The sequence below is a fragment of the Cantharellus anzutake genome (genome assembly GCF_015039405.1).
Source record: "Cantharellus anzutake strain C23 chromosome Unknown EI90scaffold_94, whole genome shotgun sequence".
NCBI classification, from domain to species: Eukaryota; Fungi; Basidiomycota; class Agaricomycetes; order Cantharellales; family Hydnaceae; genus Cantharellus; species Cantharellus anzutake.
The window spans coordinates 198,060-263,916 of NW_024067044.1; the positions used below are offsets into that span (position 1 = coordinate 198,060).

At 49.0% G+C, this 65,857-nt stretch overlaps 18 protein-coding genes across 18 annotated transcripts in view; 11 read left to right on the forward strand and 7 right to left on the reverse strand.

Annotated features, from left to right (window-relative positions):
- Positions 1-8,372: 8,372 nt before the first annotated feature.
- On the reverse strand, positions 8,373-8,795 carry EI90DRAFT_2875785 (uncharacterized protein; the record flags this gene model as incomplete). The annotated part of the gene is made up of 1 exon (XM_039053879.1): positions 8,373-8,795. A coding segment is annotated over one exon (423 nt), but the record flags the coding sequence as incomplete, so codon positions are not given.
- Positions 8,796-9,764: 969 nt separating this feature from the next.
- EI90DRAFT_3132903 (uncharacterized protein) lies at positions 9,765-10,610 on the forward strand (the record flags this gene model as incomplete). The annotated part of the gene is made up of 4 exons (XM_039064521.1): positions 9,765-9,785; positions 9,834-9,932; positions 10,137-10,248; positions 10,300-10,610. 4 exons carry the CDS (start codon positions 9,765-9,767, stop codon positions 10,608-10,610), a joined length of 543 nt encoding a protein of 180 aa, XP_038909904.1.
- A 7,168-nt stretch (positions 10,611-17,778) lies between these two features.
- Positions 17,779-19,045, forward strand: EI90DRAFT_3082657 (uncharacterized protein; the record flags this gene model as incomplete). Its single annotated transcript, XM_039062021.1, has 3 exons — positions 17,779-18,182; positions 18,284-18,688; positions 18,772-19,045. Coding segments are annotated over 3 exons (950 nt in total), but the record flags the coding sequence as incomplete, so codon positions are not given.
- On the forward strand, positions 18,941-19,576 carry EI90DRAFT_3082659 (uncharacterized protein). The gene has a single exon (XM_039062022.1). It carries the CDS (start codon positions 19,050-19,052, stop codon positions 19,275-19,277), a length of 228 nt encoding a protein of 75 aa, XP_038909906.1. The 5' UTR covers positions 18,941-19,049; the 3' UTR covers positions 19,278-19,576.
- A 101-nt stretch (positions 19,577-19,677) lies between these two features.
- EI90DRAFT_3132905 (uncharacterized protein) lies at positions 19,678-21,100 on the forward strand (the record flags this gene model as incomplete). Its single annotated transcript, XM_039064522.1, has 5 exons — positions 19,678-20,017; positions 20,082-20,215; positions 20,269-20,496; positions 20,534-20,701; positions 20,756-21,100. The coding sequence occupies 5 exons, from the start codon at positions 19,678-19,680 to the stop codon at positions 21,098-21,100; spliced, it is 1,215 nt and encodes a 404-aa protein (XP_038909907.1).
- A 7,205-nt stretch (positions 21,101-28,305) lies between these two features.
- EI90DRAFT_3002204 (uncharacterized protein) lies at positions 28,306-29,557 on the reverse strand. Its single transcript, XM_039056344.1, has 4 exons — positions 29,356-29,557; positions 29,288-29,311; positions 29,186-29,218; positions 28,306-29,152 (listed from the first exon to the last, which is right to left on the reverse strand). The coding sequence occupies exons 3-4, from the start codon at positions 29,215-29,217 to the stop codon at positions 28,615-28,617; spliced, it is 570 nt and encodes a 189-aa protein (XP_038909908.1). The 5' UTR covers position 29,218; positions 29,288-29,311; positions 29,356-29,557; the 3' UTR covers positions 28,306-28,614.
- An 827-nt stretch (positions 29,558-30,384) lies between these two features.
- On the forward strand, positions 30,385-31,776 carry EI90DRAFT_3082675 (uncharacterized protein; the record flags this gene model as incomplete). The annotated part of the gene is given in 4 exon segments (XM_039062023.1): positions 30,385-30,428; positions 30,779-31,710; positions 31,721-31,726; positions 31,737-31,776. A coding segment is annotated over 1 exon segment (495 nt), but the record flags the coding sequence as incomplete, so codon positions are not given.
- A 572-nt stretch (positions 31,777-32,348) lies between these two features.
- Positions 32,349-33,166, forward strand: EI90DRAFT_2689445 (uncharacterized protein). Its single transcript, XM_039053469.1, has one exon. The coding sequence runs from the start codon at positions 32,531-32,533 to the stop codon at positions 32,978-32,980; it is 450 nt and encodes a 149-aa protein (XP_038909910.1). The 5' UTR covers positions 32,349-32,530; the 3' UTR covers positions 32,981-33,166.
- EI90DRAFT_3082678 (uncharacterized protein) lies at positions 32,764-34,734 on the reverse strand. The gene is made up of 5 exons (XM_039062024.1): positions 34,709-34,734; positions 34,331-34,636; positions 33,222-33,345; positions 33,057-33,193; positions 32,764-33,028 (listed from the first exon to the last, which is right to left on the reverse strand). Exons 2-5 carry the CDS (start codon positions 34,497-34,499, stop codon positions 32,961-32,963), a joined length of 498 nt encoding a protein of 165 aa, XP_038909911.1. The 5' UTR covers positions 34,500-34,636; positions 34,709-34,734; the 3' UTR covers positions 32,764-32,960.
- Positions 34,735-35,028: 294 nt separating this feature from the next.
- On the forward strand, positions 35,029-36,056 carry EI90DRAFT_3020890 (uncharacterized protein; the record flags this gene model as incomplete). The annotated part of the gene is made up of 4 exons (XM_039057570.1): positions 35,029-35,226; positions 35,298-35,346; positions 35,654-35,740; positions 35,791-36,056. The coding sequence occupies 4 exons, from the start codon at positions 35,029-35,031 to the stop codon at positions 36,054-36,056; spliced, it is 600 nt and encodes a 199-aa protein (XP_038909912.1).
- Positions 36,057-36,829: 773 nt separating this feature from the next.
- On the reverse strand, positions 36,830-38,142 carry EI90DRAFT_3082692 (uncharacterized protein). The gene is made up of 2 exons (XM_039062025.1): positions 36,984-38,142; positions 36,830-36,924 (listed from the first exon to the last, which is right to left on the reverse strand). Exon 1 carries the CDS (start codon positions 38,052-38,054, stop codon positions 37,071-37,073), a length of 984 nt encoding a protein of 327 aa, XP_038909913.1. The 5' UTR covers positions 38,055-38,142; the 3' UTR covers positions 36,830-36,924; positions 36,984-37,070.
- A 3,607-nt stretch (positions 38,143-41,749) lies between these two features.
- On the forward strand, positions 41,750-42,842 carry EI90DRAFT_3082701 (uncharacterized protein). Its single transcript, XM_039062026.1, has 2 exons — positions 41,750-42,529; positions 42,612-42,842. Exon 1 carries the CDS (start codon positions 41,914-41,916, stop codon positions 42,472-42,474), a length of 561 nt encoding a protein of 186 aa, XP_038909914.1. The 5' UTR covers positions 41,750-41,913; the 3' UTR covers positions 42,475-42,529; positions 42,612-42,842.
- Positions 42,843-44,845: 2,003 nt separating this feature from the next.
- EI90DRAFT_2941250 (peptidase S8/S53 domain-containing protein) lies at positions 44,846-47,375 on the forward strand (the record flags this gene model as incomplete). The annotated part of the gene is made up of 10 exons (XM_039055263.1): positions 44,846-45,567; positions 45,628-45,728; positions 45,780-45,823; positions 45,874-45,986; positions 46,143-46,216; positions 46,267-46,453; positions 46,508-46,653; positions 46,704-46,834; positions 46,886-46,941; positions 46,991-47,375. The coding sequence occupies 10 exons, from the start codon at positions 44,846-44,848 to the stop codon at positions 47,373-47,375; spliced, it is 1,959 nt and encodes a 652-aa protein (XP_038909915.1).
- Positions 47,376-49,863: 2,488 nt separating this feature from the next.
- Positions 49,864-50,973, forward strand: EI90DRAFT_2690740 (uncharacterized protein). Its single transcript, XM_039053470.1, has 3 exons — positions 49,864-50,217; positions 50,285-50,648; positions 50,699-50,973. Exons 1-2 carry the CDS (start codon positions 50,050-50,052, stop codon positions 50,615-50,617), a joined length of 501 nt encoding a protein of 166 aa, XP_038909916.1. The 5' UTR covers positions 49,864-50,049; the 3' UTR covers positions 50,618-50,648; positions 50,699-50,973.
- A 1,836-nt stretch (positions 50,974-52,809) lies between these two features.
- EI90DRAFT_3082720 (uncharacterized protein) lies at positions 52,810-53,698 on the reverse strand. Its single transcript, XM_039062027.1, has 4 exons — positions 53,671-53,698; positions 53,593-53,606; positions 52,930-53,537; positions 52,810-52,860 (listed from the first exon to the last, which is right to left on the reverse strand). Exons 1-3 carry the CDS (start codon positions 53,689-53,691, stop codon positions 53,114-53,116), a joined length of 459 nt encoding a protein of 152 aa, XP_038909917.1. The 5' UTR covers positions 53,692-53,698; the 3' UTR covers positions 52,810-52,860; positions 52,930-53,113.
- A 6,310-nt stretch (positions 53,699-60,008) lies between these two features.
- EI90DRAFT_3082732 (peptidase S8/S53 domain-containing protein) lies at positions 60,009-62,824 on the forward strand. The gene is made up of 13 exons (XM_039062028.1): positions 60,009-60,900; positions 60,966-61,066; positions 61,118-61,161; positions 61,213-61,245; positions 61,302-61,317; positions 61,373-61,430; positions 61,492-61,565; positions 61,622-61,808; positions 61,863-62,008; positions 62,059-62,189; positions 62,241-62,296; positions 62,349-62,470; positions 62,524-62,824. Exons 1-13 carry the CDS (start codon positions 60,152-60,154, stop codon positions 62,727-62,729), a joined length of 1,923 nt encoding a protein of 640 aa, XP_038909918.1. The 5' UTR covers positions 60,009-60,151; the 3' UTR covers positions 62,730-62,824.
- Positions 62,825-64,453: 1,629 nt separating this feature from the next.
- On the reverse strand, positions 64,454-65,669 carry EI90DRAFT_2978680 (60S ribosomal protein L17 L23). Its single transcript, XM_039055948.1, has 5 exons — positions 65,614-65,669; positions 65,480-65,551; positions 65,291-65,419; positions 65,110-65,237; positions 64,454-65,044 (listed from the first exon to the last, which is right to left on the reverse strand). The coding sequence occupies exons 1-5, from the start codon at positions 65,657-65,659 to the stop codon at positions 64,844-64,846; spliced, it is 576 nt and encodes a 191-aa protein (XP_038909919.1). The 5' UTR covers positions 65,660-65,669; the 3' UTR covers positions 64,454-64,843.
- A 99-nt stretch (positions 65,670-65,768) lies between these two features.
- EI90DRAFT_2691304 (uncharacterized protein) overlaps positions 65,769-65,857 on the reverse strand; it is a 1,044-nt gene continuing 955 nt past the window's right edge. The window contains exons 1-2 of the mRNA XM_039053471.1: positions 65,846-65,857; positions 65,769-65,781 (exon numbers count right to left, since the gene is read on the reverse strand). The exon at positions 65,846-65,857 is cut by the window's right edge and continues 955 nt beyond it. The gene's annotated coding sequence lies outside the window, so the exon portion shown is untranslated. The remainder of the gene's footprint in view (positions 65,782-65,845) is intronic.

A 65,857-nucleotide genomic window follows, 5' to 3' on the forward strand; every position in this document is an offset into this window, starting at 1 on the left:
CCTGCTTCCATCCCATCCTCTGTCCTTCGATGAGGCGTACTCCCGAGTTGTGGTTGAAGTTACCAGTGACCCCAACCAGGCAGACTGTGTACGGTTCTAAGGTCACATCCTCCGTGATTTTTAGTCGACCTGTACCCAAGACGTTCACTCGTTTAGGTTCTCGAGAATGAGAAGGACCGGCTATAACTGGATAGGCGGGCACGTGATGAATCTGGCTCTTGAGGGGAACCTGGTGGTCTGAGTCTGCCACTTGCCAGAATTCTCGTTCAGGTGGACGCATAGTATGCAGCTGGAACGCTGTCTGCACGTCTTCAGCTATCAACAGAGGGATGGTCATCCCTTTGAGTACGTAAGCTTCCACACCCCGCAACAGGACATGACCTCGTTGTGAGGGCAGGTACAAGTCGATCGTCGTGTAGCCTTGGCATTTAGCCTTCCCTGTTAGCTGAACCAAATTCAATTTCAATCCTTGCTTTATGCGGGTGCCTTCTCCTTTAATACAGTCGTACAGGTCAGTCGATATTAGCATGCAGGCTGCCCCAGAGTCGGCCAACGCTTCTATCTCGATCCCGTCTATTGCGTTGATGCAACAACGGACTCGACAAGCGTCAGATCCTAAGGACTGCTGACCAGGGGGTCACTCGAATATCTTACGGGCTTCATATATCTCACCCGGGACCAGGGCGGCCCCAATGAGTCTCTCGTTGGGCAGGATCTCCTTCCACGTACAGGCCGCAATGTAAGAAAAGGAAGAATCTTCGGCATTATCTATGTCAGGTATATCTGACGATTTGGAATCGGACAGGGTACAAAACTCTGTGTAGGCCACTGCGAATTCTGCTTCCTGACCTTCCACTAAGGCAGCATAAGCCCATCGGTAGGTACTTTCCAACTTGGACGAGTTGTCACGTTCCTTATGGTCGTTCCTGGCTCGATCAGCCTTCCTAGGGGGACAGTCATTGTCCCAATGGTTCGCACTTCCACAGTGTCGACATGGTCTGGGCAGTTTCTTCCGCGACTTGAAGTCGCTCATAGGGTAGGTCTGGCTCCCAGACACGACGGCGACGCTTCTGGTCTCAACATGGTCTCCTCCTGTTAGAACGAGGCAGAAACAGACGACTCCGGAGTGGAATTGGAGACTTAGCGTGGAGGGACCTTGGCCTCAGCGACTCAAGCGGAGCGCTGTGCCATTGCTGTTTGTCCATTTGGTCCTTAATTTCACAGTAGGTGAGCAGGAAGTCTCTAGGGGGCATTTCAGGTCGATTTCGGACTGAACCAAAACGAGTATGTACAAGCGCCGATATATATAATGGAGGGGGCAAAAGCACAAGGAAAACAAAGGGTACCGAATCGGAATGGAGACGTCCGAACGGGGACAAAGGGTAGAAGAAGCGGAGCGGTACCGAAGGTCATAAGGCAGGACCTGTGATACGTCCGAAAGGAGGTAAGGAGGGCGAGGCCCAGAGGGGCAGGAGGATGAGGAGAAGTGGGGATGATGACTAACTGGCTAGAATAGGGAGAAGCAGTAGTCCAAATAGGGATGAGGGGAAAACGCGAGAGATACATTACAAGCGGCGAAAGTGCCGAAGACGATCCGCGAAGCTCGGGGGTTACGGAGCTTATGGAGGTTACGGAGGCAGGGTTGAAAGTCCGAGGGATATTGGCAATGGTGTTTACGTGGTATGAGGTCACCAATGCAATGGACTAAGACCGAGGTGGAGTCAAAGTCCGAGGTAGGGACTATGATGGAGGCTTGGAGCAAAGGTACAAGCGGTGTCCGAGTGCGAATTACGGGACAGCGGTGGAAGGTCGTAACTTGGCGGGAGGGTGGCGGAGGAGTACCAGAGGGAGGAGAGAGGGGAAAGGTAAGGAAGAAGGAGTGGCAGAAAGGAGAGTTGTCAGGTCCGAAGGTGAGTATCGGAGCGGACGGGGGAAGCGTAGGAGGGTGAAGGTGTTGTGAAGGAGGAGTAGTAGGAGGGTGGCAAGAGGGGCGGCGTTTGGTCCGAGGTGAGTATCGGAGCGGATGGAGATAGGGGAGGAGAGGGAAGGAGGAGCAGAGGTGGCGTGGGGGGTGAGAGGAGGTGTGTTGCCAGGACCAGAGGTGAGTATCGGAACGGCAGCAGTAAGGTATGACTCCGGAGGTGAAGAGGGTGGAGGTCCGGAAGTCGGGTAGGGGTCGGGTATGCACGGATATGACACCTCCGCGTTTATTCCTCTCCAAATTAATGCGGTGTAGGAGAAATAATATTCAAAGAATAAAACAATGATCTATCAGAATAGTCAATGAACAGGTGACAAGTTCAGACATTTAACAGATCTCATGATCTTTATGAGACTGGACAGACATTAGAAGATCATTATAAATTATCTACACCCATGTAGCATGAGATTTAATCTACTACAAGCATGCCTAGAACCTGGCATAGGTGTAATATTCAAAGAATATATCCCTACAACAAGAAAATAGCACATAGACGGCAGAATAAGAAGGAACATTGGGAAAGAAATGTGAATATCTCGGGAACCAGTAAACTTTTGACTGTAATCTTTTTACCATCTGAAAGAACTGTTTCTTAACTTTATCCACGGTTTTGTTTCATTCTAAAAGCTTCAAAACTGACGGAGATATTGCTCAAACGGCGAAACACCTTATAATTCATATATATTTATTTGCTAATTCTTACAAAAGGTAATGTGACTCAAGGGAAATATATTGGCGCCCGGAAGTCTGGCGGACCTAATACCATATGACAGAGTATTCCCCGGCGCGGGCGGACAGTTTTTGATCGCATCAGAAGAGGAGAAAATGCTAAAAAACCGGATCTTGTATATTTTCCCATGATTCATCAAAACTTTTTGATTTTAAGCTCAAATAAATCGGAACAAAGGAATGATTGATGATCTGGATCTCGGATCATAAGCATAAAGTGATTCAGAAGTCCGCGGATCGGTTAATTAATTGGGAAGGCTCTAGAACATTAGTAATGATGCAGCTTCACAAAAAGGGGTCAATTAGAGAACAGTCTAGAAAGTTCCTTTATAGCCGAGTCATTTCTAAAGATAACCGTTCGCAATTAAGGCAGTGTAGAGCATAGCTTCAGCGCTACAAGATCCCGCTAAGATCGGCCCAAAAGACAAAGAAATGAATTACTTATTGCTGAGTCATGTCCTAAGTCCATTATTAAGCTTGCACAGCCCAAGCCCCTATATCATTCTAGAACTATCTATAATACAAATGTAGCACATGTAACTAGTGCGAGGCGTGGGAGTAGAGAGGCCTCTGAAAAGCATAAAAGGCCGCCGCTTCTGCCCCCTCTCAAACCTCAGGTAGAAATAAAAGTTTAATTCTCCTCACCAGTGGTTGGTTCGTTTGCTCCAAAAGATACAAATATTAGTTGTTAGCTAATATAAAACTAACACGTCACTCTAAGCGTGAGTTAGGGTCAGTTAGACACAGCTGAACAAAAGTGTCATAGCGAGAATTAGTGAGAATTTGGTGGAGGGACTTCTTAATTGAATAATCTCTCAGCAATACTTGGTTATCACACCACAGGAGAAAAGTGAGCGATCCTGAACCTGCTAGATAACTAGCACGCACTCTAAGCGATAGAAAGAGCAGTTTGGTCACTCCTGTATTGAGTAACATTTATTGTGGAATTATTTTATTAGTAGTTTTCCTTCAGTAAATTATCAGGAAAATCACGTCCTACCGAAAAGTGGTATATCTAGGTGTAATATTGACTAGAAATCATAGTAAAGTCAATATAGAATTTTATCCATAGACGATCTATATGTCAGGTGAGATCGTTGGGGGGTGTTTATTGTTGTTTAGACAGTGAACAAATATATATTTGGCAACCAAAACATGGTCAGTACGCAAATCAGCACAAACTCTAATATTGTTATTGGACATAGGAAACTGGTTACATAAGGTGATCCAGCTCCGCTCCTTCAGCGGGCGACTCGGTTTGCTAAAGCATCGATACTGAACTCATCGCTAGCTACTAATTCATCATGCTTAAGTTTAGTCAGCTGTAAGAGTTCTTTGGCTGTGTCGACCTGATCGATATTGAGATGGGCCCACTGTCACGGCTGTGCATTCCGGCCTGTTAGCTGCCCGTCCCGATGCCGCCCGAGCCCGTTACCGCTATGCGAGCGTGAGCGCGAGCCCCGACCTCAGCCCTATCCTCCCTGAGGACCCCCTGCTCACTTCCCCGCTTGCCCCTAGGCTCCCCTGCACCTGGCCGACTCCCCCACAGCCACACCGACCTCCCTGCCCCGAGTCCGCCTCTGGTACCGACCTAGCGTGACTCCGCGACATCGCCTACTCCGCTATGATACCATCGCCGCTATCGCGGCCCTACACCCCTTCGTTTATTTATCTGTTATTGTTTGTTTTGACCCTCGGTCATTGCCGGCCGCGGTGCGGCCAACCCCGCTCTTTGTTCCTATTTGCTTCCGGACCCTTCGGCCTTCGGCCCGGGTCCGCTTCTATTCATTTCACCTTCATATATATATCCTGTATACTACATTATAGTACCTTAGCTCTAATATCGACTTGACCACGACCCCAAGCCCTGACCCCAACAAGGCAGCCCCAGTAAGTTCGAAATGAGGGCCAAGAGACAACTAGGGGGCACAGCACTCCCTTTAGAGTTGCTGAGGCCAAATGCCCTACCCTCAGGCCTTGTCTGAGGCATCGCGGCCATCGCGGCCCTTAGCGGTCCGCATCGGCGACCTTCGGTGCCCGACCCCGGATCAGTATCTAACACCCACCATCCTTTCAGGATGTCTTCTAGAAGTCTTTGGGCCTTGCCCCTCAAGACCTCTGGTCCGGGAACATCGGCGAGTGGATATAGGATGCATAAGAGTCGTAGTTTGCGTGTCGCGAAGTCATGTGGGGACTCTTTAGAGTACCTTTCACCCTTACGGTACCTACAAGTGTGGAATTGATCTCGAATCTTGTCGAGGAAGGCGGGTGTTAAGAAGAAATGTAGCACATATCCATGTAGATCTTCCCAATTGGTGGTAAAATACAACTTGTCGGCGACCAGCACAGTCGACCACCAGTCTGCCAGAGCACCCTTGAAGCGATCAGGAAGTACGTGGGTCATTTGTTGGGCGAAAGCAGGCGAGTGCCTGGCCAGGTTCCAACATATGCTGCACCACGTTATATAGCTGTCGATCGAACCATCGAACTCCGGGAAGTCTGACGTAGTATATTTGCGATCCACATAAGGTTGCGTGCGGTCAAGAGGAGGAGGTCTGTATCCAGGATTCTGCTGAGGCGCTGCCAACGCTCCAGGTCCGGGAGGCGGAGGAGGGGGCGGTGCCCCAGCGTATCTGATGGGTAGAATGTGCCCCGGGTATGGAGCCCCACCGGGCGGAGGAGGTGGTCCAGGTGGAGGTGGTGGTCCTGATGGGGGTGGTGGACCCGCACCTCGTGGTGGTGGCTGCCAGGGGTCGAGAGGCGGTTGTCTCGGATCATGACCTGGATCTCTGGATCCAATGGGTCCTTCATTTGCCAGATGGTGAGGAACACGAGGGGGTTCGGGTCCATGGTTGTCGGGATCAAGTCTCTCCTCGACAGGCCCCAGCTCTGTCTTCCTTCCGACCTTCAGACCTTTCACAAATTCCGTGTAACCCACGTTCTCCTTGGGGTTCTCGAAAGTGTTGGTCTCTCGACGAACTGTGACGAACGGCATCGAGGGTTCGTCTCTGAGTAGCATCCCTGCAGCGACATTAATGCTTGGTCTAGGCACCGGGAAGGCCCTGGTCGGTAGGGTGCATTTACAAACAAAAGTGGTCTCTTCAGCGGGAGATATGAGATCCTCAAATGTAGTCCATCCCGACGGGAGGGCTTCAGGTTGATGAGTGGGTCGCATTTTGGTCGACCATGCCTCCTTGACTTGCCCAGGATCTGTAAACTTGGCGGGCAAGACATTCGCCAACCTGAGTCCACTCATGCACAACTCGTCAAATTCCCATGAAGGACGAGCAGCTTTCTTGATGGCATCGAAATGTTTTTCGAAGGAATTGAAACGCTGGTCTAGGAAGTTCCATGCAATGCTGAACTCCTTGGGCGACGACCATCCTCTTATGGTGAATATCAGGGCGAGGTCGCCTCGGGGATCCACTACGAAATCACCTGCAGCTAAGTTGGCCTTGGTGGCTAGCTGGGTGAACTCGGTAATTTTCATGAGCAGGTCGGTTAGCTCGACCCACCAGACGGTCCCTAGTCGATATCTCAAAGGCTCTCCTTCGAGACCGGCTCCAACAGACTCTTTCTCGAGATCAGCGGGAGCGAGACGATGCCAATTTCGTATACGTTTCATGTAGTTATTCAAATCCTCAAAAATTCCACCTTCAAACTCTCCAAGAGCTTCGATGACTTGCCTGAGAGCTTGTTGTCTTAGGAATGCACTGGGCGAGGAATGCACATCTTCGCCTACTGGCAAGGTATCTCTTGAGTTGGATCTATGATCCGACTGACTGATCCTCGTGGGGCAGGAAGGAGGATACAATTCGTGTGTCACTTGGACCGGGGTGACTGGTTCGTCTCCCAACAGGGACACCGTCTTTGGTGGCATGGTGCGAGTTTCTCGCACCGGGGTTGGGGCACCAATGTTACGGGAATGGGGGGAAATCCCCAATCCTCGATCCGTTCTTATAGCGGGATGACGAACGTCGTGTCTAGTCTGTACCATAACGGGATATGTAATTGATGAGTCGTCCCAGTCTTGCAAGGGTGTGGACGATCGAACTCCCACCGATTGCGATCGGTGATGTAGTGAGCTATTAAGGAATTGATGGTAGGTAGTCAGAGACGTCATAACAGACGGGTCAGCCACGGGTACTTGGCGCTCCTCAATGGAGTGTACTGTGTGCGAGGTCGCGACTCGTGAGGTGGGTGAGAACTTTGTATAACTGCCATCGGGTACTTGGCGTTCGCAGTGCGAATGTACTGGTAGCGGGTTGATATCATGAGTGTGCAATAAGGATTGACTAACGGGGCCTTCGGTGACTTGGTGTTCCCAAAGGGAATGTACCGTTGGCGGGGGAATATGATGACTGACGAAGGAGGGAACAGATGGTGGATGGGCAGCTACTTGGCGTTTGCATAGCGAACATGCCGGCATCACAGGAAAGTGGACCTCAGAGTATTCACGATCACCAAGATCGTGATGTGACGTTGTCTGTCGAGCACTGGGGGGAGAGCGGAGAGATGAGGTCCCATAGGGTACAGATTCCATAGGATGATACACAGGTCGAGAGTCTTCGACTCGTGACCTCGAGTTCTCGGCGAGGACCGTTAGAGGACTCAACATAACCAGACTTATAAGACATGTTGTGAGTTGTACAGTCACACGGTTCAGTTGAGTCACAGGATGGGTTGTACAGAAGGCGACACACAAGACAGTTGTAGAGAGTAGTTGTTAGTTAGCGGGAACCACCTTCGGCGGTTTCCATACAAGACGCGTGACTATCTACAAATGGTAAGGTCGTGGGAAATCCCGCAAAACACAAGTAACCTCAGCCAGCACCAAAACCCCAATGGGGGGGGGGAAAGGGGTAGAACGAGTAAGGAGGGTAGGGTATCGGGATAGAGGACGAAAGGGAGAAAGAAGGGGGGAGCGATAGAGAGGAGAAGTCTTTGACTATGCGACAGAATGGTCGATGGAGACTCCGTATCCGTAACAGTCAACCAGACCTTTGTATTTTCCCTTCCAAAGAAGAACCAGGTTCTTTGCATGGTTCTCAAGAACCAAGTGCATCCACTCGTGTGGGAAGGAGGTGAAGAGTTTGATGGATGGAATCTCACAAATGGCACTGATGTGTGAAATGCCATACTATTGGTGGAGATCGTCACGAGCGGTTTTTGTTTTTTGAGATGCAATGTCAGTGAGCATGGAATCGTATCTTTCTTGAGTGCGCATCGGGAGTGATTCGGGGTCCCATTCAGTGGTGTTGGTCCCATGGACGTGAGGCTGGGTGAGCGGTACATAATAAACAGAAGAATTATTGCCTCGGACGCCAGTAATCTCACATGCTTGGCAGGGGCAATATGCATTTGACCCCTTGAGCTCGGTGAGATGTTTTGCGGCTGGCATATCTGCGTGAGCTGAGATGGGATAGACATGCAAGTTGAAGCACTTGTTGTGGAGTGTGTCATACACGCAGATTCCAGCAGCAAGATCCTTGCATTCCTTGATGAGTGGCCATAAGAATGAGGACATATGATGGGGTGCTTTTGGACCTGGGATAATGGCGATTGGAATGATGTTGCAGATATGTGTTCGTTCGGAGGGTGGAAGGTTGAAATTGATCGCAATGATCGGCCAACACGTTGCAGATCCATTTCGCACTCAATGAAAAACCTGAAATCCATCTGTAAGGATTCCAAGAGCGACGTCCTCTGGGTTGCTAAAGAAGGTGTGGGCATATTTGATGCCATCGATGATAACGTTCTCAGAAGTGAGAGTCTGGTAGTGCGAGCCACTGAAAACATCCTCAAAGATGCTTTCATCAAATCGGAAGGTGGAACGATATGACATCTTTTTGACAAGGGAGGGGTTTGAGAACATGGACTGGAAGCGAGGTGTGAGTGGGATGTAATCGAAGATGTTTCGAGTGCATTTGTGGGCATCAAATCGTGGTTCTTGACAGAAGGGACATACATCGGCATTGGAAAGATCGTCCCCAATGAAAGCACAACAACTGTTGATGCAGCAATCATACGAGACAGATTGCACACCAGAAAGCATCGTGATCCTTCGATTTAATTTATACAATGATTCGAGATAAATGCAGTAGCCCCAATGCCGGGCCAGTGTCGCATGAAGTTTTCGAGAGATGTTCCCCTCACTGATGAGGCTGAACATCTTGATTGAGTCTATGTCATCTTCCGTCAAGGAGTCGGTGTCTGTATGAATGTCAGAGTGGCCGGGAAGATTTCACTTACTAAAATTATACATATCCTGGAGCTCCTCGTCAAGTTCCATACTATCAGACTCGTCCATCACAACAGAATCTTCATCAGAGTCATTTATGTCCACTTCGTCCACTGGAAGTGGTTCATCCAGTTCATCGCCAACAGACTCGCAGTCTTCGAGCATCTCTGGCACAGGGTGGGATTCGATAACAAGGGAAAGATCAGAAAACAGCTTTCTAAGCGAGTCAACCGGGTCAGGGCCTCCAGCTGTCTCGTTGTGTGCAAGGGAGTGAGGATTGATGCTGTCTGGGGAACTGAAATGTTTGGAATCACAGGAAAAATCAATTGAATCGTTGTCTGGACTTTCATAGGCATCAGATCCAGGTGTATCGATCTCCCTCTCTGGTGAAACTCTGAGTGCATCGATCTGAGGTCAGCAGACTGAAGATGGCGCCTGATGGTGCGCTCTGAGAGACCAACAGTGCCACAGCAAGGACAAACCCTCTCGGATGTGTCCTCCATGAATGTCATGGTGGAGATGATGAGTGGAGTGTGGGGATTGTGAAGTGCTTCTACAACAGTGGGTGCTGAGATCGGGCTAAGTTGTTCTCGGCAATTTCCGCAACACTTCGTACGTTTATTCTCTCTGCCACACATTCTGCAACTCACCTAAACCTGCTCATTTCCTCCCGATTCAACTTCCCCTCCCTTCTGCAACTAGCCACACTCCCCCAGAAATATCCTTCTGAGGTAAGTACTCGTACCCAGTCATGGACAGCAATCTTGCAAATGCTTCCTACCTGGACGCGTCTTTCTCCTCTAGAAAGTCATCATGCCCCCTGTAACAAACAAGGTCAGTCTACCCACTGCCCAAGCCTTGATGCCCGCGTCCTAGGCCTAGAAGATCAAGATTCCCGATCCACGTGGCACCAAAAACAGTAAAAAGTATGCGCCTCGAGAAACATTGGGATTGAATGATGTCCAGTATAATGTACTCATGGTGAGTGGTTGAGATCAAATTTCATTCGACAATGCCTGATATGTGGATGGAAAGAGGAATATCAGGGCTGCGGTGCATTCCATAATACTGAATGTTGGGCAAATTACATGGCGAGGAGTTTCTGTGTTGGCGCAGCATGAGATACTCAAAAAGGCATGTCACACTTACTTCTGCATGTAACACTGTTATCTGGATCCTCCCTAGATCTTCAACAAGTATCCCAACCTCAAAGAGGAGTATGAGGGGGGCTGGATTGCCGAGGTCCTGGTCCAGAACGTTATAGTCAATGCACGAGGCAATTACAGCAGGTTGCTAAGTACGTACTTTTAATTCTCAGTCTGGGGTACACACTCACTGTCAACTACAGAGAAAATAAATTCATCATCAGATTCGGGTTCTGCTGAAGTGAAGGAGGAGGATATAATGAATCCATCAAGTGCTCATGCCGAAGATGACAACAAGAGTTATGATGATGACACTGCTGAAGACCAAGAAGATCAAGGGCTAGGATCCCCAGCAAACGTTAACACATCGGCCAAAGGCCACCTTCACAAGGGAAAGGCTCGTGCATCTGTTGGAGGACAGCCTCGAAACATGTATTTACATATGTTTGTGCCGACAATTTTATTGAGCGGTCTACTGTCATCTTGTCCAACCCCGGCCCTGGAACTGCCATAACCCTATATTTTCTATAGCATCCACCTGTGGTGTAGTCTGGCCCCCCCGTGCGCCCTCAGTTTCCTTCCTAGTCTAGCTCTCCCCCCTTTCTACTACCTTACTAACGTATCCTTACAACTAGGAAACAATAAACACAAGCCACTTGAATTTGAAGATGACAGTGATGACCAAGTCCATGCCACAGAAGACCTGATGCCATCTACATCTACTGCAAAAAAAGGAACCTCCATGGCCGTTAGTATGGCAGCGCCTCGAAAGAATACCCGAAACAATCCTTCTGATGAACGTGAGCAGAAAAGGAAAAGGTTGATGCCTCATGGTGCGTAGTTTGGCCTACATTAGTTTCCTTTCCAGTCCGCCTCTCCCACTTTCTGCTACGTTGCTAATGTGTCATTATGCTAAAAAACAATACCATACCCGAACAACCTGAATCCGAAGGCGATAACAATGACCAAGTCCATACAATGGAGGACTTGATGCCATCTACCTCTACTGCAAAAAAAGGAACCCCCATGGCCATCAGTATGGCAGCACCTCGAAAGAAGAATACCCGAAATGATGTTGCAAATGAACCTGGCCCATCTCAATCTCAGAAGAAAAGACCCCGTCCTGTGCCTCGCGAAGCTGCACGCAAGGGCTGAAGTCCGCTTATGGTTTGATCTTCTGCCATCTTATTCTCAGTCCAAGGCCCTCGTTTTCATTAGGTTACCCTGAATCAGCATATATCAAGATTGAACTGTACCGGATTGACGCTGTAGGCGGGATAATCGCCCACGCACAGAGCCGGCTCAGATACCCGCTTCCAACATTCAGAAATCTACTTTTATTCATGCGACAACTGTTGGAGGAACCGTGTGCTATGGGAGGCCGGACGAGTTTTCGTACAGCCACATTCCCACACCCGAGCGAGGAACTCGCCCGGACAGCCACATTCCCGCGGTAGCGTGACTACTTGGTCACAACACCTTTTCTTCTTACTTATTTTGGTCACTTCGGACTTATCCGCGAAGTCCACAAACTATATTCAATCTTTTGAATTAGTTTCCCTTTTCCTCAGTTCTCGCGCATATAGTGAGACTGAGGTTAGTTATCTTTCTTTCTTTCTTATATCTTATAACTCATTGTATATTACCTTATAGCTTTACTACTAGGTAATATAATAGTTCTCGTGCATATAGTGAGACTGAGCTTTACTACTAGAGCAAGCGGTTATTCCGTTAACAACTCGGTACAGAATTGGTATCTAAAAATAGTGCTAATTCGTACGATTCCGACGATATCAAGAACGTCCTAATCGGTGGAGATTTGACGGAGTTCTATATTGGACAGGTTAGGCACGGAAGGTCACGAGCATGTGCGGGCGTGGGAATCTCAAGCGGCAACCCAGAATTCCAGCCTCACTCGTTCCCACGGCGTCTAATAAAGTGGTAAAAATGCTTATCGGCTGTGTGAGAGTTATCTCCGGCTTCATTTCCAATTTTGGCCTTTAATTCCGTAAATCCGCTGAGAAATCGCTTATTTCCTTATATTTTCATATTTTGCCATCATTTCAGATATTGATTGATATTCTTTTATTGATACTATTACCCTTTTTTATTATTTCGCCTAATAAGGTATGCAGGTGCCATATGGTACCAATATTTCCCATCAATTATTCTAAAAATAATTGTTCCTTATATCCTGTACATACCGGATTTTGGAAAAGAAGTTCTCCCTTCCCCCAATTTCTCTAAGGTGCTAGGACGCGCTAGAGTGGGTGTGAGTGAGTGGATTCCAACAGTAGGAATAAGGGCAACAATCTAGCCTGCAACGAGTGGGTAGTGGATTTGTTGAGCCCGGACCTTGCGGAAATCCCGGAGAACTCACCACGGAGTTAAGGATCGAGAGCATAGCAAGTTTAGTCAAGAAAGTAGGATTTTGGAGAGTTTGGCCCCACAAGCTTAGTCGGCATCGAGAGCCGCGAGCCCTCTTTCAACGCTCAACTCTATCTCTTGCTCACACTCTACTCCGTGCTTCCAAGGTTTCAACCCTGCCTCATGCTCTACCGAATCAGCTCTTCTTTGTCACTCAAATTGGCATTTCATTTCCTCACTCAATTCATCGCAACTGTAGCCTAGATTTTTCGCTGTATATCGCCATAAATGTAGTCATAAATAACCACGTTTTTGTCAGGGACAGCTCCGAAAGCGGCGAGGTCCCTGCACGCGGGACTCGGTGGGACGGATAGCGGCTGTGCGTAGCGGCGATCCCGTCGCGGGGTGAGCGTCCCCGACCACTTAGGCTGAAGTGGGAAGTTGAGTTATCATTAAAAGGGAAAAGCTATGGTACTTACCTGAAGTGGGAAGTTGAGAAGAAGGCTGCTTCTTCTGTTCCCACCCCAGGCGCTATTATATACATGCGGTCAGGGTCACGTGGAGGAGGCCACGTCATCTCCGCGCACAGCCGCACCTCCCCGGGTGTCTCCGTGGGAGATCCCGGAGGCAGCCGTTCAGTAGGCAGGAGTGTGCGCGGCGCATGCGGCGATCAGGGAAGCGGGGTTAGGTATGTAGTGGTACATGGAGAAAAGGGAAATCGACTGCAGAATAGAAATGGAGAGAAAAGGGGAAAAGTGAGGAAGGAGGGACGGGGCTGATAGCGGGGGTCGCGGAGTAGAACAGTACGGCGCGGGGCGCAGCACGGGGTCAGGCAGGTGTGCCCTGACAGTTTTTCACCAAATTAACAACATCGTAAATGACGAAATCCGACTGGTAAATTACAAAATGCACCCTTGTAAATTGACCGTTTACACTCGTTATCATGGTGGAGAATCATTAGAAAACAGGTCATCTACATCCTTTAACGTGGTAAAGGGATCCTGGTAAAATGCAATGGACCACGTTGTAAAACACAACTTTAATCATGTTAAAAATGAGCATATTATACAATGGTTAAGATGATCTTTTACGCATCACTAATTCCCTCTGTGCAGCGATTTGTCAATATGATCTTCACCAACCTTTTGGATGTTTCTGTGGTAGTCTACCTAGACAACATCCTGACCTATGCAACTTGCCTAAGGTGATTATTACTTAATATAATAATAATAATAATAATGTGTTGGAATTAAAATATTCTTCGCAGGGGACCTCTAAATCACGCTCACATCAGGCATCGCCACACGGACACTTTTGGCTGCCCCAGCAGACTCTAGTCTTCATTACTCCCACCATCATCAGTACCCACGGCTCGAGCCTCGTTCTAGAACCTCTGCATAGGCGGGCCTGGGAGAATAGATGGGCTAGTGTTTTAGGTCGAGAACAAGTATCCACCGGCTCGAAACCCCGATTGCTAGCTGGCTCGGTTGCTTCAGAACAATCAGGTTCGAACACATTCATATTCTTCGCCCCGTTTTCCCGGTCAAGGGTCTAGGCTCGTGGTAGATGTTTAGGGAATCGGCCCTTGTTTGTATCCCACCGCCAAATCAAGTTTCTTTCTGCAATACAATCACTATGTCCCAGTGCGTAGTAACCAAATTTCCTTCGGTCAGCCACGATTCCCTAATGGATACGACACACGCGATCTAGCCCCGATCATGGTGTTAACTCCTTGCGGGCGTTGTCCCTGATCCGCGATAACGAGCGTCACTATGGATCTTCAAACCCTTCCTTTAATCGCCGCCCTTAGGGTAGCAGTACAACGAACGCCGGCCACACCTGCAGTCGCAAGTTCTGGAATAACACACTCTAATATTGGCTAGTGCTCTGCGCTGGACGATCGTGCTGTGTGTTTTCTTCGTGTGCCCTTGTGCCCTTCATATCGGTTAATCTCACATTAAAACCCAGAGCAACTAAACCCAGCCCAACCACAACCACAATATCATCCATCACCTTCATAGCCATGATTGATTGATCATACCTTCGGAGATGAGCATCCTTGCATATCTCCGTCGTATCAAACGTCATGGACCACAGATACATGACTCCGTTGGATCGTACGTACGTTCTATGAAAGATCTGAAAGAAATATAAGGTCGCGATTCATTCGGAGTAGTATGTAGCCACTCGCGAGATCGAGATTGGGAACCTCGACTCTACGTGGGTTCTAGACCCATAACGATTCCAAGTGGGGAAAGTTCATTCGTCCGTCTTATCTTCTTTGTGCGTCTTGGAAGGGAAGGCGAAGCTAAGAAATATGTGCCGGAGCGGAGATAGATATCAGTCTGTAGAGGGAAGTTCTAGAACCTTTGGTCAATATGACATTGTGTGAGTCGTATACTGGGCAAGCAACCCTAAAAATGTTATTTGTATTACACGAATTCACATACGCTCAGCTTGAAATGTTAGGCTCTATAATTGCGCCGAATCGACATCCCATGGCTTCGAAGCCCCGTGTACGATTAATATCACTCCACAGGGCCTCGGCCATGGATTCACCGAGGCAATACGACGTGCGCATAGATATGTGTATGGAGCTATAACTCGGTATTCACTCGCATTCCGACCCCAACCGCACGCATCGAATTGCACGAGCATGGGCAAGACCAGCAACAACCGGCAACCGGTTCAATCGGCCCGCCTCTCCTAAGTAAATTATTCCCCGGTATTAGTAACCACCGGCTAAACCTCAGCTCATCCCATAGCTCAAACAGCTGATCTCGCTGAACGGGGAACCCTCAGCTGTAGAAGGGTAAGCACATACAAGTTCTCCGTGGACATGGGCGTAATTTTGATATTATGTAGCGCGAGGCCTGATGGTTAGGGGCGGCACGCGGCCTGGTGTTGACTGTAGCAAGTGGCTAATGAGGAAAGTGACCTAAGTCGGTAAGTACAATTGAGAAGCCAGGGCCCAGGGAAGAGAGAGAGACGCTGGTCGATCATTTACGTATAATATCGATGGTGAGTCACTTTGCAATTAATTGATAGACGAATGTAAGTGGTCATGCCTGATGGACCCAGCTTTGCAACCTGCTTCATATATACAGTACAACACTTGTACTCGTGATAATGCTGTTTATGTTCAGCCGTACGTTGGGTGCATTGGGGAAGAGAAAGTGACTGGAAATGGACGGCGAATCATGATGGACATTCGGCGAGGAAGATGTTGTGCATGTGCCATGCAGTGCGACAGAGAGATCGGAAGTGGGCGGATAAGATGAATGTATGAAGATCGCGCTTGATTTGCTGGTCACTGGGTATGGTTTGCATATACTTTACTGGCTAAAGGTGCCAGAGTCACTCTGCTACGGGTGATTTGCCGGAGGACGTATATAGACGTTCGTCATGGAGCCGGGACGGGAGAACATCACAGATATGATATGTGTATATATAACTCAGTAAGACAAATGATGTTGTTGCATGTGCCGCGTTGGGTATTTAGCAGGAAAGCCGTCTAGCGAATGTCTTGTAATACTGAGAGGCTCCGTGAAACGTCCAATTGTACGATTAATTGGTCTAGACCGCGCATAACAACAATATCTGGGGAAAATGAGGGCGTTACGGGTCCGTTGCCGCGCACCGCATATAGCCTGAGGAAGCCCGGGAAATGCGTTCAGTACGGCCGGCCCTAGTGCAAGTCAACATGGATACCCAAAAAGTCATGTGGAACATTGCTGTATAGTGCGATTGTAGAGAGCGGGTCAGACTCCTCCTATTCTGGTAGGCGGCACATATCGCGCATCGATGGATAGAATGGAAGAATCATTTTTCAAAGTTGAAAGAGGAAAGCAAGGTCGCGGCGCAAGCCGGATATGTAAATAAGGAGCGTATCAACGCTTGTGCATGAGTTTGCGCTTGATACGCGAATTGATCGAACCACATGGACCTCGTAGTAATCTCGCATGGAGAGGAGATCGTTGAGGCTAGGCCTGGATCAAGTGGTGAGTTTTACAGACAAATTCGCGATGGACCCGATCTGGGTTAGTGTGATAGTTAATTCGAGATTGAATGTCTTGATCTTACAACAACAGGTAATATGGGCTTGTGGGCTATGATATCCACCTTGGCCTGGACCGCACTACGGAGTGCAGCAGGTTCAGGTACTAGGCTCGGAGAGATGATTGCGCTGGTGGGAAGGGAAGCTATACGTATTAATGTGCCTATGTAGCTGAAGAGAAGATCATTAGCTCCACTCTTGAACACTGTGCTCTTACGTGGATTAGGGTGACCAATCAGAAATATGAATGGAACCTGAGACGTTCTGGAACGTTTCCATTTATATCTATGTGTCGGAACGAGTTGTTTTACTGCTATTACCTTTCCTATTACCTTTCTACATACATCTCGCCTGGAAAAGTGAAAGTGAGCGTTGACAAGGTGGTCCGGACTGACGGCGAAGGTGAGCGGAAGGGGAGAACTAGCACCACAGATGGAGTTGCACCTGAAAAGGGGGATTTAAGAATCGATATTAAACAAGGTAACGATTCAATTGAATGTGATCAGCTGAAAATACGAATAAATTAAAACCGGGTAATATGTTTGTATTGGCTCGTTTACCTGGTTCTCCTTCATTTCTCTTTACTTTCCACTCTCCGTTTCACAAGTATGGCATATATATATCCCAACCCTCACCGTCGTCCTGCATCACTCCTTCCTTCCCCTTCACCTTTCTCTTCGCAGGAAGAAAAACAGGTCTGCACTTGGGTTATAACCTGTGCTGAGACTATCGGGAAGGATCGATCGAGGAGGATCCACCATACAATAAAACAATAACCTGAGCTCAGCGGTACCTGGACGAGCCCTCTTGCGCTTTGCTTTCCTTCTCGTTTTTACTTGAGCTTGACGATCCTATTCCTATTTGCCTGCTTTCTTGTCTCACATATCACATCTCCATATAACCTTGGCAAGAAACCACCCGCTTACCCACAACTTACTCCAAATACGCTCATCTCCACACCCCCCCACGGGATAACTCACGCGATAAACTGTAACTAATACCGCCCACAATACTCACGGCCTCGCCACACAATCAAAGCCTGAGAGAATCACAAAGTCCGTGTTGGGGGTCTAAATAAAATATTTCCTTATGCACATGCCAACTTGCACTCATCTCCCATCCGTCCCTGTTCCTTCCAAAGCATTCACCTTGACTTCTTCCTCCTCTTCTTCCTCTCAATCCACGACGATCGTCATGTCGGTTTCTATCCCACCATCACCATCTCGCTCACAATCGCCAGCTGCCTCTTCTAAGAAGAGAATGAATACAACCTCCCCGGATCATCAATCGACTTCGGGATCGACGTCACCGACAATACAACGACACCAACACCAACCTTCTCAAACGTCTGTCTTCCTCCAACAACCTTCTCCTTCATCTCCTCTCTCCCCTTCCTCCTCTTTCATCTCACTCGCCTCCGGACCTTCCCCCCCTCATTCACCCGCCACCGCTAACCCCACTGAGACCACCACCACCGAAACGACAACAACTCGTCCTAGAACCTACTCCTCTTCTTCCTCCCGCTCAGGCCGTACAAAAATAACAGCATTACCTTCTATCAGCCAAGATTTAAACCTTTTGCCGTATATGACTCCAGATCGATGTGCAGTGGTGGTGGCAAGGACGAGTAGTAGATGGGACGAGAAAGTTAGAGAAGAGATGGTAAGCTTTCTTTGCTCTGCTTAACACGATCCTTTCCTTCCTTGGAGGCCTTTTTCGTATCCCCTTTCTATTGTTTGAATATCACTCATTTCTCGCTCTAGCTTTTCGACTCTCTCTCGAAAGATCATCCTTCTCCAACAGCGGTGACGACCTCCCCCACTATGTTAGCAAACACCCGTTTGAGTCCAGCATCCCGCTCAACTTCATCTCCTTCCAAACTTCACCTCACCACTTCCACTCCCACTCCCACTTCCACTCCTACCGCCCGTACCCAGACTTCCTCGCACTTACGAGCCCAGTCCCATTCGCATCCGAGTCAGTATCAACAGCATCAGTACGATGGGTGTAAGAATCCTAGAAGAACGTCGGGACATTGTTATGCTCGTTCTGGGTTTGCGTTTGGGTTTACACCTTTGGCGAAGACTGTGGTTGCGGGTGGTGGTGGCGTTGCAGATGAGCCTGTGAGCGAAGGGAGTGATCCACCGGAAGGAGAGTACGCTCATAGGGTGAGTTTTTTTCTTTTTTTTCATTCATTTTCGTCGTTCCGTATTCAGATTCGGGTTTTATTTAAAATTTTTTTTCAATGCAGAGAAAGAGCGATGCGAGTACGATGTCTAGTTCTTCTGCCAATTCGGTGGGTAGGAGTGGGAGGAGGATCATCTTCAGTGTGGGTGGTCCTGAGGAGGATGAAGATGTTTTTGAGGATGGGTACGGAGGAGAAGAGGAATGAGGAGTTGTTGTGTTTTGCGAAATGGAATATCGCGTCACGTCGCGTCGAGGCGGCGAAGTTGGCGTCGTCGTCTTCCGGAGGTCTTTTTTCAATTTCTGGGTCATGACTCCTCTAATTTGCCCCCCCCCCCCCCTGTTATGTCTCTGTTTACATCGATCTATCCACTATTCATCGCAGCATGCCATCTTTTTCTCTCTCTTCCCCCCCCTCCCTTTCCCATTTTGTTTCCCACTCTCGCCACACTATTTCTTCGCCGAATGATTCTCGCTTTCTTGTGTGATCTTTCTGGACCTGTGAACTCGGACACCTTCGTAACATGGACAATATTGACACAATTGCTTTGTTTGTCAAGTTTTGTTTTGTAGTATTTTTTTTTTCTCATTTTCCCAATATCGGTGTCATTCATCCCATCCTCTGTCCATCGCCATTTTTTTTATTCTCATATTCTCGAACCTGGATTTTTCCTTACACCTTGTTTGTTTGTTTACTTTTTTTACTACTACTGGCCACCAAATTAGTCATCGATGAACGACATTTTTGCATTGTTTGCCTGCTTGCATGTACATTTGGAACCAATTCCAACAAGGGAGTTCTTTTTTCTTCATCGTACTATGTATTACGCATTTATTCTAGCCATGAAAGCAAGTATAGTATTTCAGCCCAGGAATAATTGTCCTCTGAACGCAGTGATTCAAGACCCACTCCAGAGTAGCGGGAATTATGGCGGAGTTGGCCGAATTTATTGTGTGTTATTTTGGGCAACCCATGGAATTCGGTCCTCACCGTGGACGAGCTCTACCTCGAGAGCCAAAACTGACGAGCCCCAAACAATGGGAAGCATATAGGCAATGCCTTTCCCTAGAGCGGTTGGATGGATGGGATGTCTATGTGCCTGAGCTTCAGAAGCAGAAGGAGTGCATCACAGGGTCCAAGTTCAATCCACGCATAGTTGCACGTTTCCTCGGTTATTGTTTGCTTGGGGCTCCCAATGAGCAAGGGCGTGACGCATTGACCCGTGAGATCATCGAGTGCACGGACAAGGCGGACGAAGCAGAGAAATTGGCTGGGCTCGCCCATTTGTACCTTTTTGGGCTAACTCGTGTATGTGAGTTTCTTTGTGAAGCATTTTTTTATTCATTTCCAGCAATCTTTGACTTGCTATTCCCTAGTTTACAATCCCAAAGGCCTCACACCCTCACTGTCAATGAGTCAGAGTCCCATAGATTCTTTCGAGCAAGCAGAGGAGAGGGTGGCTCCTATACTCCAACGGTCCTCGATCCCCGATAGCAGGCTGAGGCCACTCGTGAGTATGTTTTGCTGACTTGTTCTTATCCCCTCATCGATGCATTCGGTCAGATCTTGCTTCGTGATGACAATCGCTGTGTCTTCACTGGTCTTTTGGATAAGTCTTTTGTGCATCATACACCGGGGGAACTCAAAGTGGCAGGACAGCGAGCCAATGTGGCTAAAATGGAAATGGGTGTGGAGGGAACAAAACCCAAGGCCAGTGAGACATATGTCGCTCACATTGTCAGTAAATCTCTATCGGAGGACATCGATTGCCAGTCAGAATCGGGAACAAAGGTCGGTTTTTTTTCCGTGCCTTATCTGATTAATTTAGCTCGAGTGGGCAAAGAAGGCAGCGGCATTGATCGAGCGGTTTGGAGGTTTTTCCTCCATCCAGATGCTTGGGGATCATTGTCTGAACAGTCCGTTGAATGCATTCACAGCATCGGATACACCGCACAAGCAGTTCGACAGCCTCGACCTGTGGTTAGTGCCAGCTCTAGTACGTTTCTTTGTCACTTTTTACCCTTGTTTCTTGGATTGACTTGTTATCTAGGATGATGAGAACGTCATCATTCCCAATGCTTACGTTCCACAGCACGGTGGGGGCATCAATATGTTAAATGAATTTGGAATTCGACCAATTGTCAACTTCAAAGAGGCTAAAACTGAAGATGATCAGGTCATCCATCCTCCTGACCCACGTCTCATCGCCCTGCATGCAACCTGTGCATGGGTTCTTCATTCATCTGGCGCCATAGACCATGTACGGGAGCTTCTCTTTCGAGAACCTGAACCGATTTCGCTCATGACTGAGCCAAATGCAGTTCAAGAGCTGTCTAAAGCTCTAGAGATGTTGCGGTACACTCGGCACATTCAGCACATTTCCTTGGTGGCCTAATGGTTTTCACATTCCACCCAACCTCTCCCTTTACTTCAATGTTGTGTGTATTTCTCTGGTTCTACTTGCTTCCACACCAAATTGTGTCACCGTGTGTGACCATCTGGAACTACGGGCCACGGGCCCAGCTGGAGCGCAAATGTCGACCCGGCCGGTTTCAGTGCATTCGGTCGGTCTCGACGAAAAAACAAACCAACATTACGACGGTGACTTATGTAATAGTTGTGCCCACCGTCGGAATGAGTAACTTATCCGAAACTTGACTCCAATTAGCTGGGGAGGAGTCTGCTCTTGCACAGTTTACGCATTCAAGACCCGCTACTCTGTAGCGGGAATTGCAGGATTGAATTCACTGGCCAGCGAGTGGCGCATATCGCGTTGATCTGTGTTGACATCTGTGGCGGACGTGAGAGGATCGATACGAAGGGGATGGGAAGCTGGAGCTACTAGCGGGATCAATACTGTGACGGAGATTGAGAACTTATGATGTGAGATGTCTGTTATGTGACGTACATGGATGGGGCGGGCGGGAGCCTGGAAAGCGGAAGAGGAGAGGGGGGGGGAGGCTGTACGTAGTGCGGCTTACTCGAGGTTGGCTGTGCGTGGGTGGATATGTGGGGGAAGTGGGAAAGCCTAGGCTTTTCGTGGGAGGTTGTAAGTGGTGGGACCGTGCTTTTTTCGGGAATAGGTAAAAGGGGGGGAAGAAAAAGAAAGAGAATCGGAGTAAAGGTGCGCGGCCTCCTTGAGGCTTAGTGCCCGGTGGTGTCTATACGTGATTGTCAAGTTTTGTTTTGTGGTATTTTTTTTCTCCTTTTCCTCATTTTCCCAATATTGGTGTCATTCATCCCATCCTCTGTCCATCGCCATTTTTTTGTCTCAATATATTCTCATATTGTCGTATTCTCGAACCTGGATTTTGCCTTACACCTTGTTTTTTTTTAACTACTACTAGCTGCCAAATTAGTCATCGATGAACAACATTTTTGCATTGTTTGCCTGCTTGCATGTACATTTGGAGCCAGTTCCAGCATTTCTTCATACTATGTATCACGCATTTATTCTGGCCATGAAAGCAAGTTGAATACATGTTTCATCGTTTAGCACAAGGTTTATGGCAAGTGCGTACAGAGCACATTGCAGGATTGGATTCACTGGCCAGCGAGTTGGCGCACATCGCGTTGATCTGTGTTGACATGTGAGAGGATTGATGCGAAGGGGATTGGTGGGATCAATATTATGTTGGTGGATGACGGAGATTGAGGACTGATGACGTGAGATGTCTGTTACGTGACGTACATGGGTGGGGGGTAAGTTGTACGTAGTGCGGCTTACTCGAGGTTGGCTGCGATATGTGGGGGAAGTGGGGAAGCCTAGGCTTTTCGTGGGAGGTTGCAAGTGGTGAAACCCTGCTTTTTCGGGGATAGATAAAAAGGGAAAAGGGAAAAAAAGGAGAATCGGAGGAGTAAAGGTGCGCGGCCCTAGGCTTAGTGCCCGGTGGTGTCTGTACGTGATATTTCTCGATGGCGTTCGTGAGCCGAGATTAGGTGATTGCGAATGAGTAGATTTGTTGTTGATAGGTAAAAGGAAAAGAAAAAAGAAAGAGAATCGGAGTAAAGGTGCACGGCCTTCTTGAGGCTTAGTGCCTGGTGGTGTCTATACGTGATGTTTCTCGATGGTGTTCGTGAGCCGAGCCTAGGTGATTGCGAGTGAGCGGATTTGTTGTCGATGTTAGCGAGTTGTGTTGAATGTCATTTTGGATGACCCATGGGTTGTTGTTTGGCCTGATGTGGGTCGACGAAACCGTCAAAAAGGGTCATGAAGAAGGATGACAAGGGGCTTAGTAAGAGAGTCTGACAGTTGTCACATTTTTGGGAGTGTCAGCGATGATGCTTTTGGATGCACTGCATGAGGGATAGTGGGCAAAGGTATGGGGCCGTCCGGCCAACAGCCTAGCTGAGAACGGAATTGGGTGTCATGTTGATATCGTTCGGTGAATTTGGCGGTGGAACGAACATGCAGCAGCAGCGTGGGCTTCCAGTATCATAGGATACACGGCGAATGGAGAAAGCTCAAGGGAGAAGCTAAATGCCATGTGGTCAGCATTGTAGAGTGGCGATTGAGGACCACACTGCTAAAAGCACTGGATGTGGCGTTCGCGATCAAGAGCTTAGTTGCGAACATATGCCCTTAGCTACTACATACTAATGTAACGTAACCGAATAACGGTGTAATTGCTGTCTGAGGGCACTGAGAGCGTTCGGCTGCCAACTGAGCAGCTTTCGACTTCGGATGGAAGCGTTTGCTATGGAGGACGGCATGGAAGGAAGGCTCAGCTAGAAGGCCACGACATTACGCATGACGATAGCTCGGGTGGGGAACATCAAGAAACGAGCGACTCGACAGGATACAACGTGGCTCTGCTGCGCGGGCTTCACACAACTCCCAAGCGACGCGTAAGGACCCTTGTATTCTAGTTAATTGTCGTTTAACGGTCCTGGGAACCAAGTTGGGCCAACTCACAGTTCTAAATTCGTCGCACAAAAGGTCTTGGGTCCCGCACTTCAGACGCTTTGACATCCTTCAGTGAACTAGCCAAATTGATGCCGGATGAATGGCAACAAGCTGAGGACAGATGTTGGCACTGAGCGTAGTTGATAGACTGTATGCACGTAGCTATAGGTAATGTACATCATGTAAGTCAAAATGATGATGATAAATCTATCATAATACCCCGCGGCCTCGTGATGTCGTGGCAATCCCGTCGATACGGGACTTTCTATACATGAAGTGTGGGTAGTCTGGTTGGTATCGTCTGGTGTCAGTGATCTTCGGGTTTAAGTCAAAATATTGATAGACCCTGCCGTACTGCCACGTGACAGCGAGGCCATGGGTGATAAAACCTGGGCCGTGGGAGTGTGGCTCTGTAAAAAAAACTAGCGCACTGTTCTCCAGGCAACTTCTTCTATCATGGGGAGGGCCTTGGGATACTGTCCGAGACTGCTGAGAGACGTGTGGATTGAGTTGAGCTAAGCGCGAAGTGTATGCTAGCGGATGAACGGCAACTAGCTCGCGCCAGAGTTTGCCACTTTCTTCGATCACCGGGAGCGCTTCGGAATCTATTCCAATAGAGGCTGGTATCCTGCCTAGCCTCGGAATGCCGCCCGAGTTTCCGGAGTGACGCCTCCAGAACTATGAGCGTTCGAGCCAAATCCGAGGTGTATGATTTCGGATAACTAGATTTGGCTCGATCTCTCGGGTGTCTTGCCGTGTCGCTCAATGAGCTAAGACGACACTTCGAAGCGCTCCCAGTGTGATTGAAGAAGGTACCGAACTCTGGCACCAGCTAGTTGCCATTCACCCATCATGATCGCACTGCACCTGGGGTTTGGCTAACTCGTTAAATTTTTGAACCAAATCAGGGCCTAATGGTGTTGGATGAATAGCAGCAAGCTGGCGCCAGTGTCTGTAGATCACCGGGAGCACTTGGCCAGTCCAAGTTTGTGGAGTGACTCATTAGGAATCTTGAGTGATCGACCCAATGAACTCGGAGAGCGCTCTTGGCGATCCAAGAAAATGTTAGACTCCGCTGCCAGCCAGTTGTCATCCTACCAACGGCGTATCTGACTCGATCGCTCCAGAATCTTAATGAGATCGGGTGGCATTCTGAAGCGCCCCTTGTGATTGAAAGTCGTTATCATACTTCATTCTAAATTCATTCTAAATCCCCTGAGACTTATGGACGTGAACTTGTTCTTCCATCATATTCTTGTACCGCTGATGCGCTAGAGGGCCTAGAAGACATGATGAGTTAGCGGCTATACGCGCTCTCATGCAGCAGTTGGTGCTGGGCACAATCACACCGCGTGCCACGGAACATCATCTTCCATCCTTCACAAAGCCAAACACAGATCCACAAGACCGAGGTTTACTCCAACATGCTCTAGCCTAGCTTGTCCTGTCCTGTTCGTGTATTTGAAACAGGGGTTGCAGCATGCGGTGTGGTTTGTGTCTCTAGTTAGTTCGTTGATTCTTGGTGTTCACGCCCGGCACTGTGCGCTACACCAGCCTCGACGTGACTCGAGGTGGGCATATACTAGGATCAATTATCTCTTCGGTACGCGGTCGGTCGGGAGGCGTGTAAACGTCAGCACTAGACATTATGGACGGTAGAATCAGGAATTGTTGTCCGGGGAGAAACTATGGCTACAATTGTTTTTCTATTGTATAAAGGCTCTATATCCGCAACCTTCACACTACTTCTATCAGACCACCTCCCCCTCACAGTGACCATCGGCAGGGGTACCCATCTCCTTTACAAAAGGAGATGGGTGACATGACCGATTGGTGGTGTGTCAATATCCACATATTTACGAGTGGGTCCCCATATGAGCAGGATCGACGACTCGAACGGTAGAGATTGTTTTGTAAGATCGAGAGCACTTGAACATCCTGCACAGACGGAAGAGAAGTTGAGCAGCGGGGTGTGCTCGAAGGAGTGAGGCAAAACCGATCTGTAGGGGTCAATAGCTGGAATGGGGGGGTATGCTTCGAGGTGGTCATCGGTGTGAGGCTGGAATGAAAAAATAGAGCGTAGGCCCGGGTTTGACAGTGGTCATGAATTGGAGTTATGTTGACGTCCTGCAGGATGGTAGAATATCAAGTAGCAAATCAGACAACCACTCGCAAAGCACAACTAGCCTTAGCCGCGTCACCGCATATGAACAGAACGCTAAAGAATATGCAAGCAGATGTTTTTAACAATGGGGTCGGTATCACAGGGTTCGTTAGGCTGAAGTAGTCTCTAATAAATAGAACGACGTTGCTTGCGCGGACAAGGTTCCATTGGAAGGCGATCAATCTGCGGGATATTCCCTACCGATGATTCCCCAGAGTATCGTCCGACGAGACAAATAACAATCTTTCCCGTGATGGTCCATAGCCGCCAACCTCCGCCCACTCGCATTGCACAAGGTCGCTGAGTGGCGCATCCAAGACACCAAGACAAGAATGAGCAATTGGCTACCTCCCATAAATGAGATGAATCGCGTGGTGATCGCACAGCTTGCAGTTCGGGTTGGCTTGATTACCCGCCCCTCTGACGAGTGTCTATCCCCATCGTTATAAGACGAAATGATGGACTAGCGATGTTGTCGCTCAGTCCCGTTGTACGTGAACTAAATATATATTGGAATAATCACCTAGCGATGTTGTCGCTGGTGTACGAGTGTTCAATACATGAGGTATGAAGGACAAACAAGATATAACCAACTCACCTCAGTCCCGTTGTACGTGAACTGAGGAAAGGTTGGGTTGTCCAAAAATTAAGATTTTATAGTCAGGCGCTATGAATGCGCACTGACTTTGGCACGGGTGTCACCAAGAAAGGTAATTGGCGAAAATCTAAGACGCCACACGACTCAACATCACCAAACGTGAGTTGGTCATAGCGTACGCCATTATACCAAGAATTCTAACAATCGTCACCAGCACTGGACCGGCAAGGTCCCCCCCCGAAGGTTTTCCTGATGATCGATCATATTCTCTCAGCAGGAAGATGTGGCGGTCCCGATTCTCGCCGCTGCGTCCGATGCATTCCCTCCTCCCCAGTGGCGCCCGCTTTGTCTTGGACGAAGTATTGGATAAGCAAGTCATGCTGATGCACGGAGATCACACACTCACGCGTCCCCAATCTTATAGCATAGCCTCAATATACTATAAAACGCACAATCCAGCCACGAAGCGGGGGGTTCATCGACTTCGACCTAGCTCGATTGGGTGGACAGAATGAGAAACCGAGTGGAAAGGACAATAAACTGATGGCACTGAATCTACTTTCTTTTCCAGAATCCTGCTAGGGCGCCAGCCAAACATAAGCTAAGCGCTCCGCTCTCGATTGCTGCAGCAAAATCTTTATGCCTTTTGTGAAGTGGAATTTTGCTGAAAATGCTTATCAATCCTGTTATCTTGAAGAAATAGCAGCTATCCGAGTTGTTGAACCATGACAACAAAGGGTGGGGACTGATGGTGCGGATCTGACCATCATCTTCCTTCTCCGTGTAGATGAGACACCAGGCGAAAGATTCGGCATCGCGTCTGTAGAGACGTGGAATCAGGCCCTTCAATTTTATCAACTACTTGAAGATACAAGTGTGGTTCCCCGAGCGAGCCTCTGTTTGAAATGTTGATACTCATAACTGAGACAAGATATCAAGTAGCGGAGGATAATTTCACCTCAGTCCTGTTGTACGTAAACCGAGGAAAGACATGAAAGAGAAAAATCTCGCTCTGTGAGTGCAACGTTCTGAATCGCGCACGCGCAAGGTAACAGGAATATCAAGAAAGGAAGTCCGACGCTGCACGTACGTCGATATCTCGACTTCAAGCAGCATGCATGTAGAATACGGAAAGGGCAAGGATTGAAAGCTGAGTATGCAAAGGGATTTTTTTCATCAGCAGATGACGAATGATGTTCGAATGAAAACGAGAAACGTGTAAATACGGAGAGCACCATGTTGAAAATGTATATGAACGGACTTTGTCGAGGCCGTTAAAAAGAGTTGACATACGAGGTTCAGCGTTTCGGCCATCCATGAGTATGGGGGTCTCCTTTGTCCACGGTCGGTCTTTCGGCATCTGGTCCTAGTGAGCCCATCGTGCCTCCTCATTCTACAACCTAAACCCAGGCTGCAATGCGGAGGGAGAGGTAGAGACGCGTCACATCACCAGCTACTTCGCAAAGCAATAGCTGAAGAGTCCAGTCATATCGTTAGCATCGTCGAAAGGTGAAGGATACAGATAATATGTCAGACTGATGATGCAACGATATCCAAGGAGGCCCCTGTGTAGCCGGAATCGGGGACTAGCTAGAATGGCGAAGAGAAAAGTCTTCGGGGTACGGCTCATTTAGGCATCTTGGTACATAGAAGTTGAGCAGCAGCGGGCTGGGTGTATTCGAGACGAGTTGTAAGGCATTGGAGAAAGAAACGAAGATGCTTGCTGTTAACTTGAAGTTGGTGGATCGGGTGAGGACGGAAGAAATAAAAATGTGGCAATGCTCGGGTTTGGACCGTCGGAGTCCGACGTTACAACATTGACACATCGTCCCCGGTCTCTGCACAGTCCGCGATAATGTCTCAAGATCTCTATACATCAAACCTCCACCCCACTCGCACTCCCCGAGCTAGGCAAATTGGACGTCGGGATCACTTCAGCTGGCAGTGTTTTATATTCAAAGGGAAGAAGTATAGGTGTTGTATTCTCTGTCGCTAGGGCGGCGCCCCCAACTGCACCGTGGAAGTTAACCTTCCCCCCCCCCCTCCGTAGAGCAATTTGCTGCGCGTGAAGATTGTCTGCTACAACATTTTCCAGGGAGGTTCATCCATAGACGGCTTCTCATAGGTGGGGGCTAGTAACACGTACACGTATCCAATGCACAGACGGAGGGGCCAATATTAATAACCAAGAACGAGAGTGGCATGTTTTGTGATAAAATTCGTCAGGTTAACTTTGTCCCATCATCGATAGAACATTTTAGGTGGCTCCCTTTCGTCTTTTTCCTCCCGGAGCTTGGCATACTCCATCACATTGACATGATTCAATGATTCAGGGAGGCCGTGGCGTTTCCTGTCGTAACGTTGCATGAAACCTGCTTTCGCAGGCCCAATGGCGTCGGGTATATCGAGCCATGTTGCAAGCGCCCATGCATCTAAGGGGTTGGGGCGAGCAGCGATGATCTTCTCTAGGTCCTTGGACAACAAATGTGTAGCTCTTCCGCATTGAAGTTTCCTTGAGGCGAGTATCAGAGAGATCCCCTCGTCCAACTCTTTGATACGACGAATGGTGTGCGTTGGATACGTGAAACGAAGAATTGCGTCGAGAATCGCTGCATCCTCCCCAATTTCGATCGTTCGCGCTCCGCTGTCGGTTTGCAGCCGATTGAACATATCGGAGAAAAAGGGAGAAGCTATGGAGAGGACGCATTTGTGCACGCGGAAGTCGATGCCATCGGTAGAACGTAGGACGACATCGCCATCCGCATATGTGAGATACGACGTGTCACGATCGAGGCTGGTAACCTGCGTAGACGTGTCACCGCTCGAAGTACTAGAGAGAGACATCCTAAAAAAGCAAAATACGGATCCCGCCACGTCTGTTTTAAATTTCGTGTACTTTCGCAATAAATGATCATACTTTGTTCACAGAACGTCGTGTGGGTTGGGTAGTTTACTGCTACGTGATGCTATCGAGATCAGATTGGGAGTGGCTGTGAATAAGCGCCTTCCGCTGTTTTCCGTGTCAACTTCTCTTCTGAACACCCCCTCGTCTAGCTCTCTTCCAAAACACTAGGCTGAGGTTCACAGCACTAGACAGTCGGCTGCGCAAGATGAGCGAGGCCGCGGAGCCACTTCTGCGCGTCCTAAAGATTGCAAGTGCTCAGAACCCACTCTGCCTCACAAGTTGATGCGAGCCAGCGAGCGCGCTTTCTTCCTTGGCGTGGGTTTGGCTAGGATGACTCCACTCGATATCGACCTACTGCATAGCCTGTCGACTAAAGTATGGTTTCGTTTCGACTGATAGGAGTTAAGCGCCGAGATTCCCGCATCTGGTCAGTTCTCAGTCAAGATCTTTATTCTCGCAACCCTAAAAAGACCTCCTAGTGGAGAGCATTGATTGATAAGAGATGATATGAACGTGAGTACGACGGTGTTGAGTCATTCAAGGATGACTGATTGACTCATCCGCGATTTGTCGCACATTAGGTCAGCTACAACCTACCCTTTTACGAGCATGCCGCTCCCTGAAGCCGATTAGAACGGTGTCCGACATTCTAGGGCACCTTGCAGCATTCTGAGGTCCCTGATCCACCTGTGCGAAATTGACTCATACCCCATGGTCTCTCGCCTAGGTTGTATATCATGGCACAGCTGATATCGGTGCTTGATTCTCCACACTCTAATGAAGTCTCATGGGAGTCATGCAGACACATAACCCACCATTTGTATAGGCACCGCGCTTATGGCCTCCAACCTTCGCACTCCGGGGCTGTGCAAGTCGCCTGGGTTGCACTCACTGCTTGATGGTTCAATAACTCATGAGATTAACCCTCCACCAGCCTTACACCAGCCTCCACAGGGCGCTTGGAGCACGGCGGCCGAAGTTATTGTCCGATGTCCGGCGGATCGGAGCGGCAGCAATATTGACGCGGCTGAACCATTGCTGAGTCACCTGGCATCGGAGCACAGCATGCATGTTATCGAATTCCGACTGAACTTATGACGTCTTCATATGACTCGATTCAGTCCAGCCCCATATAAACCGCCGTCACTCCCGACTCCTCCCTCTTCCTCCAATTTCTTCAACTGCGCTAGCTTTACATGCCCGCACTCGAACATACCCAGCGTACTTTCAACTTCTCTTCTACAACTCAAGATATCTTTCCCCCAGAGGCTTCAACGGAGCGGTCGGTTCCCATCCTGGCCACACAAAAACCTGCTCGCAGCCCCAAGTTTATGGACATTGACAACATCATCGGTCCTCAATCTCACTCTTCTCCGTCCCCACCTCCCAATGGTACCGACGAAATGACTGAACCATCAAATTGTCGCTCTGTCCTAGTTGGCGACATGCATATCTCTCCGTCCTCCCCATCGCAGCCCCTTAGTCACCGACATTCCCCTTCACCGACCAAGTCCCTCTCCCCACCGATCGACTCATATGGAGCCCGTGAACCACATGAAATGGAAGCATCGATAGAACCTCCTAGAAAGTCGTGGAAACACGCCACTGGGATTCGCCGAGGCATTCGTGTCGATAATATGATTTCTGTCGATGCTCCGACCCATTATCGGCGTCCTCCTGGATCCATTGCACCATACAATACCTCCACTTGGGCCCTACCAAAAGGAGGTAGCCCCACATCGGATACCCACTCCGCTCCACGTCTGCACCGCAGCGCCTTGTCTCCTCTCCAATTGCCCCAGCATAGTCGATTGTACGATGACAGCCTGGATGACGAAGTTGGATTGGGGTCTGCAGAGTCTGACGACCAAAAGTATCTGATCACTGCGGAGGATGGAGAACTCGTGTCCGTAGCTGATTCACCCGAAGCGCGCAAGCGACGACAGAATACCGTTGCGGCACGCCGGAGTCGACAGCGAAAACTGGAATACGTCCGCTCGCTCGAGACCCAGGTCGCCGAGCTTCAGAGTGAGCGTGATGGGCTTAGAACTCGATGCCAAAAGGCCGAGGAGAAGGTTCAGTGGTTAAAGGAGATGCTCATGGATGGTCGACGCAGCAGTTGAATCTAGCATATCGACTTCTTTCTCTTAACAACTTCCGACAAAACTCCTATTTAAAATTGCATCTTCAACAGATGCCCAACTTTTTCCGTGCGGATCGCTTCATGGGTTTCATTCTCCCGTTTCGCCCACTTATGGATCCGAAGGTGCTTTCTCCAACAAGCCCCCCACTTTCAATTGATGCACTTGTTCACATTGTTCGTTTGATTCACCTGCAATATCCCTTTCCTGTACTCAAGCGCTGTAATTTTTTGTTGTTATGGTTCTTGCGCTAGTCGTAATGTGTCGCGTTATATTTTTGTCCCTATACTTTCATTGCCTTCGTTCAGCAGGCATGTAATCAACTTTCTACTTAGTCCATAATGCATTGTGTTAGCGCCCGTACATTTCGATAATGACAATAGTAGGACGTGCAGCTTCTGAAGGACTTTGAACGGTAACTCGGTTCGGAGGGGGTATCAAGTGAGCTGCACGTCCTTACAGAGTGAATTATATTGAAAGTTTCCTTCCGGGCGGCTCACTTATCTGAATCACTTGTGCATGGGGATTACACACTATCCAATATCCAGTGCAGCGATTGCCCAGATGTTCATGTCGTTGCGAATTTCCTTCGCGTTGCTAATGGGAACTGGCCGGTTATTAGCTTGAGCCTGGCGCTCATTTTTGTTGTTTAAGCAACGATCATTGCAATAGAGACCGCTTGCAGGATCCGATGGCCAGAGATGGATTCCCAACCAGGGATCTAAATGATTGCATAGTATAGGATATGATTCTTGTGTTGGAATACGAGTCACATGATGAGACTGAACCGGAATATCCGGGAATATTCTACAGGTTACTAGGCGCCTGCGTAAGCGCTGGGCATAGAAGAGCCTGGAATGTTGTTGAGGAGTATAAATATGGGCGCTGGAGCACCGTGTGTATTTTAGTTATATTTCTTTCTATATTACATCTGGGTTGCGAGTGAACCGCTGAAGCGGGTTGCCATATTTGGAACGCCGCGTTTACAACATCTTGAGAAGACGGAGGCAGAGCCCAGTCAGAGTGATCGGCAGTCGGCCGGAGTGAGGAGGCCGCCGCACAACACCGGATCTACGGGATCAGGGAGTTGATCAAAAAAAAGTCGGGTTTGATGACTCGAGTTTGCCGATCCGATCAGGGGTCAATGGGTAGTGCCGGAGGCGCGCGTTGCGGCTGTGCACGTGTTCGTTTGAAGTTTTACCGGCCCGACTGTTTGTGCGGATCTGCAGGATCAATGAGCCCAGGAATGAGCGCTGATGGGGGGTCGGCAACCGAAGGTTACTCAAGGGATCGCTTACGTAGGCGGAATAGAGGGTTGCAAAAATGTTTTGGTTGCTTTCTCACACAGGATTTTCGTGGAAAATCCCACTGGAGGATTATTGGAGTTGGAGCAGAATTTTCTTCGACCATTGTGTCGTTCCCCAGACACTCTTACTTTGGTTTGCGAGAGGTTGAGCGGAGCACGATTTTAATCATGTCATTCCACATACCACCGCCACGGCTTCGCTGGAAGAAATCCTCAGTGAAGGTATGTGCTCGTACTATCCACTGTATGCATTAAAACTACCCACAACTATCCTCCGGAGCCCGTGCAAGAAGGGCAATGTCCCTGATGCCCCACTTCGACGTAACTTCACCAATATATCTTAAACCGTTTCGTGAGATCATCAGATGGCTGCCGGAAGTCATGCCACGATGGGGGAAGTCATAAAATGTGCACCACTTGGGCAAAAAGTTGACGGAATGCGATGCAACTTTTGTTAGGGTGGGTTGTCTGATTGCTCTCTAATCAGACGTTTTACTGAGTGAAACTCATTAGTATGGGGTTGCTGTAGATTAAAATCCCTGTGTCCATCGAAAGATTCCGCTTATCAAGCAAATTTGCTACGGCATACTGTACGAGATACTTGTATGCACACTCTCGACCTCGAATTTACAGCGCATCGATGCGCCAACGACTCATCCTCTTGTTTCTGATTGCGGAGCTCATGGCAATGCTGCACTCACTCCAGTCCCCCTCACTTCTCTCTCAGAGACGACACATATTATCGCGTTAGAATCGGTATATATCATCGGTGTGTGGTCGGTTTCGTTTTGGAACAGCATCGCCGCGATGGGCAATTGTAGATCATGGTATTGAGCTTGCACAGCCCATTTTTGACGTCGGTGATGATCGATTACATTGTACTTTACTGTAATACAGGTGTATACTATGTATTGTAACATGAAATTCTACTTACGTATTACGTCGCTGAATACTAGAAGGTATCTGATAAAATATGGTGCACAGAACTTGGGACCCGGACTTCGTCGGGTGAGTTGGTACAGCAATGCTATACGGGGGCGTACTCATCCTCAAATCCATCGATGAAAGCTTCTATTACAGGTGCGTTGCATGACGGAAACACAATTTGTTGTACTTAACAAGGATCAAAAGGGAATATTGCCCCAGACTCGTGGACGAGAACTAAGGAAAAGGAAAAAAAAAAAAAAAGTTCCAGTACATACGCATATATGGCCGGAGTAAAGTGTCGTCAAACCGACAAAAGAATTCCATCAGTCAAGTAGAAGTAAAGAAAAGGTGCTGGTGACAGTCACTCCATGTCGTGCTTAAAAATGATCACAACCGTGATCAGTCATGCCGGCAGAATCACCTAAGCTGCCATGAGTGCCCTGCTAGAATATTGACGGCATATAATACACACTGTCCGGCTCTATTTGGAACGGCCAACTTCGGGAGCATCCTCAGTCCATCTAGATAATAATGACGTGAGATGAAAGCATGGTAAAATCACCAACGACACGTACACCACCCCGCTTCCGCCGCCGCCGCCGCTGACGGTACCTCTTTTGGCGCCTAGTCTGATAGTGAGCTACGACGTGAACATTAATTGGTATTTTTGGGACTCACTTGAGCCCTTAGGGGCAAGCGGACCCTTGAGCAGCTCCAAACGTCTTGCATATGCATTCACAGTAGGCTCGAGCGGTTCGCTACGTGCCGGGAGAGCCGCCGAGAGAGACACCCCAAACGCAGCCAAAAAGAGTACGAGGGTGGGAAGTTTGGTCAGAAACGTGAACATCCTGTTAAGTTCCTTCCTGGAGGGATTCTGTAACGGTTACTAGTTCCCTCAAAGGACGGCTTTATATAGGAACCGGAAGGGCACAACCTTCTCAAAGGGCAGCCTCGCAAGCATGCAGAAGAGACTGATATCAAAGGGTGATATGTCCAGCCGATATGCCAGCACATTGATGAGGCATATCATATGCATGTATCTCATGAGAATATTGCCCAGGTCATGGCATCCATTATGTTACCACATTGTCGAAGCTCATTGCTCAGCCATTAATATTAGATCCCTCCGGCTTCAGCGAGGCGCCCTGATGGGCCCTAGTAACCAGAAATCAGATAGAGCCTCGGGTGAGTCTGTAAGAAAAAAATCACCAGGGCCGTTCAACTAACTTGCGCTAAAAATGATCCGAACCCTAGGATATCCCCTGGTGGAGAGGTGGGGGATATTGAAACCGTCCCTCTTGTCAAATGGATAATCAATGCATACATACTTCAATAATGAGCAATGACCAATATTCAACACACAACCGATTGGGGTCATGACCCTATGGCGAGAATATCAAGGCTCGGCTAGGACTGAGTTGGGCACATATTTTGTCGCCAACAGCAATGAGGGCTTTAGACGAAAGAATATTCGGATTTCGCTAGTTGTTACTGTAACGGATATGAGGACTTGTGCCGGCGAGACTCCCGACCATGATTGGTTTAGGCAATGGGGCCCCAACCCCCAGCACCTGGTTCGGTGGCGACAGATGATATGCATATGAAATGGGTCCCTGATAACCCCTTATGGATACATATGTTTCAGCATGCTGAAGCAGTGGGAGGGCCGGGTTCTGACTTATCGTCAGCTGAAGGTCAGCAATTTCCCTTGCGGACACGTTTTTCAGCAGGCTGAAGCAGCGGGAAGGGTTCTGACCTTATCGTCAGCTGAAGGCCAGCAATTTCTATCGCCACAACCCGACGTCTCGGCCCAGTAGCGCCCGTTCGGCGCTGGAACGATCAATTATTGTTATTATATTAATACCATGATGTGAACGAGCCCAGGCATCTTTCAGACTGTAAGTCAATGCATGACGACTTTGGGCGCTCATGATGCTTCCGCAACGTTTACCGCTCGTCTACTTCCTCGTCATTGGTCCTGATCCGCGTTATTTGCCCTAGGGAATAAGAATGACCGATTTGTTCCGGCAGTGCGCTCGGTGCTCGAGTATCCCCGCCGAAACCCAGAACTCAAATGGATCGATCGCAGTGGGTGACGGATAGGGAAATTGTAATTTGTTCTGCGATTTATGTGATAGTGCGATGGGTAAGTACGGAATTTTTTCTTATGGCGCAAGAGACTAGACCTGAGGGAAAAGTCGGGCAGGAGCAGAGTGGCACAACGGCCCAACTAGGGAACAATAGTGAAAATGAAGAAGGGGGGCTTCCTGGCCACTCTTCCTTAGCCGCTCGTGTACCACAAGCACAACCGCTGAAGTCTCAGCACATCCGGTACAGCCCGCAGGCGATTATTGGTCATATGGGCCCGGCTGAGGACAACCCCCAAGTTTGTCCTCGCCTGTAATAGCACTCTTACTGTAAGGGGGGTATATTCTCGCCCTCAGTTCAGCCTCCTGAGGCTGATTCAGCTGGCCGAACGCCCTATTATCGCGGCACGATTCGGTTTGAACACGTTTCAGAGTTATTGTGCATATGTATGCATGGGGATTATTGTATCATGGTGTACCATAACAAGGACGGGACGACTGTTCTACCCTCGTGCGCCTTATCAGTCCTACTGCGCGCGGCCCACCATGGGCGAAAATAACGCGGGAAGGTATCCATCCGGAGTTGCGGGTGCGAGTACGTTGGCGACATGCATACATCCGTTGCATTTTTCACGAGTAGAGAGGCCCTCCGACAGCTTGTTCATCAACTCCTAGCTGGGGGGGATGGAATTAACGTTCCGTCATTTTTGAAAAACTCGCGACGCTAACGCATGCAGTACTTCGGGTATCGGGGATGAAGAAATAAATTACGTGCATACAAGCGAGCGCAAAGAAATATATAAACAAAAGCACAGGTATTAATGGCGCAAAATTTACAATAGCGCGTGAGCATTTGGGGTATATGATCAAAACAAGTGGGTGTTCAATAAGCACAAGAATAGAATATGGGGGGTATATGGGAAAGCTTTTCCGATTTGTGAGCGGATGGGAAATGAAGCACGAAGTCCGTATTCACTGAAATGAAATTTACGTCCGAGAAGAGGGATATTCTCAACGCTGACCGCCATGTTTTCCTTCATTCTGTGTGTGTCGAAGAAGAATCGGGGCCAAGATCAGGTTGTTGTTGGTCAAGCCTTTTGTCCCGCAGAGTGCGCCACTCAACGGAGTCCGAGCAAAACGTCGGTTGTTAGAACCGGAAAGGGCAATGGGCAAAATTGAGCAGAACTAGAAATGGCGAGGGGTTAATATAGCGCGCAAAGCACAACGGTGAAAGCTTTACGTACAAAAACGTGGGGCAGATGCTGGCGCAATTTTGAACAGAATATGTTGGAATCGTTTTGAGAGAGAGAGAGAAAGCTGACATGAGCAGCTCAGCTGGTACGTCCAGCGCTTCGGCCATCCATGAGCATCTCCTTCAGCCACTCGACCCTCTCCTCTGCCTTTTGGTATCGAGAAATGAGCCCCTCACGCTCATTTTTAAGCTCGGCAAGCTGAGTCTCGAGCGAGCGGACGTACTCGAGCTTTCGTTGCCGGCTCCGGCGTGCCGCAACGGTATTCTGTCGCCGCTTACGGGCTTCGGGTGAGTCAGCTACCGAAATGACAGTACCATCCTCCGCAGTAATCAGATATGTTTGGTCATCAGATTCCGCAGAGCAGCTCCTGAATTCACCGCTATCCGAGTCATCGCCATTCAATTGGCTATGCTGCGGCAACTGGGAGCGAAGTGGTGCCTGGAGAGGGGCCGTAGCATTTTGCTGCGGACGGGGAGTGGAACCAAAATCAGATGTGGAGTTAACTCCATTCTGTGGGGCTAAATCCGAACCCTTATAACGCTCCATGGATTGAGGCGGCCTCCTATAGTGGGTTGGGGCGTCAACTCGAACCATATTATCGACCGAAATGCCTCGACGATGCCCAGTAGCATGTTTCCGCGACTTCCTAGGTGGTTCCATGAGAGCTTCCATCTCATCTGATTCTCGAGATCGATGTGAGTCAACTGAGGGAGCTGGGGGAGAGAGGGAATGCGGAGGAGAGCGTGGGTGACTAATGAGCTGCAGTGTGGGGGGAGAGGCGGGATTGCCATGCGGAGGAGAGCGTGGGTGACTAATGAGCTGCGCGGTGGGGGGAGAGGCGGGATTGTCACCAGTTATCGCAGAGTGACGGTTAGGTAGTCCAGTCGCGTCATTGGAAGGCGAAGATGGAGATGGGTGGGGGGAGGGACAAATAATGTTATCTATCTGCATGGACTTGAAGTCGCGGACAGGTTTTTGTGTGGCCAGGATCGGCAACGATGGGAGGAATCGCTCTGTGAGAGGTTCTACAGCAAAGGGTGTTAATTCATCTTTGATGGACATGGAAGAGAGGCTGAGAGTGTCTCGAAACAAAGCCAAGTGGATGTTGGAAGGAAGGATTCGGAGAGATGTCCAAACCTTTATATATGCTTGACTCGTGAGAAGGTCATCAGAATTGAATTGGGTGGAGACGGAATAGAGTAATGCTGTGCAATGACTCAGCGTCGGGCTGGCCGTGTCATGTGTGCCTTCGGAGATTACAGCATAGGTTTAGCCGTCGGTAATCGACCTCCAACTTATCTGGTGGCGGTGGAGGAGTGGAGCTTTGAACTATGTAATTCTACTTCACATGTTATCAAGGGTGACTAGCACAGCTCCGAAGTGGAGAAATGGAGCCGAGATCTACGCAGACGGAGGTGTGGATGCCTCGAGGCTCTGATTAGCACAAGGTACACCAGGGTAGCACTCTATCGGCCGTAAGAATTCCGAGACAGAGTCAAGCGCGGATCAGCTGTGCCCATACTACGATACGATTTCGAAGCGTGGGCCATGTGCAAGGAAGATCAGGGCGTCAGAGTACTGTGGAAACACCTCACCGGATTTAGCCGATTACGGTGGAGTTCCTGGATAAGTCGGTTTGTGTTACGTTATCGACTGACGCTCGCGTACGATAAACTCTCCGCATCTCCCAGCCTTCATCCGCCCATGTGGGTTTCGCTTACATAAACTCCTGTCGGCCAAGGACGGAACTGTCGTGAATAATAGTTGGTAGAGGACGTGGCCCAGTCCAAGTCCGAGGGCATGTTCAAGCAGGAAAACTAGTGGGTTCATTCTGTTTTTGCATCTCACACGATGAGGTGTACAGAACTGGTTCGCTTTGTATAGAGGACTATTTGACACAGGATTTACGCCAGCATCTTGGCAGGGGCAGGGAAAGTTACGGCGCCTACTCAAAGTCACCCTCGTCGTAAACTGGCGTAAACAATAGAGTCCATAAGGAACAGACGGTCATTTGAATTTCTCTTGCTCCTTGGTCATTTAGTGCGGTAAAAAAACCATATAACCACTTTGGGAAAGCAATGCACATATCACCCTTTCATCGCCTCTAGTATCCGCAGGCTGAGCCGAACTCTGTAACCGATGCTAAACCGACAGGCACCACCATACATATCCCTTTCGGAGCTGCGTTTCCAAGAAGCGAGATAAGTATGAATGAAGGCAATACAAAAATGATTTAGACTTACACATGCATTGAAACAAGCGCATTGGATGTGCCGAATGTCTCTTCCCCTGATCCCTTTTAGTTTGTAAGAGTCATTTATGACGGAGCGATAACTAAACTCTGTCACCGCTGAATTGGATAACTTTTGTGCTCTTTGGGGACGACTGACCGTGGAGCTCATGGGTTCTGGCGTTACATGGACCTCATCTTCAGCCTCAGTCTCCCAAAGAGACAACTTGCCATATTGCTGGAACTTAGATTACACAGTACGACCACACCAGTTCCAAAAGGTAGACATCCCAAAACCGGGATAAAGGCAATGATGAATAATTTACCGCAGGCCGAAAGCCAAAAGGAGATTCTCCAAAACAGCGCGGATTTACGGCCATCAGTAAGCGCATCAACACACCACAACATAGCCATCTTCGGCGATTGCCGAAGGCATCCTGCCCACGCGGCACATCTCTTTGAATTCTTTCTTCACAGCAGCACAACCGCAGACAGCGGGGTGCGAAAGGAATCTGGTTTATAGGACCGAGGCCGAGGTTTGTTTCCTGGTTGATACTTGTGTGATGTTACAAGCCAGCAAGGGTTGGACGCGATGCTAAGAGAATGTCGCAGCCGTTCGCCGTCCCGGGGGAGCCGCGTAACCAGACAAACTGGTTCTCGACCCCCTTGACACATTTGGTTATCGAACGCCTGGAATCTTAGATCGCGTGCTTTCAAAGGCATTCGCGTTTTTTTCTTCTCGGTCGTGACATAGGTGTGGCCCAGCAGCGGCCCTGTGAGTTTTTTTCTTGAAGCTGGGTGGTAGTAATGGTAGCGTTGGTTGACGTACAAACGACACTACACGGATGGTCATGCTGAGAAAGCAGCGAGGTTATTGCTACCATCTTTGACATCCGAGCCCTGATAAAATCAACAAACTGGAAAGACCACCCCAGAAGGGCACACGCTTGGGCTTTCTAAACTTGGAGCGGCGGCAAAAAGAAGTTTGGGGGGGGGGATCTGACCTAAATCTGGGATGGAGGAAAGCTCGAGACTCGAGAGCGGTGGCTGTGGGTTGGAGAGTAAGTCTCGTTAGCGTTTTTCTTCCCATCGCCAGGTGACCTGAGTCTGTATCTGTGTTGGGCGCTAAATTAGGGGACTCGCGAGATGACTTTCGGTGGAAAGGGGAGATAGTGATGGCTGAGGGACGTAACAATTTAGGATGTGAGTCGAACCCCAAGAACCATTGGGAGGCGGAAAAGTCAGTGCGTCACAGTAGACGTAGATCTGTCACGATCTCCAGTAATCGCTCAGCTCAGGGAGGGAATGAATGGGTGCCGGGATAGGGAGTAGGGCAGCGGATCCGCGGAGGTCTCCGGTCCATCCTCACATCCTCAGATGTCTGACCTTTCTGCCACATATTACGTCTTGTATACATGGATATATTTCATGGAGCGCAACGGGGGAATTCATACAAATCAAAATAGTGGGTGTTGCAGTGATCCGCTTTGTTCCACATACCCAACACGCTGCGCACTCTAGTTGGATCGATCGAAGGGTTAGAGCGAGGATTTTCTATTCCAGAGGGTGACGAATTTCTTGTGTAAAGATAATTGCTGCTTGTCAAAATCCCTATCCAATTCGTTGTTGAAGGAAGCGACAATCTAAAAGGAAAGATGAACAATCCTTAAAATTTGGGTGAGAGCAGCGCTTCGTGGCCATGCTGACCGTTCAACTTCATTTGCTGTACCAACAGACGCTTAGTAAGCCATATGGAGGAGTGCATCCTTCGGCGAATAATTACGTAAATTGTGACCCTTTCGCTTACGTGTTTCTGCTTGGATGGCTCATGCGTCATCCTCTAGCTCTTTCTCCTCTTTCTGGTGTCTTCCTTTGAGTTTATCTATTCTTGGACGCATCAATTGCCCTCTGCCTACAAGCACTGTGCCCCAACAATCCTTCTCAATCGATCACCAAGGAAGCGGGGCCATCACAACACTCGCCAATGGAGTTCTAGCCACAAAACCCATACATAGTTACACCCCCCGTCACCATAGTATGGTAGCCACAGGGATGTACGCGGAGATCCAAGCATGTGGGAGACAATATATTGTTAAGTATCCATATTGATCGTTGTTTAAAACTTCGATAATTTAGTATGCATGATGGCATATACATACTGTTAGATCGACGGATCGTGAATATGGATGCTATCCACCCCTTACCATCTTTGTTGTTGTTTTTGTATCCCCGCAGCCTCGTTATGACGTGGCAGTTGCGGCTATCCCACCTCAATACAGCGCGTGCATACATGGGGGGATCATCCATACATAATGAGTGTGCTTCTGGGTGACTGGGCTCCTCGGGTTTCGTGTCATCGGGCCCGGGAGACTATCTTTGTTTTAGCACTACAACAATATGTATTTACATCGATAATTTCTATCTTTCGCCATCCCAACCGGCTGAGCGATAGAGGCTGGTATCCTGCCTGCGGCTGAGCTGGTGCTTCAACATATATGTGGTGACTAGCAAATGAAGTAGTCGACGTGGTTGCACAGCAGAGCCTTTACGACAGCGGTAGGGAAAAGACGCGCGCGGTGTGGGGCCGCTCGGTTCCGTTGAATGTATCGTGGCGGAGTTGCCCGAGCTCATTACTTCATCACCACTTGTACAACTTGCATTGGCTCAGAACGCCTCTATCATCTTTGAAAGATGTCGACCAACGTTGATTTACCTGCAGCCGAGAGTAATTCATACCTCGCCTTTGAGGATGGCGATGTTATTTTACGCTCCACCGACGGCGTTGAGTTTCGCGTGCACAAATATATCCTCTCCATCTCTTCTCCATTTTTCTCCAGCATGTTCACTTTGCCACAAACCAGCGGTGAGACGCAGACTATCGAGATAGCAGAGGACGCTAAAACCCTCGATGCACTCCTTCGTTTCATCTATCCGACATCCGGACTGCGCCGTATCGAGAATTTGGAGGAAGGGATTTCGATTCTATTTGCTTCAAGGAAATATCAATGCGATAGGGCCACGACCTTAGCGTCCAGAGACTTGGAAAAGATTATCGCTGCTCGTGGAGGTGACTTAGATGCATGGGCCCTTGCGACATGGCTTGATATCCCTGATGCCATTGAGCCCGCGAAACGCCGCTTCCTCAGCTCTTACCAAGGTTTTAGTATGCCAGATTCTTTAAACCATATCACCGCAATGGATTACGCGAAACTCTTAAAGGAACAGAAGGAAGCCAGTGTTGTACGTTTATAATTGTACACATCGTCTTTACCTGGTTGCAGCATGCGCCCCCCCCCCCCCTCTTTCAGTGAGTAGGCTCCACTTTGTAGTGGATGAGTTCTCTTCGATTTTTGGCACGTATATACGTATTTGACACCCCGATCTTTCAGGTATCCTGACTTGAATGTTTACAATTGCGACATGTATGTACGGATCGCCTCTCAAAATTGGTGACCCCGTCGTCCTGCAGTTCCTTCTGCATGTGGGGGTTCAGATTGGTGGAGTCAAGCTGTATTATCCATCCTCTAAGTCCGCGATATCTGAGTGTGATGTGGACCCGCTAATGCAGTGGTGGGTATGCGCAAAGAATCTAAGGTGTCATCCTACTCCACGGGATCTTGTATGCTCCTCGTTACACAAGCTGAAATCATCATTACCCATTCCATTAAAACACAAAGTCGAACTGTCTACATACACATGTCTGTTCAGCGAAGAAAGTGGAGTTTCTCCTAACACAATCGGCCCGTATTTCCTGTTTGACGTTAACCTACGTTGTCGGTTGATGAGTGGTCATCGTCAAAGTTGCGAAGCAGAGGTATTACCTCTTTGGCAGTGGCAAACCGGAATCACTCGGTAATATGGGGTGGGCTACATCAGACGATAGCTATGCCAATATCAAACACAGAAGATTGGAGAAAAAGCAGCAAACATTCTTCATATGAGTTCAACCAGTAGTTGTACTTTTTAGAATGGTAGTGATTTACGCTAGCATGTTACGCTAGGGCACATGAGTGTTGAGACAAACATATAGAACAAGTGGAGTCTCACCTCAGTCAACCGTTGTTGAACTGAGGGAGACAAAAGCGAAAAATTGTTCACTGCAGTCGCCTCAATGGCGCACTGACTTGGGTAGCAGGAATACCCAAAAAAGAAAGATTACGCCACAGGCTCAACATCATGTTGTGAGTTGGCCACAGCACACTATCACTCCCAAGAAATACAAGAATTTCAACAGTACTGATATGGTGTCTCTTTGGTGGACTTGCAGGAGAGTGCGGCGATTTTCCCAGAAGCAGTGCGGTAGGCAGGTGACCAGCCTCTCTTAGTGGGGTCAGTAATTGACGGCATGTAGTTCCCGAGAATATGTATTTGTTTCCCTGACTCGCACTTTCGCAAGAGAAAGATGGCTGAAGCGTGGACCCACCGGTGGATAAACACGCCCAACCCCCCGAAATCAGGATTCTACACAGCCAACCAGATGGCACCGAAACTCAAACCCACAAAGCACTTCAGCAAATCTGGAAGAAAGACCTTCAGCCAAGTCACACAATTCCGAACAGGCCATGCCCACATTGGAGAGCAAAGAGTGCCAGTGTGGCAAACCAAGTCAGATGAGGACACACATCCTAGTGGAATGCCCCTGAACGAGAAGGCATCGTCACATATTGGGCCACGGCAAACAAGCTAAGTTTAACACCCACATGGGCAGTGCGAAAGGCATGGGGAGACTAGTGTCATTCATCAGCACATCCAAGACAGGTGACAAACGAAGCATAGACAGAACCTGACACCCACCGAGGAACACCACCCCCAGGTAACCGACCCATGTCGCATTTCACTTGATTATTTCTTACTTTTATTACCAACACAACGACAATACCCATGGACACTACAAGACCCGAGGACCACTGACACCCGATGACACCAACCAGAATACCCATAATGTAGAGATGATCCCCCCATGTACGCCACGGTGGTGGTGGTGGATCTATCTTATTACCCCGCGGCCTCGTTGTGACGTGGCGGTGTAAGGTCAGGATAGCTGCACAGCCTGCACTGCCACGTCATCACGAGGCCACAGGGTATTTATCATCATCATCTTCCCTACTCATGAACGAGAATACACTTCGGCTGGAGGCAGAGCCCTTGGGCTCGGCGAACATTTAGTCATGTGAAAGCTTCTATAAGAAGCTCGAAAAATGCAAGGAGACTACGTTCGAAGATGAACCCTCTGGTTGATTGGATTCACTACCTACATATCTGTTCCGACATCGGGCTGTTTCAGTTGTAATCCCTTTCGGAACACTTGGGTCTGCTTAGATGTGCTCCACCAGGCCTTCACTCATTACATAATGAAGGGTTGTCAAATGTTCCTCTTTCGGGTATGATTCGCACGCGTGCTTGGCCTTTGTGCCTTTACTGTTTCTTTCATGATGCTGGTTACGAGCCCCGGTGTTGACGAGGCAAGGTGAATCTGCAAGAGAATGGGAACATAGTTGTCCACTGCTCCATCTCTTCTGCTCCTCACTTTCGTACTCTCGTTCCTCCGCACATCTTCGCTCCCCGGGGACGGGTGTTCCATGTCCTTCGCGTCACAAGTGGCCTTTTGGCTTTTGGAAGCATTATGCTGTCTACATCAGTCTCCAACATCAGACATACCTTTTCTCCTTCTCCCTCTTGGATGGTACACTCGGCACCACCTCCTGATTATCCGTTCACCTTGCGTTTTGCTTTGCGTCAAGGAAATTTTCCATCGCTCGAGAAGAAGCTATTGGACATCACCAATCCTTTAAGTCCTCGCTGGAGACAACATTTGGCAAAGCAGGAGGTTGAGGACTTCATGCGGCCAACCAATGCAACTCTGAGAGCGGTCGATGCATTTCTATCATCCTATGGAATAGACCTGCATGCTGTCCATCGCTCGCCAGCGCTGGATTGGATTAGTGTAAATGTGACGGTCTCCAAGGCGGAGGCCATCCTCAAAACCACATACATGTTATACTCAAACGTCTACTCTGGGAAGATGTTGCTGAGATGCGCTTCTTACGACCTCCCGAACGAAGTCCACCCCCACATTGACACCATCCAACCTACAAACTACTTTGGGCCCCCCGGGGAACGGGAGAGTGATTCTTTTAGGAGGGACGGTCTTGGTCGTTCATGCACGCAGCACTGCGTGGATCCCCTTCATCTCGCCTCGCCTCACCTCGCAATGGCTCGCTATTCGGTAAAACCTGTGCGACGGAAAAGCCAACCTGGCTCTGTTGATCCACAGTATCTCATGTCGGTTTATGGTTTTATGAACTACACCCCGTCATCCAATCGAAATCAGATTGCAGTCGTCGAGTAAGATCGTGTCCAACGCCCAGGCTCCTTATATTCATGGCTAGATGACCTTCACTCCAGTTTTCTCGGGGATCGTTTCAATCTCGACGATACGAAATCATTCTGGAAAAAATTTGCGCCTTATGCAATGAATAGTACACCGTCGATCGAGAATGTAAATGGTGCGTCCCTGTGACTCTCGTTTATGCTGTAGCCCATTTCGTGTTTACAAGGAGGATCCTATCCCCAATACCCGGGATCAGGTACTTATGAAGGGGTTAGAATCTCATCCCTACTTCAAACGCCACCCGCTAATTCTTTCTGAAGAATTTAGATTTTCAATATGTCAGCGCCCTGACCGTAAGCATGTGGCAGAATTATTCTTGGAATCGTCCCGCTGCTGAAATGTACTGTCTTCCTCAAGTATCCAACAAGAACAGGTTTGTCCGCTACTTTAAACACCTGATCAGACATTGACTCACGTCCACCAAGTTATCTATAGCACGGCCGGACTAGGACCCGGGAGCACGAATAATGAACCGTGAACGTCTATTCCGATTCCAAGTTCATGCCTAACCGATACTATGTTTTTTAAGATATGACGTCCTATTGTCTTCCTTGCTGGCCAAAAAGGACCGCGCGCTTCCGACCACAATATCTATAAGCTATGGTACGTGACTCGGAATCCTTGGTCTCTGGTGCTCATACATGAATGATCAGCGGATGATGAAAATTCGATCCCCATTGATTACGCCACACGAATTTGTCAAATGTACGCAGAGCTTGGCGTTCGGGGCGTTAGCGTCCTTCACGCAACTGGCGATCACGGGGTGGGAGGGATTACGCCTAACTCTTGTCAGAATACGGGAGGCATTTTTGTACCGTCATTCCCTTCAAGTTGTCCTTAGTGAGTATTCGGTATTGGAGGTACACACACAACGCACGTTCAAATGACAATTAGTGTTACCGCTGTCGGAGCAACCCGCTCATGGCCTGAAGTTGCGGCAGATTTTAGCGGCGGAGGCTTCAGCAATTACTTCGTGAGGCCTTCGTATCAAGATGAAGCCGTGTCGTACTACACAAGCCGGAGGAACGGTCAGTTTCAAGGTGGGTCAGTGACCCAATCTTCCTTGCACTTTGTTGGATCCTTGTCTTAGGCAAATATAACGATCAAGGTCGTGCATACCCCGACATTTCTGCTCTAGGAATGACCTATCAATGCATTTTTAATGGGACCTTTTTTGCTTTCGAAGGTACCAGTGCATCTACACCCACAGTTGCTGCCATCGTAAGTATCTCAACATGAGATTCTGCCGTGCGTCATGTTTACGGAGACTAGGTATCGCATCTGAACGACATGACGCTTGTCAAACAGGGAAAACCACTCGGATTCCTGTACGTCCTCACCGATCTCCTTCAACCATTCCCTAACACTGCCTTGAAGCAATCCACTGCTTTACTATTTGCGGGGCAGGGGTATGAATGATATCACTGATGGTGGCAATCTTGGGTGCAACACAGCGGGATTCGAGGCCACAGACGGGTGGGACCCTGTTACAGGATGGGGTAAGCGTAATCAGTCGCCATCAAACTGGATACAGTACTATATAACACAAACAGGTTCTCCCGATTTCCCAAGCCTTGCGAACATCATAAGCAGCATGAATTCAACTCCGGGTACCAGTGAGACGGTCGTCTCCATGTTCCCCAGCCCTACAAATTTGTCGAGAAGCGCTGCGCTAACTGTGGCCTCACCATTGGTGGGCTCCGAGTGGACACTGAACGCAGCGTACTGCACATTATTATCATTTCTTTTATGGTTCATGTAATCCAGGGGCTCATCCCATTTGACTCTAACGACCACGCAAGTAGAAATGTAAACTAATCAATGCTAGAAATTAATACAATTAATACAATTCAAAAATGATCGAGTTATAGCTGGTATACTGGTTGGGCAAGGCACAAGGAAACTTTACGCCACACATCGAGTGGGCAGACTACCGACAACATCAAAAGCTCAATAGTGAGACGCAAACAGTGAACCACTTGTACCCACAATAATGCAATCGAGATCCAACCAAACATTGTCAGCACGTAAGAGATTGGCAGCTGGGGGCGACATGAAAACGGAAAGTTTGTCATACGAGAACGGATACAAACCAAAGTTTGCCTCAATGCTACGCAATAATGCACTCGGGCTGCACGTAGCCTCCGCCGCCAAAGGAGACGGGGGTGTAGGCATCCTCAGCAGACAGACTGTTCTCGTCCGTAACGTTGGGGCTGGAAAGGAAAATGGTGTAGAAGAAATCCATGGATACACAAGGGTGTGGAAGGCGAGGCAGACAGGGTAGACACTGTGGACAATATACGAGAGTGCTCAAGATTGAAGTCTCGACTGCAGGATGGGAGCGACTTTTATATTTTGCGCTTGCAGGGTGGGCCAGAGCTCAAGAAAGGTGGCACAACTGTGCATCGAAGGCGAAGCATCCATAAGAAGTTACAAAAGCTTCCCCACCACATTGTCAACGAGGGCAAATCTGTCAGGTCAACCTTGGAGAACCCGGAACCATAGCGACGGTGTTCGGCCAGCAACCAAGATTAATTCCCACCCTTTGTCCACTGAATTGACACTTGGCACAACCATTTCGGGGCACGGCCAACCGAATAATAACTTGTGGTCTGTAGGCATACTTGTCGACATGCTATCGAGGGTTATGCAGCCGGCGTGAGAGTACATTTTACAGCAGGCGAGAAAAAAAAATCGACACGCCCGATTTGGATGAATGACAAGGAGACAAGGGGGATCTTGTGATCATCCAAAAATCAGATTCGCGCCCAGTTGCCGACGCTAGCTCTGATATAATGATGGTGATGCAAATGAAGGAAAGCTGAAGAGGGTCACAAACACTAGATCAGTACTGACGAGGCTCCAAAATAGATAGCACTCATAGAGCCCGTGCATTGCAGCATTCCACGGACTTCATTAGAAGCAACTGAGAACGTTTCGAATCACACTATAGCGCATGGCTCATTCTCAGCGTTCGGCCGGCGATGGGGGCCAGGTGTTGAGAGGGATAACCCAAGCAAGTGCAAATCCAGGCTGGAGAGCATGGCTAGCTCTCTGATAAGTAGGCATTCTTCAAAGGCATATCCAAGTTCTCCGCCCCTCATCATTTCCTTCGCTTCCGAGCATCCGTTTGCTGTAGCATCGCCTTGTGCACCCGTCTCTCCAGGAGAGAGAAAAGAAGAACAGCCTGACACAGAATGGGGAACTTTGCTTGTCAGCGCTCAAGTCCCACCGCGTAGAAAGGGTTTTATAGTTACAGTTGACAATTCGGATGATTGGCACGTATCTGTGAAGGATTCGGGAGTAAAGCATGCATAATCACTGACAGTCCACCCGCAATGGACAGTCCCAGGCTGACGAATAATCGGCCAATGAAGCTCATTAGTTAGAACACGGACCCCCAAGACACCAGTTCCACGCCGATTCATGATATCATTCTTGCCGCTCAGACATTCCCGCGCATTGGCGAGCCTCCTTCAATTGGAAGGAAACCGGTCTACTTGGCGATGTGTATCAGCGTTTTCACATCCAACGGCAATGATGAACGATGTATCGGAAATTCAAGTGCGTCGGTCACTGATGGCATGGACGCCTCATATGTCAAGCCTCCAATTATAACCTGCAGGCCAAGGCATCGCTCAGGAATGGTACGGGCTAGCATTCCCATTTACAAGACTAGCGAAAGCTGAGCCTTCAGTAAGGTCCATCGTGCTGACAACGACTACTGCACTGTGCCCAGTTGTCAAGGCCAAATTAGAACCCTTCTGGTGAAGGTCAGGATGGAAATAGCATTGCACCTAAACCAACCCAGAGGCGGATAGATGCTGAAGCAAGGGGCTGCGAGGATTCGGATTGTTCATCTAGTTGTAAAGGATTTTGGGGCAATCAGCTGAACGAATATTTGCCTGGCGCACATAAGAAAGTATTCATTAGGGGCACTTCCTGGCCGTCAGTGGGATCGGTGAAAGCATTAGGAACGACATGTGAAAACGGGCGACAGGGCAGGTGGGCGTCTGCCTGCGATAAGTAAGCCGGTCGCCAAGGATCTCCGACTATGAGACCTACTTTTATATTATTCATATTGGAAAACCAGGCTACTTTTGTTGTGAGGGTTGGCCCCTCGTCGAGCCCGTAGAGTTGTAAGCACGTTCCGTGAATGGTGTGAATTTGCGAGTGCGGAGGAGTGTCGCCAATCACACAAGAGTTGTATTCCTAATTTGTGCCATTTTGGACGATCACAAGATCGCTTTGAAACACAGTGTTGGAAATCAACACGTGTTTCTCTGGACAATTTTATCTCGAAGAGTCTGCAGTCATCCCAACCGAGCCGTGCTCTGCTGAGCTGGTGCTTTAACAAACATACTCCCACACCGGCCGCATAACCCTCGATAGCATGTCGACAAGTATGCCCACGGACAAGAAGTTGTTATTCGCGAATGCCAATTCAGTGGACAAAGGATAGGAATCAATCTTGGTTGCTGGCGATTTGCAGGCTTGTGTCTCCGCACGTAATAACGCCGAACACCCGTCGCTATGGTTCCGGGTTCTCCGTCCATTTCGAAAACAGACTAGCGAGAATTTTCCCTCGTTGGCGTTGTGACGTGGTTTGTAACTTCTTCTGGATGCTTCGCCGTTGTGCCATCTTTCTTGAGCTCTGGTCCACCCTGAAAGCGCGAAATACAAAAGTCACTCCCATCCTGCAGTCGAAACTTCAATCTTGAGTACTCTCGTATATTGTCTGCAGTGCCTACTTGTTTGCCTCGCCTTCACACCCTTGCGCATCCATGGATTCATTCTACGCCATTTTCCTTCCCAGCCCCAACGTTATGGACGAGAATAGTCTGTCAGCTGAGGATGCCTACACTCCCGTTTCCTTTGGCGACGGAGGCCACTTCACTCAGCCTGGGTGCATCATTGCATAGCATTGGGGAAAGCCTTGGTTTGTATTCGTTCTCGTATGACAAACTTTCCGTGCCCCCAGCTGTCAATCTCTTACGTGGCTGACAATGTTTGGTTGGACCTCGATCGTATTGTTGTGGGTACAAGTTGTTCACTGTTTGCGTCTCACTATTGAGCCTTTGATAGTGTGCCCACTCGATCTGCGACGCAAAATCTGTCCACACAGTATCCCAGTCTACGTTTTGGATTGTATTGTCATATAGTTTTGTAGTATTGATTAGTTTGCATTTCTACTTGTGTGGTCGTCAGAGTCGAAGTGGGATTCGAAGGAGCCCCTGGATTATATAAACCATAAAAGAAATAATAATAAGTACCACGTTGCGTTCAGTATCCACTCGGATCCCGTCGATGGTGAGGTTGCAGTTAGCGCAGCAGTCCTCGGCAAATTTGTAGGGCCGGGGAACACGGGGAACGACCGTCTCACTGGCACCCGGAGTCGAACTCATACTGCTTATGACGTTCGCAACCGCTCGTCAACCGAGGCTCGTCTGGTTGAGGTATCCGATCTGAGCGGTATTGCGTGTTGTGTGAGCCGAACTAGCTAAGGATTCGCTGTCCGGGCTTCGATCAGACCATAAGAACAAACGTTCATGGCATACTTGAGTAGACTCGCCTGAGCACGACATGAGGTTGTTGGATGACATACATCCAAGAGTGGCAACGTGAAGGGCTGCGTGCCATACATGATAATAAGGAAGAACAAGTGAATGTGGCCCAAAAGCCTTCTTAGGCTTTGCGCGCCTTTGGCCTCGCACATCGGCAAAATTCTGGCCGGTGGCAAGTTGGCCGTCAGCACCTGTGACGATGGACTGCTATCACAAAGCCACACACGGCAAGCTTGGTTGGCCAAGTACTTACGATCACGACAGAGTCTTGTTTGTATATGATATCTAATCACGCGCACATTCCTCAAGAAGTTGGCCCCGCGTGCTCTGTACTGCTATGCCCGTGCTGGCATTCTTCATGTTGTCATGGAAGGGAGCGTGTTGAGGCCGCCTTGGCGCTGTTTCAGGGGGAGCGCTTGGTCATGTTGGAATTACGTGTATAATGCATTAATGTGAGACCCAGGAGGTCTTGCATATATCACTCCCTGAGCACAGCAACCATGCATACGTCTTCGCGCCAGTATGGAATGAATCCAATAGCCCGATCTAAGTCAAGTCGGAAATTCAACGTATGTCATGGACATGCATGTCTGTTTCGAGATCAGGCCACGTATTATTTGTGGGGACAAGGGACCGCTGTCTCTATATGTTGTCCGAGATGAATTACACATTCCACAAGTGACGTGAAATGACAAGAGAATAACATAACCATTGACACTGAGTTTGACTTCGGCGACAGAGCGGAGGGATGGTGTTGCCGAGATAACATAGGGATGGTTACTATGATAGAAGTATCTCTCGGTGAGGCGGTGCTCGCGATATCTCCTAAACGTACAGGTGATACATTCCATACGATAGGCACGCTTTTGTCGATTACCTACATTGCAGTCGAATGCCGTCCACAAGCTCCATCACGCCACAACCGGGGCTTATTAAATCAGCAACTATACTCCGCCGGTGGCGCCACCGCAACCATGCCCAGCAACAACGCCCCGTGGACGTGCCCACGAGTGTATGTTGTCGATTCTGGGAAGCCTGCAGACCCCGGGGTGTCAGTGCTCCGTGGTTGCATGGCAGGCAATCGAAGGCGTCCCGACAGTAATATGGGCGAGGGTGAAATATAAGTAGTGGTAAGGAAACCTACGAGGGGCTCTACGCCGTAAAGTGCAGGGAGAGGAAATGCGGCTCGGTAGCCTAGACTTTGGGGTTATATTCGGTCACACAATTCACCCTGCTGCTTAGATTATGTACGTCAAAATAAACCTCGGTCGATGAGCGGTCATCGTTGCAGTTGCTGAGCAGACGCATTGAAGATTGGCCTCTAAGAGCCATGGGAACATAAGACAGGCAAAGAATACGGTGTGTGCGGCAAGATAACAGAACATCTATTTGGCAGTGGCAAGCTATGCGGGAGGAAGCGGCGAACGCTCTTGATAAGGGTTTTGCCGAGTCGAAGTGTTTCTTTGGTGAAGATACGGTGGCACTCAAGGGAGGCTGTAAGACTTGCAGAGAGCGCGGCAATTTTCCCGGTAGCAGTGCGGTCAGTTAGTAGAGCGACACGAGGATGTGCGTTCGCTTCCCTAGCGAGCGAGCGAGAGCACTTGCTAACTTTGACTGGGCTAAACTGGAAGGCTTGCCAACGTGATCTCTTCGTCCACCGTCACCAGGCTCGTATCAAGCATGCTCTGGTCCTGTGTTTATGAGCGCTGTTCCATCTTGGCTCCTGCCCAGACCCGGATGTTAGTGTGACGGTTCATCTAGTACTGTGTCGTAACGTGGTCCTCGGGGGAAGGAGCTGGTCATTCTCTCACCCATTTGATGAAAAATCGACCAACCAATTCTTACCCAGCTGCACGCGACTGCCCCGGAATTAAAGGAATCGAAATGAGCTTAATGCTGGAAGAACAACCCACCAAGCTTAGCTGGTTGCACTGGGTCATCGGTAAGATGGGATGCCTCTTAACTGGTCACCTTGTATGCTGGGCGGCCATTGGTGTGGTAATGTGAAGAGGCGGATGCTGGAGAGCTCCTCAATTCGAGCGCGACTCGGTAGTATGATAATATAGGGGCCTACTGACACAAAATAAAATACGATTGCATCCAACGTGCAGACTCGAACCAGACGGTTGACGGTTACGCGGTGGAGATCCGGGTTGACCGGTGGCTGGTGATACTCGAGAGGCGGAACATGATATAAGAAGCGAGTGACCGAGTAATTACAATGATCCGATTGGTAACCGGTGTGCTTCAGCGAGATTTCTAGTTGGGGCGCTACAAGCCAAGCTAGAGCTACGACAGTCCGAGACTCCACTTGCTGAAGATCTCCACCAGCAAGCCTCAAGGACTCCGGGAGGCCTCGTCTACCCGCAGTATAAGTCAGATCTAGTCATGACGATTCAAAGCAAGATACTAGACCGAGTGGGTAGCGGCTGCGGGAGATTGGAGGGAGACGTGTTGGAAAGAAAGTTGTTCATTGCACTGATTGAGACCTACTTCTCGTCTGGACAGTTTCATCTTCGCGCTGAACCTTAGAAGTTAAGAACCTGTTATCATGTGCCGGGCCCGGGCATCGTACAGTGCATTCCAGTAATGCTGCATAATCGCAATGCATACAGAGGTGGTGAGTTCATTTGGTCGCAATCGATGGGGGAAAATGTTGTTTTCTACTTAGGTGAACTGATGCAAAGATAAAGGCCATTTTATCCCCACTTTTGCTGATGCTAAACGAGGGAACTAAGAAACTTTAGGAGGTAACAACAAATCGCGCAATCCTGCATGGGTTAGAGAAATGTCAATGTCCGTGTTTGTCGCCTAGTAGTGGCCCACCTTTACGAAATATCCGTGCAATGTAAACCGTGTTTTCGCGTCGGCCACAAGGCTACTTGGCGAGAACTATTGCTGCAACACCGGGGGAATCCGAGTCAAATATTCGCAGAGCAAGAGGTGGGTTATAGATAATGGTTTTTACAAGAAGGTCCGAATCACTAACCAGAAGAGCAGGGAAGTGGTTATCTTTGAATATATCGACTGCCTCATATCAATGGAATCGGCTGTGATTCAAGATGATCCCAAATGAAGTCAATGCAGTTGAATCCGTAATATTGTAAGAGTAGATTCATGGATATCTATTCGTTGCATGAAGCACTTGTAGAGTAATGGATATGAGCGTTTTCGGGGTGGAGAATCGAAGCAATCCTTCTGAACCAAGTGTAAGCAGAAAGAAAGAACGGGTAACGAAGCGCAGGTCTGAGGCCCCTAAAACGCAAGTGAGCCTTGTAGGAAGTTAATAAATTGACGAGTTAGAGTATTGGTCGGTGCAAGGAACGCGAAAGCGGTCGCCGAAACGAAACGGAATGGTGCAAACGGGTTCAAGTAAAATTTCTGCCGCCATCTGCTTACGTACGCTAGCTGCCAGGCGCCCTGAATTGGGTTAGAGCTCAACAAATCAACGATTTTTCTGTGTATTCACCCGGATTGCGCACGTTCATTCTCGCATGGTGAAAACGACAAGGAGAGCACTCACCCGCACGGAGCGATACGGGTGGTTCGGCTAGGGAATAGATGAGATTGTTCCTACGTGAACGGGCCGCGGAAATTTGGGCAGTGTCGGGGCATTTCCGTCTCCTACCAGTAGAAGGGAGGGAGAACAGTGGGGAAAGATAATGTTCCGGAGCCATTGACCTCACACGCACGAGAGCGAGTGAGATCGCGGAATTGGAGATGCACCTCAGCAAGCTTTCACCTCCCCCGGGATATCACTTTTGAGGTGAGGAGACGAAACAATAGCCATGTGGCTGTCGTTAGCAGGCAGACTAACATGCTGTAGCCCTCCAACGCTCGAACGAGATGGATAGGAAGGTAAACGGAAGCAAGCGAGCATGGAAGGAACTTCCATTTACGGTGCTGAGTCGCCATATTCATATCTCTCACCTTCGCCTTATCCGTCATTGCAGATGAACGAAATTCGAGCAGGCGTCTCTCTGAGAAATAGCCATATTCCAGCTGGTGGTTGGGACGACATTCCGATTCTGGAGACTTTCTTAGACCTGGTCGCGGTAGGTAACCCCACCTCCTTGAAAAATGTGGAGCTGGTGCACGATGTTTATGCTCGTAACCGGGAAATATGCGTCAGCGTTCGGAGTCGAACCATGATTTATAGAGTCGCTCGTACTGGCACCAGACCCTCAACCATGCCAACAATGGGCACACAATGATTCATTTGCTGCATATGAGTCGGGGTCCCGCAGGCCTTTCGATTCTTACGACAAGCCGGATGTGTTCGATGTCCATCAGTCTGTTATGTGGCCTGAAGGTCAATGCCTCCATTGTTCACCGGAATGGAGGGGTAGAAGGAAATATGTCTCTCCATTCCAGTGAATTGGGGTTTGGATCTTCAGCAACTCCCATATTGGCCTGATGTCTATTGACAAAGTTCAGGCGTTCAGAAATGTAGCGCCGCACCAATTCCTTGAGAGCATCAGTGGCATTTACATCACACAACTACCACGTCAGGCAGCCTCCACCCTTGACAGGATTAGATAGGCGATGTCCGGTCGCGCAGGAAGTAGCGGGCCGAAGGGGTGGCTTGCAGCCAGTACGGTAAACGGGTACAGACTTGATATTGGGCGTCACTCGACGCGTGAGGATGCATGAACAGGAACGGGGGGCGCTTTCTGCAGCAAATGGGTCCCTAAAAATGTCAACTTCATGTGGCAGACGCAGTGAAAAGGTTATTGATATCGGCGTTTCCACCACTGATTTTGTAATGAACAGAAGCTGTTTGCGAACGCTAAAATTAAGCGCATAACGGAGGACACCTTTCTCAGTTATGGATTCAACGTGTATAAGCTGAGAAACAATCTCGCCACACAGGGGACTGGAAGCGCTAGCCACAAGATTTCCTATTCAAGAAATTTCCCCCAGCCAGACGCACACTTCTGCAATCGCTTAGTGCGGCTTTCCATTGGCGTGTTTTTCCTGTGCTTTGTGATGTCTGGTGTAGCTGCACCTTGTGGTTGTGGTTGTGCTTTCCCTGGGCACGTGGCGGACCCGGATTGGGGGTCCAATGTCCATCCATTCGGCGCAGGGCAGCCGGTGGGAACGAACCTTCCTCATTCATCACAATACCAGCTGATACTTAGGTAATCTTTGTTACATATCTCCGTTTTTTGGGTGGATTCCTGATGAGATGGGCTTGGTTCCTAAGTTTTCCGCAACGTTCGAATACCAGATCGCGAGCTTATCTCGCCCGTCCTCTTCCAATCGTTCAGCTCCGTATGAGCATTTCTCCACGCTCGCCGTCAACGGAATGATATGGTTCATGATCTGTGTCTCAAGAGGAATCCCTCAAAAAATCGGAGTTGACTGAATCGGCTGGGAAGATCTGGATCTCATTTACGAAATACCTAACAGCAGCTGAAGGGTCCATGTCGCATTTGTGGAGGCGTCGACTGGTGTTTTCTTTGCCACGAAGTGGCGTCGGCGACACGGTGCACCGTTACACTCTTCAGCGGTATATTCAGGAGTGCGGCAAATTTTGTGCCCCAGTGCAGCGATGGTTTCGGGGCATGACCTTGTCAGGGGTGCGCAAATTCTTCTACTATATAGAGTCAATTCGGCTAATAATCCACGAATAACCAATACACTGATGCATCACCTTGATAACCGGATCTTTCCTAGCCATCTTCCTAGCCAAAGAGTGAATATGTCTTCCCAACGGGCCTTCTCTCCCCCTCCTGGCATCGTCTTGTATCGTTCCCTGAACTCCTGCTCACGGAAATTGTTGCGGGAGGTTTTGAGAGCAATTTCGCGGTTGGACGAAGCCAAACGGTGCACTGGCTGACGAGAAATTTCGAAATTTGTGAAATATCAACTACGTATTCTGGGATCGTGTTCATATCGCTGGTTGGGATTTCGACGAAGAAAGTGGTCTAATTTGGAAGGTTTCATTCATTCTTGCAGCAGTCTGGAGCGTGGCCATCACAAAGAGAGGATTGAATAGATCTGAAAGGCATAAAAGCATGGTCTGAGCATTAGTTCTCCCCACCAGTTCCTTCTTCTCCCCCCCTCGCTCTCGGAACCCCGTCGCTACTCGCCTTTGCTGTCCTTGGATTGTCTCTCGACGCCTGGTTTGTGGCCATTCTGAACTCCTTTCACTCAATGGATGAAGGCCCTTGGCGTCCCACTCGTTGTCCACGTTGACGTTCCCCTTCCTGTACAAGTTCCCTGCCTATTACGCAACAACTCTGACGTTTGATGATCTCTGGGCTGTCGATCTTCGCTCACTGCACTTTGGCACCTTGGCCTTCTCATCGACCTGTGACCGTAGCTTCCATCTCTGTGCGGCCTTGCCGTGTCCGCTCGCTTCGTCAAGACCACTTATTGACCAGCTTCGCTTCTTTCCATCGTGACCATCGGATCAACTGTTACCTTCCTCCATGACAGCTTGGGATGGAGCCAATGTATTCTTGTCCGGGACTTCGAAGACTTGTTGTAATTGACTCCGACGCGCCTTGTGGATTCTATCGTCTAGGAAGCGAGCAACAACCAACTAAATCAAGTGCGAAGACGCATGGGGCCCTTTCAATCCGATGGATGCGCAACCGCAGAGCTTGCCAGTTCCTTTTTCCCTACGCCCTTGCTCCCGGAACTCTAGTCGTCACCATCCTTGCATCATCAATGTCTCGTTGGTAGCCACTCAAAACCTTTCCTTTCGCGACCTCAACACTATCGGATCCTGAGGCTGTGGGTTATATCACTTATGGTCACAGCTCTCATCTTCATGCAACCCGTCCACGTCTGCTTTGGCGAACTGCTTGTGGATCAGTTTTACCGGTCTACACATCCTGCTTTCCCTCTGTGACTGTTTGGGCTGCCGATGGACTCCGACGACCCGTTGCATACCTTATGGATTTAACGCACCTTGCAGGTTCCATAGACAGAGGGGAGTGGAACACAAAGCGGAGGCAAATTGAATACGGGAACCCATACACACCCTTTTCTATCCAATGGACGCACGGTGAGAAAGAACGACCCCCCTTCCTTTCTGCTCCACCATGTTTCTATCACTGTATGCTCTTGCCCCGGGCCGTTTCCCTTGAAGCTCTCAGACTTTCGGTTTGGAGTACCCCGTCGGCAGGCTTCTTTCTGTGTATTTCGTCTTGGATCTTTCCCTTCTTGTGTAGCTCATCGATCAGCGTTATACCCTATTTCTGGACCATACTTCCAACAAAAGCGGCGAACACATCACTTCCGTCATACGAATAGTACGTACCATGATTTTCTTTTAGCTAGCAAGCAATATTCATCGAATTCGTTCACGCAGCGGTATGTCCTGTTTATTTCGGGAGAGTGGGAGAGCACTTCAGCGGGACGCCCTCGTGGCGTTGGTATGGACATGTTCCCACTGGCGCTTGCGCCTGTTGTCCATGCCCCTTTCCTGTTGGAGTGGAACTGTGCGAGCCAGTTGGCTCGTATGGTATTCACCCGACAGGTTTGGCCGTAAGTACCATTTCCCCTCTCACATTGAGACTCACGCTGACATCCTTACATGTGCAGGAATATCTTATGTCGCCCTCATTGTTGGGCAAGGAGCAAATTTAATGGTAAGCCGATTAGGTCCACTCGTGTATTTTTCGCCACTAACATGGTTACGCCACTGGTGGGAGCTTCCCGTCGATTTGATAGCTCAGCTTCGCCATATGGTACGCTAGAAGCATGTTGACAGTTCTGGATCCGTGCTGGGATCCGTTCCAGTGTTTCACCTATCCTAGCAGACGTGGATCTATCCAGGTAGTTGTGTACAATATTACTTTTCATTGCACTGTTTACGAGAGACTGAGACGGCGCCTATTGAGCTCTGCGTTACTTCCTTTCGTCTATCTGGTATCCACCCAACAGGTTTGGCCGTAAGTATCATTTCCCCTCTCACATTGAGACTCATGCTGACATCCTTATATGTCCAGGGATAACTTACGTCGCCCTCATTGTTGGGCAAGGAGTAAATCTAATAGTAGGTCCACTCGTGTATTTTTTCGCCACTAACATTGGGTTACGCCACTGGCGGGAGCTCCCCTGCATTGGTTGATTTTATGGCTCAGCTCCCCCATATGGTGCGCTAGAAGCACGATAACTGTCCCTTTCTTATGCCTGGATTCGTGCTGAGTTTTGGTCCACCTGGTGAGGCAAACACACAACGAACGTTCCATATTCTATGCTGAGTCGGTGAAACACCGGGCAATTGTTGGTCTTCTATGTAGCCCCTTCTCATTTCCATTCTATTAGCCCTCAGTTCTCATTACACTATCCGCTAGAGACGCGATGTTTGCCTGCACCGCGCGTTCTTTCGTGTTTCACCTATCCTAGCAGACGTGTATTTATCCAGCGTGCTGCTAACAGACCTGAAAGGCCTCAACCTCGCAGCCGACACGAACGTACAATGTAAACTTATTGAAGTGTGCCAGTGCTTGCAGGGCCACTAGCATTAATGTCTTTGTAGCCTAGCTAAACATCTATGGACCGCCGAAACGACTCATGGAATCACGCAGCCGGCTTAGTGTAGGCAGGTTACCAGCCTCTATTGGAACACTTAGAGGCTTAGCGCTCGGCGAACATTCAGTTATGTGTCATCCATTAGACATCGAGCTGTTTTGGTTGCAACGCGTTGGAGAACTGCTTAGAGATGTTCCACCCGGCCTCGTTCATCAAGCGGATCAACGGATATGCAGGCCTCTATTGGAACAGACTCCTTGTCTGATTTGCCGAGGTTTATCCGCAGATCGAATTATATGACGAAAGCGGTTTAGGCTAGCACAGCCACCCAATGTTCCTAATTCGCCTTTGTGCCTTGACTATGTTGCGAGCTCCGACGTTGTCGAGGATTTGCAGGAGAATGGAAACGTAGCCGTCCCCTGCCCCATCTTCTGCTTCTCACTTTCGTACTCTCACACTTCCTTGCTCTCCTGGGCGGGGTTTCATGTTCTTCGTGTCAGTGGCTTTTGGAAGCATCATGCTGTCTACACCCAACGTCAGACGTACCCTTTCTCCTCCTCCCCCTTGGATGGTAGACTCTGCACCACCGCCTGATTATCCGCTCACCTTACGTTTTGCTTTGCGTCAAGGCAATTTTCCATCGCTGGAGAAGAAGTTGTTGGACATCAGCAATCCTTTAAGTCCTCGCTGGAGACAACATTTGACAAAGCAGGAAGTTGAGAACTTCACGCGGCCGACCAATGAAACTCTGAGAGCGGTTGATGCGTTTCTGTCATCTCATGGGATCAACCTGCATGCTGCTCATCGCTCTCCAGCGCTGGATTGGATCAGTGTCAATGTAACAGTCTCCAAGGCAGAGGCCATCCTCAATGCAACGTATATGTTGTATTCGAGCGTCTATTCCGGGAAAATGCTGCTACGATGCGCTTCTTACGACCTCCCAAACGAAGTTCACCCTCATATTGATACCGTCCAACCTACGAACTACTTTGGACCACCGGAGGGGCGGCGGAGTGATTCTTTTGAAAGGGTCGGTCTTCGTCATTCCTGTGCGCGGCATTGCGGGGATCTGCTACATCCCGGCGATGGAGGCCTCACAATGGCTCGCCGGTCAGGAAAGCCCAGGCGACTCCAAGCCCCGTCTGGCTTTGTTGACCCCCAATATCTCATGTCGGTTTACGGTTTTACGAACTACACCGCATCGTCCAATCGAAGTATGATCGCAGTTGCCAAGTAAGATTGTATGTACAACAACAACCAAGCACCTTATATTCACGGGCGTGTGACCTCCACTCCAGCTTTCTTGGGGATCGTGTCAATTTAGAAGATACGAAACTCTTCTGGGAAAAATTAGCACCTCATGCACTCAATAGTACGCCCTCAATCGAAAATGTGAATGGTGTGTTTCTGTGGCTCTCGTTTACGCTGCAGTTTATCTCATGTTTGTAAGGAGGATCCTATCACCAATACCCGGGATCAGGTACTCGAGAGGGGGTTAGAATCTCATCCTTATTTCAAACGCCACCTACTAATTTTTTCCCGAAGAGTCTAGACTTCCAATATGCCAGCGCCCTGACAGTAAGCATCTGGTGGAATTATTGTTCCACTCGCTGACATGCATGGTTCTCCTCAAGTACCCCACAAGAACAGGTTGGTCTGCTATTTCAACAAACACCTGACCACGCATTAGCTCACGTCCATCGAGTTATCTACAGCACGACCGGACTAGGACCCGGGAGCACAAACTCTATGAGCAATGAACCGTGAGCATCTGCGTATTTAATACCATTCTTAGTTCGTGTCAAACAATACTGAGTTCTTCAGATATGACATCTTGCTGCCGTACATGTTAGCCAAAGAGGACGATAAGCTTCCGACCACAATGTCTATCAGCTATGGTGAGTGCCTCGGAATCCTTGGCCTTGGCCCTTGGCGCTGATATATGAATGATCAGCGGATGATGAACGTTCTATTCCGATTGATTATGCTACGCGGATTTGTCAAATGTATGCAGAACTTGGCGTTCGGGGCGTTAGTGTCCTTCACGCAAGTGGCGACCACGGGGTGGGAGGGACTACGCCCTACTCTTGTCAGAATACGAGAGGTGCTTTTGTACCGTCATTCCCCGCGAGTTGTCCCTAGTGAGTATTTGATGTTTGATATACATGTTCAAGACGCGCTCAAATAAAAATTAGTGTTACTGCTGTCGGATCTACTAGTTCATGGCCTGAGGTCGCTGCCTATTTCAGTGGCGGAGGGTTCAGTAATTACTTTATAAGGCCTTCGTATCAAAATGAAGCTGTGTCGTCCTACGCGAGCCGGATGGGTGGCCAGTTTCGAGGCGAGTAGGTAGCCCAGTCGTTCTGGCACTTTGCTGAATGCTTTCCCCAGGAAAATACAACGACAAAGGTCGCGCATATCCGGACATTGCTGCCCTAGGGATGTCTTATTTGTACATTCTGAATGGAACTGTTGTTGAAACCAAGGGTACCAGTGCATCCACACCCACGGTCGCTGCCATTGTGAGTATCTCAAAATAGGACTTCACTGCGCGTCATGTTCATGGAGACTAGGTTTCGCATTTGAACGACATGGCTCTTATGAAACGGGGCAAAACACTCGGGTTCCTGTAGGTCTTCATCAATCTCTCTCAGCCATTCCCCAACTAACTTCCACTGAAGTAATCCACTGCTTTACCAATTGCAGGGCAGGGGTATGAATGATATCATCAATGGCAGCAATCCTGGGTGTAACACAGGGGGATTCGAAGCCACGGATGGATGGGACCCTGTTACGGGATGGGGTAAGCGTTGTCGACCACTATCAAACCAAACAGAGCTGGATAAATGTGGATAGGTTCTCCCGATTTCCCAAGTCTTGCAAACATTATAAATAGGATGAACACAACTCCCCCTACCAGCGGAACTGCCTTCTCCGTGTTCCCCAATCCTACAAACCTGGCAGGGAGCGCTTCGCTCACCGTAACCCCACCATTGATGGGCACCGAGTTGGTATTGAATGGAGCCTGCTGCATATTGTTATTTCTTCTATTGTTTATCTAATCTAGAGGCTCTTGGCTTCAACGACCACACAGACGCATTGTTGTTCGCGCTGGAACAGATAGGTGAAGGTGCAAACTGATCAATATTGTAAGACTAAGTAACAGCACAATCTGAAAACCAAGGCTGGTGCACTATGCGGAACGAATCGAGGAAGCACAAGGGGAACTAAAGTTTAATTTAAGCTACACATCGAGTGGGAGGGGATTTCTAAAAATTTTGGAGGCTCAACGCTGGGACTAGAACAGTAAGCAGATCAGACCCACAATAATATAATCGAAATCCAGCGAAAGAAATCCAGCGAACACGGTCAGCGTTACACTGGGATATTCTTAGCTGGGGATGGCATAAGAACGGAAGGATTTTTCTGGGAGAACGGATACGTACTGAAGCGTGTCCTTGGGCTAAGCAACAACGCAGAAGGGGTCATTAGAGTTCCCTCCGTTACCAAAAGAAACGGGAGTGTAGAGATCCACATCAGACAACTCAATGAGACTGCTCTCGCCCGCAACGTCAGACTTAGAAAGGAAAATGGTGTAGAAGGAATCCATAGATGCGCAAGTGTGTGGAAGGCGAGGTAGATAGTGGATACAACAGATGGTATACAGGAGTGCTCGAGATTGAAGTTTCGACCATGGTATGGCAGCGACTTTTATATTTCGCGCTCGAAGCTCAAGAAGCCATTCATCCAAGGCGAAGCATCCGGAACGAGTCACAAAAGTTTCCGTGCCACAGTGTCAACGGTGGCAAATCGATCAGGTTGACCCTGGCCACCTTGGCAGATGGAACCATAGCGACGGGTGCTCGGCGTTAATTGCGGAGAAATACAGCAAGCCGCCGGTAACCAAGATCGATTCCCACCCTTTGTCCACTGAATTGACGTTTGAATCTCGCCACGAGCTTTTGGCCCCTCGCGGAATTTGGCTACTTGCTATCGAGGGGTATACGGCCGGTGTACTCGCTGAGAATACGTTTTATCGATCAGCTATTACATTTTGACGGACTGCTGTTGCCCAAGAAAATGGTGAGGTAGATACAGGAGATGGTGTACAAGACTGAAGTTTCGACCATGGCATGGTGGCAACTTTCACCACAGGGACATTTTGCAGGTATAGACGCCACTCATTGGCGGAGCACCTGGAACGAATTACAAACGTTTTTGTGCCACAGAGTGAATGACAGCAAATCATATAAACCCCTAACCTCCGTTTGAAACGGATGGAGGACCCGGAACTACGACGATGTTAATGTGGCGATCGGCGTCAAGTGCGGTGAAACTTTGGGGAGCTTTCATACCTGGCAACCGGGGACCGACTCCCAGGTCTTGTGTGCTGAATTGACGTTTAGCACAACGATGGGATCGCCCTGATCGCACACACCACTCCGTCCTCTGCGCGCGACCGCGCGGAGACCTCCGTCAGCGGCAACACACATATTATCAGCATCTTAGACAAAGTCATTCCGCGCTCATCACATTTGCGAATGGCGACGCACAACCCTTTGCGCCTTAGGAGAGCTCGGCAATTCTCCCCCATCATTCCATGCCCGGCATTTCCGTTGCTTTAAACTAAACTGATAGCTAGCGCGGTTGCATATTACTCATGGTACTAACTGTCGAAGGTGTCAACAAACGAAGGGGTCTCAATCTTAACGGCCGATGAAATTTCCTCGTCAGATTCTGTTCCTTCAGTTCACACCCGCTGGCTTCGTGATACGGAACCCCCCTTCGCGCGGCAAGCTTGATTGCCGCCCAGCCTACCTGGGCTTCGAGCCTACCCTTTGCTTGCTGCGGAGATTGATCTCGATGCACTCATCGAGAGTCCACTGTTGAACAATCCACTATCCCTTACAGTGCCCACTCACCAATCATGCACACCATTGCACCCCTATTTTTGTATGTACATTACGGTCCACGCAGTTGTCCATCAATTCCCCCAGTGATGTGGCCATCTCGTGGTTAAATCCCCAGCCACGCGGTTAGACAACGCCAAAAATTCACCAATGTGAAGACCCAAGACACCAGGACAGGAACGGTCATGATCATGTGAAGCATAAGACCTAATTAGAACATACACATAACTATACCGCTTCCTTCCATTGTTAGTCGCACCCACACATCAAACAGCTAAAGCAGTGATCCGTTTCCGTGCAATTTGTCGCCTGTTCAGCCCAGTTAACTTCACAAGACCTTTCCCGTCTTTGTCGTTGTTGCGAGGCACTACCTCGTCGGGAACACCAAGGATGACCTCGATATGACAAGGATGCCCAAGGAAAGGATTGATGCGACCATGCGCACGGTATGTACGTCTGCGCGTTTTCTATGAGATGTCAAGTAAATTAGCAGCTGATTTGTGAAAACATGGCAAAACCAATTGCAACTGACAGGAGCCTGCTGGACAACAATGTTCTTAATCTTCAGTGATTCGACGTCGAGGCCTTTATTATCGGCATTGGCTTCTGCATTCTTCAGCAGGCGGATAATGTATCTGCAAGATTTCTCAGGCCATCGACCTGATTCGGATAGTCACCAACAATTAACATGAACATAAGTTGTACATACGCACCCTGAGTGGTTTTGAACTTGAGTACCTGACCGGTTCGTCCTACACCTCCATTGAAACGTCTGAAAGGTATAGCTTGCTTGTGCTCCTGTACATCAGCCAAGTACTTGTAGGCCTTCGACAGCTTCAGGCCTAACCGAGAAGGGAACTTAAAGGTCATGGACTATACATTCATTCTAAAGTGACACGAACCAACTAAGGCGGCAGCAACCTCGCGCATGTTCTTGAAAGAAGTGCGAAGATTCGCACCGCGAGACTTTGCGACTATTGATGCATACGAGAACATCAGACGAGGTTCCAATCATGGTTATGGCACTGGGCCTCACTCTTCTCTGGATTTGTGAACAGAGGATCAGCCGCATATCGACCCATTTTGGAGACTAGAGGTAGAGACAAGGAGAAAATAAGCAGCTGGAGGTCAAATTTCCCGATGAAGCCCTGGACAGACCTGTGAGGATGGTAAGTTTGGTTCAGCTCTCCGGCGATAACCGCAACTGCACAGTTACTCAGTGTGCGCACGTGATCTGATGAAATGATATATTCCAGCGACATCCTCACCGGCTGGGTGAC

Bases quoted from the DNA above. Each gene is read 5' to 3' on its own strand.
- EI90DRAFT_3082659 (XM_039062022.1), top strand. From the start codon at position 19,050: ATGTCTCTGTTTACATCGATCTATCCACTATTCATCGCAGCATGCCAT.
- EI90DRAFT_3002204 (XM_039056344.1), bottom strand. From the start codon at position 29,217: ATGTCTCTCTCTAGTACTTCGAGCGGTGACAC. The intron at 29,153-29,185 runs GTCTACGCAGGT...CGATCGTGACAC, and splicing joins AGTACTTCGAGCGGTGACAC to GTCGTATCTCACATATGCGG.
- EI90DRAFT_2689445 (XM_039053469.1), top strand. From the start codon at position 32,531: ATGACTCGAGTTTGCCGATCCGATCAGGGGTCAATGGGTAGTGCCGGA.
- EI90DRAFT_3082678 (XM_039062024.1), bottom strand. From the start codon at position 34,499: ATGTTCACGTTTCTGACCAAACTTCCCACCCTCGTACTCTTTTTGGCT. The intron at 33,346-34,330 runs GTGAGTCCCAAA...TGTAAATTCGAG, and splicing joins GCTTGCCCCTAAGGGCTCAA to GTCGAGAGTGTGCATACAAG. The intron at 33,194-33,221 runs GTAAAACGTCTG...GAGAGCAATCAG, and splicing joins ATACTAATGAGTTTCACTCA to ACAACCCACCCTAACAAAAG.
- EI90DRAFT_3082692 (XM_039062025.1), bottom strand. From the start codon at position 38,054: ATGTCCATCAAAGATGAATTAACACCCTTTGCTGTAGAACCTCTCACA.
- EI90DRAFT_3082701 (XM_039062026.1), top strand. From the start codon at position 41,914: ATGTCGACCAACGTTGATTTACCTGCAGCCGAGAGTAATTCATACCTC.
- EI90DRAFT_2690740 (XM_039053470.1), top strand. From the start codon at position 50,050: ATGCCAATTCAGTGGACAAAGGATAGGAATCAATCTTGGTTGCTGGCG. The intron at 50,218-50,284 runs GTTTGTAACTTC...CCACCCTGAAAG, and splicing joins CTCGTTGGCGTTGTGACGTG to CGCGAAATACAAAAGTCACT.
- EI90DRAFT_3082720 (XM_039062027.1), bottom strand. From the start codon at position 53,691: ATGAAACTGTCCAGACGAGAA.
- EI90DRAFT_3082732 (XM_039062028.1), top strand. From the start codon at position 60,152: ATGTTCTTCGTGTCAGTGGCTTTTGGAAGCATCATGCTGTCTACACCC. The intron at 61,067-61,117 runs GTGTGTTTCTGT...CATGTTTGTAAG, and splicing joins CTCAATCGAAAATGTGAATG to GAGGATCCTATCACCAATAC. The intron at 62,009-62,058 runs GCGAGTAGGTAG...TGCTTTCCCCAG, and splicing joins GATGGGTGGCCAGTTTCGAG to GAAAATACAACGACAAAGGT.
- EI90DRAFT_2978680 (XM_039055948.1), bottom strand. From the start codon at position 65,659: ATGGGTCGATATGCGGCTGATCCTCTGTTCACAAATCCAGAGAAGA. The intron at 65,552-65,613 runs GTGAGGCCCAGT...ATGCATCAATAG, and splicing joins GTTCACAAATCCAGAGAAGA to TCGCAAAGTCTCGCGGTGCG. The intron at 65,045-65,109 runs GTCAGTTGCAAT...GACATCTCATAG, and splicing joins TTGTTGTCCAGCAGGCTCCT to AAAACGCGCAGACGTACATA.